The sequence below is a fragment of the Dendropsophus ebraccatus genome, chromosome 1 (assembly GCF_027789765.1).
Source record: "Dendropsophus ebraccatus isolate aDenEbr1 chromosome 1, aDenEbr1.pat, whole genome shotgun sequence".
Lineage (NCBI taxonomy): Eukaryota > Metazoa > Chordata > Amphibia > Anura > Hylidae > Dendropsophus > Dendropsophus ebraccatus.
Window position 1 is genome coordinate 197,846,717 of NC_091454.1, and position 72,089 is coordinate 197,918,805.

General features: G+C 44.1%; 1 protein-coding gene across 1 annotated transcript; it reads left to right on the forward strand.

The window, feature by feature from the left end:
* The first annotated feature begins 1,089 nt into the window (after positions 1-1,089).
* NPC1L1 (NPC1 like intracellular cholesterol transporter 1) lies at positions 1,090-35,695 on the forward strand. Its single transcript, XM_069944162.1, has 20 exons — positions 1,090-1,221; positions 1,641-2,975; positions 8,166-8,380; positions 9,013-9,113; positions 9,379-9,551; positions 11,628-11,756; positions 11,963-12,145; positions 12,508-12,622; positions 15,374-15,501; positions 15,596-15,733; positions 18,118-18,207; positions 22,416-22,606; positions 26,571-26,689; positions 28,247-28,376; positions 29,914-29,969; positions 30,070-30,220; positions 30,307-30,538; positions 32,429-32,542; positions 32,788-32,950; positions 33,797-35,695. Exons 1-20 carry the CDS (start codon positions 1,168-1,170, stop codon positions 33,982-33,984), a joined length of 4,005 nt encoding a protein of 1,334 aa, XP_069800263.1. The 5' UTR covers positions 1,090-1,167; the 3' UTR covers positions 33,985-35,695.
* The last annotated feature ends 36,394 nt before the right edge of the window (positions 35,696-72,089 follow it).

The window sequence follows — 72,089 nt, forward strand, 5'->3', positions numbered from 1 at the left end:
CTTCTTATAGATTATAGCAGCATGTGGCTCATGTAAAACATGTTGAAGAACCCTTCTTTTGACTAGTATGTAATAATGTCAATTGTTTTAATACGGTAAACATTTTAATCTTACTGCACATACAAAAATAGTGATAATGCAACTCTACAGAGCAAGCACATACTAACTCTAATTGCCCGGAAAAGAGCTGTTATCAGCATAAAAAAACATCATATCATATCAAAGTCAATAGAGTCCATATTTAACAATGAAATAAGGAAATGATAGAGAAAATAACAAACAGTACAGCAACCAAGAAACGCCTGTCTGGGAAGAGAGGGGTTATAGCTATGGAGAGATTACCTCCACAGTCCTGTCCCCTGATGTAATCCCCAGCCTGAAGTGGATCTGCTATGATTTGGAAGGTGAGGGAGAGTTCCTGGGTCAGAGTACAGTACTGTAGACCCCGCTATGCAGACCATGCCCCTCCTCCACTACCGCTCCCATCCAGTACAGGGAGCTCTTAAACCAAAGCAATGCTCTTAAACCAAGTCACAATTTTGAAAAACTGTGAGCTCTTGCAAAACTCTCTCAATCCAAGTTACTCTTAAACCACATATATATATATACTGTATATATATATATATATATATATATATATATACATACTGTTTGGCTCCTTTGATTCTAAAATTACACTATATTGTCCCTAAAATTCAAATTAGATTTAAAATCAAATTCAAACTCAAAATCATAACGTTGCTCAAGTTGCTCAACTTTTTGCGCAGAGCGTATCATTGAAATGTGCATATAACTGGCACTCTACATTCTACATATATTCAGAGAAATAGAGGGTCTGTAAAAATATACATTCAGCATTACTATAAAACTGCGTGATGTGCCCGGCAAAGATAACTGGCCTGCATGTATTTAGTGTTCTTCTCTCACTGTGTCAGTGATTGTTGTAGACCGAGCCGCCCCCCCCCCCCCCCCTTCTAGTTAATAAGCAGCAGGGTTTATTACATCTGTCGCTCCCAATTGGCTCCTGTGCAGAATCCGAAGCTAGAAAAGTCAGATCGATATTACATTGTAAGCTTTGCTTGTACAGCTGAACATCCCGGCTCCTGGCACAGACATCATCTGGCCGACTTGTCTCCCACCTCCTGGGCTAGTTTGAAGGGGAGAAAGATGGTGTCCAGGATTCTCCCGTTAATGATACTGGTGGCTGTGGTCCTTCTTCAGGTTGGTATCTCTTTAAGGTGGAATCGGCAATGCTTGGGATTGTCAATGGAATTTCGGCTTCTTAAAGGGGCTGCTCAGAATCAGTCCTCCGTCCGTATTACCTTATCCTGTAGAACCACAAACCTTGGCTTTGTGTTGGTATTAACTTGTCTACAAAGACACCTTAGGAAGAGATGACCAAGTGAGTCTCATTGGCTCGATCATTTGTCTCCTATTATTATTTTATATTAACCTTCACTTTAAGCAAACAGTACATTTTTTTCTGTTTTGCTCTTTTTTTTTATCTGTCCATAGACAAAGTTCACTTTTTTTTTTTAAGCTTGTGCCCTCTGTGCTAACATTTAACAAACCGTCCTTCTTGACTATGTTACTGTTATAGTATTGCCAAACTTCAGACCCTTCTTTTTTCTTATTTCCAGGTTCAAGGAGAGACCACCATAAAACAGAATGGCTTCTGCTCTATTTACGATGAGTGTGGCCCGAATCCTGAGGTGACCAACAGTTTGCTTAAAACAAAAATTCCTTGTGAATCCAACACAGAAGCCAGAAAACTAAGCGGGGCACATCTCAATATCCTAAAAGAAATTTGCCCAATGTTGTATAATGGAGACAACAATACATATGCCTGCTGCTCCTATCCACAGCTACAAAGCCTCAGGGATAGCTTTTCGCTATCTAAGTCCATCTTAAATCGGTGTCCATCTTGTGCCCAAAACTTTGCTAACGTTCATTGTCAGAACACTTGCAGCCCGAACCAGAGCACTTTCATTAATGTCGTCCGCACAGTCCCGTACAATGCCGGTGGGGAAAACAAAACTGGAGTACTGGAGTATCAGTGTTTTTTTCAGAGAGACTTTGCAGACAGTTCCTTCAACTCCTGTAGGAATGTCCGCTTGCCCGCCACCGGTGGGTATGCTATTTCTACCATGTGCGGCCAATTTGGAGCAGAGTATTGCACCAGTCAGCGCTGGCTTGATTTCCAAGGTGACATCAGCAATGGACTGGCACCACTTATTATCGATTTCAGATTGATAAACAATGACACTGAGGTTGGTGGAGGTATCGTGCCACATAGTAGCACAGTGTGGAGTTGTAGTGTTGGACCAGGCGGAGATCTAGATACTGCCTGCACTTGTCAGGACTGTAAAGAAGCATGCCCAAAAATTCCTGCACCAGAACCGCTGCCAGACTCTTTCAAGATAGGTCCCTTAGATGGATACTTAATAATAAGCATTGTAGTCTTAGGTCTTTTGTTGTTCTTCTTTTTTGTGTTTTTGATTACAACTTGTACAGCCGATAGGTGCAAGAGAGGCAAGAAACAAAGCAAAGAGCCCCCACGTGTCCAACGTTCTGACCTGAACTGCACAGAGAACATCAGCTACGTGACCAATCGCTCATTGGAGAAAGCTTTTCAATGGTGGGGCACTCGTATAGCTTCTTATCCTAAGAGCGTCTTTGCCATCTCTCTAGCTGTCGTTGTCGTTCTCTCATGCGGCATGGCCTTAATCCAGTTGACCACAGATCCTGTAGAACTGTGGTCAGCGCCAAATAGTAGAGCCAGACAGGAAAAGGACTTCCATGATGCCAACTTTGGGCCGTTCTTCAGAACTAACCAGCTGATCATCACCGTCCAAAATCGTCCTCTATACCCTTACGATTCCCTCTTTTTTGGAAAACTGAATTTTAGTGGAATTCTCTCCCCGGATATCCTACTGGAACTTCTGGACCTGCAGGACACGCTGCAAAGTATTGTAGTAAGTACACTAATACCTTCATGTATTCTTTTCTTCTTCTGATTTCAAATGTAGACCAAAATGTTGATTCTTTCATCCAATCCTTACGGAACTAACTAGATGTATCATAGAAAAGACACAGAGCAGCACAGCTAGTGCTACCTCTAGGAGTCTATTCCCGCTATTGCAGAGGGACTGCTCGGTGCAGTGGTGCGGAGGGGTGAATCTGCTAGATGGGGTGCTCAGTCAGAAAACTACAAAGTAATGCCAGTATAAAGAAGGGGCGGCACTCGCCATCATATCGTGCAGAACATCATGCTTATTTTATTTCAGTATGTCCATAGTTACATACAGCTCAGCAGGAAACACACCAATCGGCCATGATGATGTCAGGTGCAGCTGTTTCGCGCTATCCAGCGCTGGATAGCGCGAAACAGCTGTCACCAGACATCAACATGGCCGATTGGCGTCTTACCTGCTGAGCTGTATGTAACTATGGACTAATTAGATGTATGATTTTAAGACAGCTTTCCTTCATTTGCTATGTGTAAGCAGATGTGTGCAGGTTTCCACTACCCAACCTATCTAACTACCTACCAACCCAAGCTAAAGAAGGATGGGACGGGCCTATGTTTGGTCACTGTTCTTCATGCCCCACATGTCCTTAGGCCCGCTATGACATGTATGCCCTCGGAAACCACCAGAGTTTCAGGAATAAATAAACAATTGTTTCCCCATTAGATTAGTAAGTAGTGATTCATACAATGTCGAAATCAGTCAATGTTAGCAAATAAGATGTACAATACACTGTTGTGTCAACTCTTGTCACAGAGGCAAACAGACGTTGTGTTACTAATGGATTTGGCATAGGCTAGACCAGAGTGTGAGGAATTATCCATTCTTCTTCCTTAACCAACTATAAAGTAAAATTTCCTGGAGGAAATTCCTAATTTGCTCTTCTAGAATAGTCATCGAAATGAAGATAGGCTGGAGGTTCTTACCTTAGTACCTGGACAAGAAGTTTACCAGGACTGGCTCCTTAAGTGTCAGTCTTTAGCCAAACTGTGCTAGAGTAAAAGCCCTATTATACGAAACAATTATCGGCTTTACTTAGTTGATAACCCACAGATCATGCACAATGTCAGCTGATTGTGGTCTTTCAACTTGCTGAAAGATAACGACTTTTACAGTAACAATCTGCTGCACGTTGCTCTGTGTAAAAGGATCGGCAGCAGCAGACCGCCACTGACTTCAATAGGCAACCCAAACAATCTAAGAGTTGTTTGGGCAGCCCCTTCTGCTCCTCCTTGCTCGCTGTCTGTGTGTAAAGAGGGGGAAGCGAGTGCTGACGACCTTAAGTGGCCCAAAAACTTAAATCTAGTGAAAGGGTACTTCCTTCCTGCTATATATCTATATACTTTTAATAACTTTTAAAAAGTTTGAATGGACAACTATTTATTTGTTCTACAACATGACAAATAATGTAGTGAAAACATGTGATCAGCCAACAAGCAAGGATTCCTGATCGCTGGTGATCGGGAAAGAACAATCATAGGAACGTTCATTTACCTGATCATAGGCTGTGAAATCTTGTCCCAAGTTGCAATCTTTACTTGGCCCAACCAATACCATGTAAAAGTAGAAGTGCACTTGGTAAGTTTTATTGAGTTCAATGGTTGAAATCTGTCATGTATAAAAAAGTCATATTCATATAATTTGCTATTCTCGTTGTCTTTAGTTGGCCATACACATGATAGGAAAGTCATTCTAACTTACTGATGCTGAAAAATCAGCCAAATTATCTGTATCCACCTCCTTAATTTAAAAATTTTAATGGGTATTAGGTAGGGATCTGAATGATTGGTCCAGCTGCTGGGACCCCCTCCAATCATCTTGTGATTGGTCCAGTAGTAGGACCCCCACTGATCAGCTTCTCAGGGGATAGGGCATAACTTTTGGAGTTGGGAATACCAATTTAAGGTGTTTTCCCTACGTAGGCATTTAAGGAATACCGATCAATGTCTAAACATTGTAGACTCAAGTATACAGTATATGCTGAGATTTCTACTGCTGGTATCAGTCAAGATTAAGGGTGTAATACCTGAAACGCGTTGACAGCTATATCTGGGTAACCCACCGCATGTCTGAGTTTTCATGGGTCTATTAATAAAAAGTTATTATTGTTCACGTGACCACGCTGATCCAGTGTAGCTTTGTAAACATTGGGGTCTGTCTGCTGGGATTTATTCACTGTACCATCAATTATTATGGTATTATTATGGTACTCTTCATTAGTCAGAGTTTTAGAAAATGCACAGATGCAAGTAAAGGGCTGAAAAAGTGGGCGATCTGCCATACAGACTGTCAGCGCTCTCATCCTGAATGTCAGGGGGGCAGATCTGATGCCACATTCAGCAGCCCAGAACTATGTTTTATGGGATTCCCTTGCCTTAAGGGCCATTGATTTACATGTAACACCAGATTATTTAATGATATAGATATGTTCATCAGTTTTCAAAAAACATCAGCTAAATTATATATTAAAGAGAAGATTTAGTGACAACAGCGCTGAGGATGAAGGTAAGAAAATGGACATTCTCAGCGTGCGCTGTGGAAACCTAACAGCAGGTAGAGGTCATAACATGGTAGCGTGGCAGATGGTAACAGCAGTTCAGCATCTCCGCTAGTCCTGTTCATTCCTTCTTCCAGTTCAGCATCTCCGCTAGTCCTGTTCATCCCTTCTTCTAGTTCAGCATCTCCGCTAGTCCTATTCATTCCTTCTTCCAGTTCAGCATCTCCACTAGTCCTGTTCATTCCTTCTTCCAGTTCAGCATCTCCGCTAGTCCTATTCATTCCTTCTTCCAGTTCAGCATCTCCGCTAGTCCTGTTCATTCCTTCTTCCAGTTCAGCATCTCCACTAGTCCTATTCATTCCTTCTTCCAGTTCAGCATCTCCACTAGTCCTGTTCATTCCTTCTTCCAGTTCAGCATCTCCGCTAGTCCTATTCATTCCTTCTTCCAGTTCAGCATCTCCACTAGTCCTGTTCATTCCTTCTTCCAGTTCAGCATCTCCGCTAGTCCTATTCATTCCTTCTTCCAGTTCAGCATCTCCGCTAGTCTTATTCATTCCTTCTTCCAGTTCAGCATCTCCGCTAGTCCTATTCATTCCTTCTTCTAGATCAGCATCTCCGCTAGTCCTATTCATTCCTTCTTCCAGTTCAGCATCTCCACTAGTCCTGTTCATTCCTTCTTCCAGTTCAGCATCTCCGCTAGTCCTATTCATTCCTTCTTCCAGTTCAGCATCTCCACTAGTCCTGTTCATTCCTTCTTCCAGTTCAGCATCTCCGCTAGTCCTGTTCATTCCTTCTTCCAGTTCAGCATCTCCGCTAGTCCTGTTCATTCCTTCTTCTAGTTCAGCATCTCTGCTAGTCCTATTCATTCCTTCTTCCAGTTCAGCATCTCCGCTAGTCCTATTCATTCCTTCTTCCAGTTCAGCATCTCCGCTAGTCCTATTCATTCCTTCTTCTAGATCAGCATCTCCGCTAGTCCTATTCATTCCTTCTTCCAGTTCAGCATCTCCACTAGTCCTGTTCATTCCTTCTTCCAGTTCAGCATCTCCGCTAGTCCTATTCATTCCTTCTTCCAGTTCAGCATCTCCACTAGTCCTGTTCATTCCTTCTTCCAGTTCAGCATCTCCGCTAGTCCTGTTCATTCCTTCTTCCAGTTCAGCATCTCCGCTAGTCCTGTTCATTCCTTCTTCTAGTTCAGCATCTCCGCTAGTCCTGTTCATTCCTTCTTCCAGTTCAGCATCTCCGCTAGTCCTGTTCATTCCTTCTTCCAGTTCCGCATCTCCGCTAGTCCTGTTCATTCCTTCTTCTAGTTCAGCATCTCCGTTAGTCCTGTTCATTCCTTCTTCTAGTTCAGCATCTCCGCTAGTCCTATTCATTCCTTCTTCCAGTTCAGCATCTCCGCTAGTCCTATTCATTCCTTCTTCCAGTTCAGCATCTCCACTAGTCCTGTTCATTCCTTCTTCCAGTTCAGCATCTCCGCTAGTCCTGTTCATTCCTTCTTCCAGTTCAGCATCTCCGCTAGTCCTATTCATTCCTTCTTCCAGTTCAGCATCTCCGCTAGTCCTGTTCATTCCTTCTTCCAGTTCCGCATCTCCGCTAGTCCTGTTCATTCCTTCTTCTAGTTCAGCATCTCCGCTAGTCCTGTTCATTCCTTCTTCTAGTTCAGCATCTCCGCTAGTCCTATTCATTCCTTCTTCCAGTTCAGCATCTCCACTTGTCCTGTTCATTCCTTCTTCCAGTTCAGCATCTCCGCTAGTCCTATTCATTCCTTCTTCCAGTTCAGCATCTCCGCTAGTCCTGTTCATTCCTTCTTCCAGTTCAGCATCTCCGCTAGTCCTATTCATTCCTTCTTCCAGTTCAGCATCTCCGCTAGTCCTGTTCATTCCTTCTTCCAGTTCAGCATCTCCGCTAGTCCTGTTCATTCCTTCTTCCAGTTCAGCATCTCCGCTAGTCCTTTTCATTCCTTCTTCTAGTTCAGCATCTCCGCTAGTCCTATTCATTCCTTCTTCCAGTTCAGCATCTCCGCTAGTCCTGTTCATTCCTTCTTCCAGTTCAGCATCTCCGCTAGTCCTATTCATTCCTTCTTCCAGTTCAGCATCTCCGCTAGTCCTGTTCATTCCTTCTTCCAGTTCAGCATCTCCGCTAGTCCTGTTCATTCCTTCTTCCAGTTCAGCATCTCCGCTAGTCCTATTCATTCCTTCTTCCAGTTCAGCATCTCCGCTAGTCCTGTTCATTCCTTCTTCCAGTTCAGCATCTCCGCTAGTCCTGTTCATTCCTTCTTCCAGTTCAGCATCTCCGCTAGTCCTATTCATTCCTTCTTCCAGTTCCGCATCTCCGCTAGTCCTGTTCATTCCTTCTTCCAGTTCAGCATCTCCGCTAGTCCTGCTAATTCCTTCTTCTAGTTCAGCATCTCCGCTAGTCCTATTCATTCCTTCTTCCAGTTCAGCATCTCCACTAGTCCTGTTCATTCCTTCTTCCAGTTCAGCATCTCCGCTAGTCCTGTTCATTCCTTCTTCCAGTTCAGCATCTCCGCTAGTCCTGTTCATTCCTTCTTCTAGTTCAGCATCTTCGCTAGTCCTATTTATTCCTTCTTCCAGTCCAGCATCTCCGCTAGTCCTATTCATTCCTACTTCCTTCTCTAGGTGTGGTCAGAGAAGCATAAGAAGAACGTCAGCATAGAAGATGTCTGCTACGCACCCCTGAATCCCAAAAATCCCACAAAAACAGACTGTGCTGTCAATAGCCTGATGCAATACTTCCAGAACAACAGGACCAGTTTCAACATGGAGGTGACACAGACGGTGTCTGGACAGACGGGCCGTGTGGGATGGAGGGATCATTTCCTGTACTGCGTCAAGTAGGTCTAGGATGGCAATGCCAGGCCAACACATCGCCACATCATAATAAGTAGTAGTACATTCAGCATGTATGGGCCTGGTCAATTTCTAGATCAATATGGAAATGGTATACTTCTGTATCAACTGCTAATATAATTGTGAATATGGGACTTATGGGACAAACTCTCCAGGAATGTGCCCAGTCATTCTTGTATGGCAGCCATTGGATAGACAGTCATTCATTTTGTTGCCCTTGCCCCCTCTTCTCCACCAGTTTTAATTATTCTTATTGATAATATATATCCTGGACCCCTTAAAGGGGTGCTCCAGAGAAAATAATTTGTTTTTAAATCAACTGGTGTCAGAAAGTTATACAGATTTTTTAAATTACTTCCCTTTAAAAATCTCAATTCTTCCAGTACTTATCAGCTGCTGTATGTATTGCAGGAAGTGGTGTATTCTTTCCAGTCTGACACGGTGCTCTCTGCTGCCACCTCTGTCCGTGACAGGAACTGTCCAAAATAGCAAATCCCCATATAAAATCTCTCCTGTCCTGGACAGTTCCTTTCATGGACAGAGGTGGCAGCAGAGAGCACTGTGTCAGACTGGAAAGAATAATATATATATTTAATCCTTTTTTTTTCCGTTGCAGCTCACCATTGTCATTTAAGGACATTACAGACCTGGAACTAAGCTGCATGTCAAATTATGGTGCCCCTGTCTTCCCCTTCCTCGCTGTGGGAGGTTATGATGGTAAGAGCCAATTGCAACCAGTAAGTGATTCTATAGAGTGAATGCAATTTAAAAAAAAAAAATTTGGACACCACCATATTGGATTTACACTAGCCTGCCCCCATTTTTTATATTACATAGTCAGCCAGTGATATTTGCTATTAAGAAGTCTGGAATGCCAATCTATGTGTGCCTGGGGTCACTCGATGGGGTCAATCGATTTAGCCTCAGTTTTCAATACCGCCATTCCCGATATTTCTAACCCACCTTTATCCTGTGTTCTCAGACAATGGCTTCTCGCAGTCAGAAGCTTTGATTCTGACCATCTCTCTGAACAATTTTGCACGTTCTGACCCCAAGTTTGACTACGTTTTGGAATGGGAGAAGAGATACCTTGAAATTATAGAAGAATATCAGAAAGATCCTAAAAGTAACTTATCGTTAGCCTATATGGCAGAAGTAAGTGTTATGGTTCCCATTCCTTTTCCTCCTTCAGATTCTAAACCTAAAATTCTATCGATCAGATTATTTCTTTTCTACTAGATCTTTCTATATTTGCACATAATATTACGACAGCATAAAACATAACCATAACAATAAAAAGCACCTTAAAGCGAATCTGTACAGACCCCGAAACCACTGGTACCGTTCCGTAAGTTGAGTAAATACATGCCTGGTGCCGTCATAAGTTTTACATCACAATGGCACATGTGCTTGATTTGTTTGGTGCAGATTAGGAAAAGCCAGCCCAGGGGTGTAACCTAAAAGAAGAAGGGGGGGTAGCAATAAGTGAGAGGCGTTGCAGATGCTTTAGGCCCCGCCTCTTTAACACCACACCTCAAGAATAAAAGTTGTTTTTTTTCTCTGTAATATCGGCACTAGTAGGAATCTGCCCCCAGCAGCTATGTATTCACTCAACCTATGGGACGGTACCAGTGGTTTGGGGAGGGGGGGGGTACAGATTTGTATACATTTTGTTGGTCCCAGACAATACAAACATAGGAAACAATTTGGTTTTAGACCAATCATATAAAAAGCTAAACAAATACTCATGATAGAAATACGTGATGCAGAACTGCCCATGAATGATAACCTGGCTCTAGATGGATCCACTTACTCTGCGGCAAAATAGTGGGAAGTGGCAACTAAGCAATTCACCTGATGAACCCACTATCACCCAGGGAAAACCCGTTGAGATGGTTTAGTATATTGTGGCACTGGGTATTTTACTTGGGCTTTCTCCATGACTACCCCCCATACACGTTCTCACCTGGCCCTGCACAGTCTCTCAGCCTTCTTTCTTTCTCTCAGCTCTAAAGCGCACAAGTGACGTCACTGCTGGGACAGAGAGAGGTCTCTGACCACAAAAGAGACTGGCAGGACAGGAAGCTAATGGCAAAGTCAGAGCACCACAACATTTAACTGTGAGTGTTCATCACGAAAACTCACAGGTAAAAGGCCAGATCCATGTCTGCGGGCCCCCTTTTTACATGGGCCCTGTAGCATTGGCGTGGTCTGCCTTTATTATAGCTACCCTGTGGTGCTCGACCAGTCATCTGCTAAGTTGTTCCTGGTGACGCCACTTCTGTGGTGGTTGGTGGTGGTATGGTACAGCTTAGCCAGTGATGGAAGTGTCGTAACGGCAAAAATACTTGAAGGAGAATACTTGAGAATATACTTGTGCCCATGTTTCGACCTTACTGTCGCTAGAACCACCTTCTACCCTGCGGTGTCGGGTTACCCGTCCTACAAGGAAGAAACAATCCCCAGTCTTGTTTACCTGAGAGTAGCTAAGTGTCCAAAATTATCCTGTGTGACCTGCCCTGCGAGATAGAGTACATAGACCTTGATTATGGTTGCTTTGCTCTTTCCGGGTCAGTTCCTCTGTCTAGGATACCGCCCTGCTCTGTTACGAGAGGCTCTCTGCGTGGGATGGGGTGATCTCTGACTTGTCCTCTTTTAGCTGCTTAACACTGCATAGTGTCTGTAGGTATATCTTGTTGAAAGAAAGTCTCTGTGTTCTCCATACACGTGTGTCTGTCCACTACTTCCTACAGGGTGTGTAAGAACCCCTGTGAGTGGTGGAGAAGAGAGTGTGCAAAGGAAGAAAGACAGGAATAGGTAGAAAAGAAAGAGCATCTCCCATTGGTTCACAGAATCAGATAACAGAACAGTAACCCTTTAGTAACTACAGCTGTGCAACACATACAATTATACATAGTGACATCTGGTGGTGAAACTCATATACTACCTCATCACCACTCTACTTTAGAGTACAAGGCTTCTGCGACAGGTGCCAGACTAGAAACAATTGTGGTGGGATACCACAACGCCACTGAAAGTCGAATGTCTTTGCTTCCCCAGTATTACCTATCCTCATGGAGAAAAATATGGACCTGACCTAGTATGTGAACTTTCAGTAGAGTCTTTGCAATTCAAAAACTCTTGTAATAATGTCACAAGCTCCTTTTATAAGAGAAATTCTTTGTCTTTTCTACTTTTCTTTTCTGATTTCTAAATTGATCTTGTCAACAGAGATCTCTGGAGGATGAGATCAGTCGGACCACCACAGAAGACATTCCTATCTTTACAATAAGTTACCTGGTGATCTTCGTGTACATTGCCCTTGCCCTGGGAGAGTACAGCAGCTGCCGGAGAGTCCTGGTGAGACACAATCTTCTACAACCAAAATACCCATATACATTAGTAATTGGTTGGAGTGCCAACCAAAGCCAGACTTGCCACCAGTGCAGTCTGTTCATGGGGGGCCAATTGTCAAAGGCACCAAGCAACACCTCAAAAAAACTCTTTAAGATATACAATTTTTGACTCCATTGTATATTATTGTAATGATTGCTATTTCTCTTCAGGTGGACTCCAAAGTGACCCTTGGTTTTGGAGGCATTCTGGTTGTCCTGGGGGCAGTTTTATCATCGATGGGCTTCTTCTGCTACATTGGGCTACCATCCTCGCTCATCATTGTAGAAGTTGTGCCTTTCTTGGTTCTAGCCATCGGAGCAGACAACATCTTTATCTTCGTTCTGGAGCTTCAGGTACAAAAATGTCATTGTAAACTTCACCATTAGTGTTGAGCAGATTTGCCAAACTGTCCAGGTTTGACAACGTTCTCCCAACCCAAATGCTTGGGATTTGAGGCTGGAGAAGTTGGATGCCGTCCTAGGGCTGCCAGGAAAACAAGGATGTATCCTTGTTTTCCAGGACTTAGTAGGGCTGCATCCATCTTCTCCAGCTGCTGGGAGCCAAACGCTGAGCGATCGGGGTCGGAGAACATTGCCGAACCCAAACAGTTGGCCAAGTACGCTCAACACTAGTCACCATACTGAAAACTATAGTATTCTTAGGCTTACAACAAAGACATTCATGTAAACAAACAGTAATTCTGCTCTTGTTACAGAGAGATGAACGGCGAGAGGGTGAAAGTAGAGAGGAACAAATTGGAAGAGTACTTGGTGGTGTAGCCCCCAGTATGCTACTCTGCAGCCTGTCGGAGTCTCTGTGCTTTTTTCTAGGTAATTCATTTAGAAATCTTTTCCATGTGTTAAAGGGATGAAAATATTTTTCTTTCAAATCAACATATGTAATTTACTGTGGAGTAGGACTGATTAATGGATGTTATAAGCTTTGTTGTACAGCTCAGTCTAGGATGGTATAGTCGTGATGCCAGTGCTAGTCCAGCACACAGGTGTGATGTTGGTACCTGCTTTGTATAGAGGCTGGCTGTATTCCCCAGAAATGGTTGTTGACCTGCCGGGCTGTAATGGGTCCCTTGGGCTCTTGTCACAGTAGTCCTGAGTGCCAATTGACCCACCCAGGCTATTGGTACCGCCACCCACAGAAAGGGGAAAAATAAATAAGGTGTTCGGCTAGTATGGATAGGTGCCGATGCGGAGAAAAGGATGACTGAGTACCAGTGGTATAAAAATATAACAGCTTTACTGTACAGTCTCTTGGTGGTACAATACACTTTTGCAGAAAATAGATAGATCTTTTCACAGATTTTAGTGCTTCACTTGGTTGTGCTTGAGGAGATGCTTGAAGAAGTAGAGTAGAGGTAGTTGTAGTGGTGCTTGAAGAGTTATAGAGTAGAGGAGAGGAGTTTGTCAAGGGAGTCCCAACCCAATGTAGCAATGTACTCTGCCGGAACTTGAGAGAAGTTTACTTGTACCCGTGTATAGACTATAGTCTGACCACCTTCTGTCCTACAGTGTTGAGTGACTCGTTCTCCTAGGGTGATACAAGCCCCAGCCGTGGTTACCTGGGTCAAGCTAAGTTCCCGGAGCATCCCAGTTACCTGCACTGCGAGATAGGATACGTAGACCTTCTGGTAGCTTTGTCCTATCCAGGCTAGTTCCTCTTTTGTATACCAAGATACTGCCCTGCACTTTCTAGACTGGTTCACAGTGTGGGATATGATGTTCTCCCTTTGTATTGTTTAGCACTGCATAGTAGATACAGTTGTGCCTTGGATTACGAGCATAATTTGTTCCAGGACCATGCTTGTAATCCATTTCGCTCCTAAACCAAAGCAAATTTTGCCATAAGAAATCAATGAAATGCCGACAATTCTTTCCACGCCCCCAAAATAATGATTTCTTATTCTGAATAACATGTAAAACAAATGAAACAAACATTTAGAAACAGCTGAATATGTCATATAATACATTACCGTACAGTATAGCAATCAGCATGTGGTGTATAATGTATAGTAAGTGCATAAACCTGAAAAAAACAGCAGAAGTTTGCAGACACAGGATTGAGCTGCAGATCCCCATTATACAGGGGCGTAGTACAACAGGCTAGAATAGAGAAGCAGGGCTGCTGGGTCTTTGTGGTCACATGACAGCAATGGGGAAGAGGTTGTGATCAGCATGGACCAATCAGTAAATGAGAATCACTGAGCTGTGCAGGAGGACAGTGACAGAAACTTTTTTTATACAGCAGTGTTAATGGTTGAGTATAAGTGCAGGCACAATATAGCAGCAGTGTGTATAGCTGAGTGTGAGTGCAGGGACATTATAGCAGGAATGGAGAGGATTGAAAATACAAGGGCTGACAGAGACTGCAGGGAGCATGAAGGAATGAACATGACAGATGTGGGCACATAGAGGGGTTACAGCTATGAAAATATTACCGTCACAGACCTGTCCATTGATACAAGCACCAGCCTGAAGTGCATGTGATATGGAAGGTGAAGGAGACTTCCTGGGTCAGAGTACAGTGTTGTAGACCCCGCTATGCAGACCATGCCCCTCCCGTGAGCTCTTAAACCAAAGCAATGCTCTTAAACCAAGTTACAATTTTTAAAAACTGTGAGCTCTTCTTGCTAAGCGCTCTTAATCCAAGTTACTCTTAGACCGAGGTACCACTGTAGTACTGAAAGAACTGAGTGTCTCTAGCTGCATCTGACCAAACATGTCTTAGACTAGACTAGACTGAAATACTTGTCCCGGACGAGGGTCCTGGCAGAGCCAGGTCCTGGCTTGGCTACAGAAGTGACGTCTGCTTTGTTTGTCCTTTTCCCACAAGAATCTGGGTAAGAGCAGATGCTACACCTCCTCCCACCAAGTAACTTCCCACAGGGCTAAGCAATCTACCCTGTGAGTGGTGGAAAGGAATGTGTGCAAAAGAAAGAAGAGGAGAGATAGGCTAGAAGTAGAGAGCATCTCCTATAGGTCAGCAAAAGCACATGGTAGCATAAAACAGTAAGCCAATCCTAACCTTAGCTGCGCAAACGAGCATACATATAGAAAATACTGACATCTAGTGCTGAAACTTTAAAATGCACTCCATCACCACTAAATCTGGAGTAAGAAGCTTTTGCGACAGGTGCAAACAAGAGGTAAGGAACACCCGTGGTGGGACACCACTCTTTTATTTAAAAATCTCCAGTCTTCCAGTACTTATCAGTTGCTGTATGTCCTGCATGAAGTGGAGGATTATTTCCAGTATGACACAATGCTTCCTGCTACCACCTTGGTCCATGTCAGGAACTGTCCAGAGTAGGAAAGGTTTCCTGTGGGGATCTGCCAGTTCCTGACATTAGCAGAAGTGCATGCAGAGAGAAATGTGTCAGTCTGGAAAGAAAACACTTCCTGCAGGACATACAGCAGCTGATAAGTACTGGAAGACTTGAGATTTTTAAATAGAAGTAAAACTTTCTTACACCAGTAGATTTAAAAGAAAATATCCTTTTACCGGAGTACCCCTTTAATGTTTCTACTGTTCCAAATCATCAGCTTGAATCATCTTGTTTGGTACAGGTGCCCTTACCCAGATGCCTGCTGTTCGGACCTTCGCCCTGAATGCAGCACTTGCCATCCTGTTTAACTTTATCCTGCAGATCTCCATGTTTGTGGCCCTTGTGTCTTTGGATTCTAAGCGTCAAGAGGTAACATAATGCTGGAGCATATATCATAGGAAAGGGGGGGTTATGATTTTTCTGTATATCACTGATCCCTAAGTTCACTGTAATCTTCCACTAGGAAAACAGATTTGATTTCTGTTGCTGTGTCAAGACCAAGACTGATAAACCCAAGAAGAAGTCTAAGGGGCTGCTGGTGTCCTTTATGAAGAAAGTCTACTGCCCCATTATTCTGAATTCATTCAGCCGAGTGCTAGTGGTGAGCTCTCTTATAATCCATTCATTAAAGGGGTACCCCAGCAAAAAAAAAATTCTTTCAGATTAACTGGTGTCAAAAAGTTATAGGGGGGCATTTATTAAGTCTGGTGTTTTTTACGCCAGACTTATAAATGCCCCCGCAGCTCCGGCGCTACGGGGATTTATGTAGAGGCGGACTGCCTCTACATAAATCCCGTGCGCGCCGGTGCGCACTGCCGAAAACCTACGCCAGCTGAGGACTGGAGTAGGTTTCGGCGTACATTTGGGCGGAACGGATGGTAAATCGCGCGGACTCTGAGTCCGCGCCCTCCGTTCCGCCCACTACACGCTCCCTTTCCGCCCCCCTGGCGTACTCGGTGGAAAGTGGCGATTTGCGAATATTTTATTCGCAGATCGGCCATTTGCGTATAAAAAATATGCAAATCGTCACTTTCCGCCGAAAATCATCCGTTCGCCGTGGCCCATAGAGATTTGTAATTTACTTTTCCATTACTTATCAGCTGCTGTATGTCTTACAGTAGGGGTGTCAAACTCAAATACACAGTGGGCCAAAATTAAAAAATTGGACAAAGTCGCGGGCCAGTCTTGATATTTAATGAAAAGTGCATGTGGCGTTTCTGGCACTGCCTATCCTAAAGTAATTGTCCCCACATGGTAGTTACCCATTATATCCCTCAAGCAGTAGGTAATCCCATGATTATGCCCCATGTAGTAGCCCCCCCCTCTCAATAGTGCCCCCCATACTAGCCAGGGCTACTATTAGAGCCCCACATAGTAGCCAGCCCTCCCAATAGTGACCCATATAGTGGCCAGCACACCTAATAGTGCCCAATATAGTAGCCAGCCCTCCCGATAGTGTCTCATATAGTAGCCAGCCCCCAATAGTGTCTTATATAGTAGCCCCCCTCCCAATAGTGTCTTATATAGTAGCCAGCCCTCCAATTAGTGTCTTTTATAGTAGCCAGCCACCAATAGTGTCTTATATAGTAGCCAGCCCTCCAATTAGTGTCTTATATAGTAGCCAGCCCTCCAATTAGTGTCTTATATAGTAGCCAGCCACTAATAGTGTCTTATATAGTAGCCAGCCCTCCAATTAGTGTCTTATATAGTAGCCCCCCTCCCAATAGTGTCTTACATAGTAGCCCCCCTCCCAATATTGTCTTACATAGTAGCCAGCCCCCAATAGTGTCTTATATAGTAGCCAGCCCTCCCAATAGTGTCTTATATAGTAGCCAGCCCTCCCAATAGTGTCTTATATAGTAGCCAGCCCTCCCAATAGTGTCTTATATAGTAACCAGCCTTCCCAATTATGCCCAATATAGTATCCAACACTCCCAATAATGTCTTATATAGTAGCCAGCCCTCCAAATAGTTTCTTATATAGTAGCCAGCCCTCCTAATAGTCTCTTATATAGTAGTTAGCCCTCTCCCATAGTCTCCTATATAGTAGCCAGCCCTCCCAATAGTCTCTTATGTAGAAGTCAGTCCCTACAATAGTCTCTTATATAGTAGCCAGCCCTCCTAATAGTCTCTAATATAGTAGCCAGCCCTCTCCAATAGTCTTATAAAGTAGCCAGCCCTCCCCAATAGAGACTTATATAGAGGCCAGTCCCTAAAATAGTCTCTTATATAGTAGCCAGCCCTCCCCAATAGTCTCCTATGTAATAAACAGTCCCTACAATCGTCTCTTATATAGTAGCCAGCCCTTGCCAATAGTTTTATATAGTGGCCAGCCCTCTCCAGTAGTCTTATAAAGTAGCCAGCCCTCCCAATAGTGACTTATATAGAAGCCAGTCTCTAAAATAGTCTCATATATAGTAGCCTCTGGCCTACGAGATTATAATATGGGTGGTCTGAGCGGACATCCGGACCACCCATATTATAATCTGCTGCAACGTCAGGAGGTCCAGATTTACCACAGCAATGGAAAAGCGTGGTGGGGCAAAAATAATGGCATCATGGGCCCGATTTGGCCCGTGGGCCAGAGTTTGACATGACTGCCCTACAGGAAGTGGTGTATTCTCTCTAATCTGACACAGTGCTCTCTGCTGCCACCTCTGTCTATGTCAGGTACTGTCCAGAGCAGCAGCAAATCCCCATAGAAAACCTCTCCTGGTCTTCGGTCTGGAAAGAATACACCACTTCCTGTAGGACATACAGCAGCTGATAAGTACTGGAAGACTGGAGATTTTTAAATAGAAGTAAATTTCAAATCTCTAGCACTTTCTGGCACTAGTTGATTTTAAAGAAAACTTATTTGTTGGAGTACTCCTTTAATATACACAACACAGATTGCAAATACTATTTAACCCATTGCACATATCCTATAGTATTTTTTCTGATTGCCATATGCCGAATATCCCTAAAATCCATCTCTCCTTACAGATGATGATATTCATGTTCCTCTTCTGTTGCGGGCTTTATTTCATGATGTATTCTCGTGTGGGCCTGAATCAGGAGCTGTCCGTACCTCAGGTAATACTAAATAACAGGCATGGCGGTATTTAAAGGGGTTATCAAGTACTACAAAAACATGGCCACTTTTCCCCCCTCTCTTGTGTCAAGTTTGGGAGGGGTTTGCAACTCAGTTCCATTGAAGTAGATAGAGCATAACTGCAAACCACACCTGAACTGGAGACAAGAGAGGGGGAAAAGTGGCCATGTTTTTGTAGAGCAGGATAACCCCTTTAACACTAAGAACTAGGAGAAAGTGTGTTGCAATAGGATCACAAAAATTCTTATTATTTGGTAGTAAAAAAGGGTGTCTTACTCTGTGGAGGACTTTACCTACCCTGCATAAGACAGACAGCCTACTGATATGAACAGTGTCGGACTGGGCCACTAGTGGGAGTGGGCCCCTCCCCCACTCCCACTGCCTGTCCAGCAGCTGGGGCCCCCAGACAGCCATAGGATGATGCTGCCTGTCCTCAGTGGGCCCCTCAGCTGCAGCAGGATAAATACATGGTTTTGCCGGGTCTGCCCGACTCTGAGGAGACAGCCCCGGAAAAGCCATGTCCTGGCAAGCCCCGCCCCCTCCAGCGTTCGTTCTCACTCAAGCAGAGTGGGGAGAGGAGTCGCTGGGGCACAAGCGGAACCTTACAGGTGAGGTAGGTATAGCTGTTTGTTGTTTTAAATACAGATGGAGTGGCTGGAGAATGATGAGGGAGGTACTGGTATGCTGATGAGGGGCAAAAGGATGAGAGGGTACTACTATGATGATGGAAGGGCAAAAGGATGAGGGGGTACTACTATGATGATGGAAGGGCAAAAGGATGAGGGGTACTACTATGATGATGGAAGGGCAGGAGGGTGATGGGGTACTACTATGATGATGGAGAGGCAGGAGGATGAAGGGGGTAGTAGTATGATGGGGTAGGAGGATGATGGATGGGTAGTAATATGATGAAGGAGCAGGAGGATGAGAGGGGTACTACTATGATGATGGAAGGGAAAAAGGATGAGGGGTATTACTACGATGATGGAAGGGCAGGAGGGTAAGGGGGTACTACTATGATGATGGAGGGGCAGGAGGATGAAGGGGGTAGGAGGATGATGGATGGGTAGTAATATGATGGAGGAGCAGGAGGATGAGGGGGGTACTACTATGATGATGGAAGGGCAGGAGGATGAGGGGGGTACTAATATGATGATGGAAGGGCAGGAGGATGAAGGGGGTAGTAGTATGATGGGGTAGAAGGATGATGGAGGGGTAGTAATATGATGGTGGGGCAGGAGGATGAAGCGGGTAGTAGTATGATGATAAAGGGCGTAGTATAATGATGGAGGGGCAGAAAGATGAATGGGTAGTAGTATGATCTTGGAGGTGCAGGAGGATGATGAAGGAGGTAGTAGTATGATGATGGATGAGCAGGAGGATGAGAGGGGTAGTACTATGATGATGGAGGTGCAGGAGGATGATGAAGGAGGTAATAGTATGACGATGGAGGTGCAGGAGGATGAAGGGGGTAGTAGTACAATGATGGAGGGGCAGGAGGATGAAGGGGGTAGTAGTATGATGATGGATGATATGGTCAGTAACAGTGTGATGGTATGTTTAGAGGTACAGTATGGTGATAATATATATCTTATTGCTGTTCTGGGGTCACTTCCACACACTGAGCCCCCACATAACTATGTATTCTCATCTCCCACAAAGCCTCCAGTGTACAATACACCAAGAATCCTCCAGGTACAACAGCTGCAAGCACTACAACTCCCAGCATTTACTGATAGTCTGCATCCCTCAGGATATGCTGGGAGTTGTAGTACACATGAGCTGCCACTGTAGAGACATATAGTGCTGGACCTTCAGGGCTGATGGTTGTAACAAATTACGGACACCAGAAGCTTCTGCACAACAATCAATTATTAAAGGTTTGTTCTGTCTGAAACTACAACTCCCAACATACCCTTCATTAAATCTTCATAAGTGTAGGGTATTCTGAGAGTTATAGTTCGACTGAAAACATGTCATTCACAAGGGAGTTGTCGCAGATCCAGATGAATCCAGGATAGGGCCGGGTCAGTATGTCGCTTTTTACCGATTCTTCTTTGGTGTGCCCCAAGGATCATTTCCTCTGGTGGGCAACAGGTACCCCAGTCCGGCACTGGATATGAATGGGAACTGTGTAATACTTCATTTCCCCCTGTGGTGGCACTGTAGGAAAATTTATCCAGGTGCAGATACATGTTAGAGTGGTTTGCATTGAGAATCATATGTAAATGGGAGGGGGTTAAGGGAAATGAGAAATATGTATTTTAATATGGAATGCCAGGAATCGTTGAGGAAACAGCAAATAAATAATTTCAGGGATCAAGTTAGGTTACTTATCCTGTTGTTATCTGCATGTTAATCAACTCCAATGATAATCCCCAGCTATTGAAGGGGTGCGCCAGCAAAAAGAAAAAATCCTTCAGATCAACTGGTGCCAGAAAGTGCAGGAGATTTGTACTTTACTTCTATAAAAAAAAATATCTCTTGTCTTACAGTACTTATCAGATTCTGTATGTCCTGTAGGAAGTGAAGTATATTCTTTCCAGTCTGGAGAACAGTAGAGGTTTTCTATGGGGATTTGCTCCTGCTCTGGACAGTTCCTGACATGGACAGAGGTGGCAGTAGAGAGCACTGTGTCAGACTGGAAATAATACACTACTTCCTGTAGGACATACAGCAGCTGATAAGTACTGGAAGAAAAGAAATCTCTGGCATTTTCTGACACCAGTTGATCTGAAATATATTTTCTTCCCGCTGGAGTACCCCTTTAAGGTCTGTGCAGTGACTACAATAATTAAACTCTTCCAAGTGAAACAGACAGCACGGCCCCTTCATTTAAGCAATATATGGGGTCTCGGTGCTCAGATCCTTTATATGTTAGTAGAAAATATCACAGGACAGGAATTTAACCCTGTCCTGTGATAGGTTTTTTTGAGTGTTTTTTATGTCTCTTTATTATATGGGGGGGGAGCCCATTTTTATATACCCCCTCTAAAATACCCCTCGCTGGTCTCTATTTATTACTTGAGTGTCCTTTCCGCGAAAGGTTTTTTATTACATTGGACAAAGTCCGTCTACAAATCGGCTTCCTCGCTGGAGGGCAAAGTGCAGCCCATTATACACTAGGTATAGACATGAGGCCTGACCTATGGGGCATCAGTAATGTGGGAGTAAAACAGCTCGATGGGCAAAAATTAGATAACAGTATAAATATAGAATTTGAACCTGTATCTGTCAGTAATTCCTGTATATAATGTTGCTAGTAATATAAGCTGCTATATGTAATACAACCCCTCCATTAATGAATAGTCACACATAGAGTCCCATAATCCACCACAAACAATCAATACATTTACATTCAGTCTAATACTCAGTAAAAAGTTGCTTTTAGGGTAGAAGTGTGCCCCTACTTCTAGGTGTTTGCACAACTTAAAGTGAAACGCTGAAGAAAAAAAAGGTTTTTAAATCAGCTGATGTCAGAAAGTTATACAGACTTGTAAATTAGAAGAAGAAATAAGAATAACAAATAACTTATTTTGTGTTCATTTATAGCAAAGGTTCAGTTTAGAGCGCTAACTCTGTACCTACATACCCTGGCCAGGGCAAAATCTCAAGTCTTCCAGTACTTTTCAGCTTCTGTATGTCCTACTACAGGAAGTGATGTATTCTTTCCAGTCTGGCACAGTGCTCTCTGCTGCCTCCTCTGTCCATGTTAGGAACTGTCCAGAGCAGGAGACTGGAAATAATATACCACCTCCTACAGGACATACAACGGCTGATAAGTACTGGAAGACTGGACACTTTGCCCTGGCCAGGGTATATAGGTGCAGGGTTAGGGCTCTAAACTAAAACTTTGCTCCAAGTGAACAAAAGGGAAGCCATGGCTCTGGTATTATTATTGAGCTAGTAATCGTACATTAATGCCAAGTTATAAACTACAATTCCCATCATGCCTGGACAACCAAAGCTTTAGCTTTGGCTGTCCAGGCATGATGGGAATTGTAGTTTTGCCACAGTTTGAGGGCCACATGTTCCAGTATATAGAGAAGCTTGGCCTTTACAGAATACAGACTACCATAAGAGGCTCCTATATTTTGCTTGCCATTGTTTTTAGCCCTGTAGTTATTATAGGACTGCGTATATAAAGGGGGAATATTTCCTTATATCTCCTTGGCCTGTTTCTCCCCAGGACTCCTATATAATCAGGTACTTTAATGATCTGAATAAGTATTTCGAGGTTGGCGTTCCTACGTACTTTGTGACCACGGCTGGATATAACTTTTCCTCATTAGAGGGACTGAATGGTATCTGCTCCAGCGTCGGCTGCGATTACAACTCAATGACTCAGAAGATACAGTACGCTACTGATTATCCCGAAAGGTAAAAGCTGCTGTCATAGCTGACATTGACCCTAGTAAGGAATAGCTTAGCTTGCAGGACTTCTATCACATACTCTCTATATATAGTATTATCTGGAGGGGTGTAACTCAGGGTGATGCAGCCCTGAAGCAGCAAGAAGAGTCCCCTCTGCCTCATGGACTGGTTGCCGGCCCTGTTAGGGATTGTGGCCCTGTTGTCCAAACTGTCCAGTTGGTCCGGTGATGGTAGACATCAGGAGAAAGAAGAAATGGAAATTTAAAGAGGTACTCCAGCCAAAACATTTTCACATCAACTGGTGTCAGAAAGTTATATAGGTTTGTAGTTTACTTCAATTTTTTTAAAAATCCAGTCTCCAGTATTTATCAGCTGCTGTATGTGCTACAGGAAGTGGTGTATTCTTTCTAGCCTGACACAGTTCCAGACAATGTCAGGAACTGTCCAGAGCAGCAGCAAATCCCTATTGAAAAACTCTCCTGCTCTGGACAGTTCCTGTCTCGGACAGAGGTGGCAGCAGCAGGACATACAGCAGCTGATAAGTATGGGTACACTTGAGATTGTTAAATAAAAATAAATTACAAATCTATATAATTTTCTGAAACCAGTTGATTTGAAAGAAAAAGATTTTAAGGTCCCCATACACATTATAAAAAAAGTTAGCCAACCCCACCAATTTTGGCAGGGCTGGCCATGGAGATGATGTTAGAGGAGAGAAGGATTGGGCATGTCTGCTTTCAGATGTCCAGTCCTTCTGTTCTTTGAGAGATAAGTCACCACCAGGGGTTGGAAGATGAAGCTAGCCACATATCCCCTGAACAATCATTACCCTCAGAACTGTACGACTTTATAATTTATATATATAACTGTACCTTCCCTATCTGTGTTCTTCCTTCCCTACTGTACTATCTACCGTTCACACCCTGAGTCATCACTTATCTCCTATGATATAGCAGATACCTTTGTACACACTCTCTCATCTAATCTAATCATGCTACCTGATTGTGTAGAATACACAGAATTGTCCTTGGAACTCATTGCACTTCTCAAAATGATTGTTCCTGGAAGATGAGGAAATGCTTACCTTAGTTTTAGCTTTTTTCTATGAATTTATCATCTAGACACTTTTTTTCATAGCCACAATAGTCCTATTTATTTGTATGGCAGAGTGTGGTGGGCATCTCCTATCTATCTGTATATTATCTATCTATCTATCTATCTATCTATCTATCTATCTATCTATCTATCTTTATCTATCTATCTATCTATCTATCTATCTATCTATCTATCTATCTATCTATCTGTGGTATCCCACCACGGGTGTTGCTAGTTTGAACACCCCTCGTGAAAGCCTTGTACAATAAGAAACAATGTGGTAATGAAGGTGTATTTTTGAGTTTTACCACAAGAGGTCACTGTCTGTATATTTGTAACTGTTGCAGAGTTGTAGTCATGTAAGGGTTATTGTTTTGTCTATGATCTGTACACCAATGAAAGATGCTCTTTTCTTCTGCCTATCTCTATCCTCCTTTCTTCTCGCACTCTCTTCTCCACCACTCAGAGGAGCTGTTGCATACACCCTGTAGGAAGTTGTCACATGGGGAGAGGAAGTGTATAGCCACACTTAGTCAGTTCCTTTCTGATTCTCAGTGGAGCAAGACACACGGATCAGGCATCCCTGTCCGGGACTGACCAGCTGTAGTGTATTCCACAGGAAAAAGGTAGGTGGATCCAGCACTTCCAAAAGGAAAAAAAAGATAAACTGCTAAAACTTGAAACTTTATTCCATCTCGACTAAAAGCTGTGATTCACTCCTAGGAGTGCAGTGGTTGGACGCCGCATTTCGCGCATGCGCGCTTAGTCATGAGACGCTGAGACATGACTAAGCGTGCATGCGCAAAACGCGTTGTTCAGCCACTGCACTCCTAGGAGTGAATCACAGCTTTTAATCGAGATGGAATAAAGTTTCAAGTTTTAGCAGTATATCTTTTTTTTCCTTTTGGAAGTGCTGGATCCACCTACCTTTTTCCTGTGGAATATTCTCTCTAACAAGCGGGCTGGCTACCCAGGATCCACGCACCCCCCTTCAATCCAACTAATAGATCCGGGACAAAGACAGGTGAGCTGACAATATCCACCATATTTTTGTATGCAGCTGTAGTGTATCCCTTTGGAGAACACATAGGCTTTCTTTAAACCAACACTTATCCTCAAGATGCAGTGCTAAACACCTAAAGAGAGGACAAGTCAGGGACCACCCCAACCCACGCTGTGAACATCTCAACACAGTGCAGAACAGTATCCTAGACAGAGGGACTGATCCGGATAGAGCAAAGCAGCTAAGAGCCTACGTACTCTATCTCGCAACGCAGGTGACACCGGGACATCCGTGGACACTTCGCTCAACTCAAGTAACTAGGACGGGGGCTTGTGTCGCCCTGATAGGACGGGTAACTCGACACTGCAGGGCAAAAGGCGGTATAGCCACAAAGGTTGATACACGGGCACAAGTATTATTCTTCTTTCAAGTATTCTCAGGTATTCTTCTTCTTCTTCTAAAAGTTCCGGCAGAGCACAGTACTACATTGGGTTGGGACTCTAATGACCTACTCCTCTCCACTCCTCTGAACTCTCTCTACTCTTCTCAGCACGCAACCAAGTCAGCACTGCTACGCTACTCTACCTCATCCACTCTCAGTACCGATGCAGTGAAAGCAAGTCTGTTTCAGTCACGGACTATATTATTCACCTGTATCACAGAAGACTTGTTAGTAAAAAGAAAAGTTTATTTATTCTACTGATCATTGCACCAGCACCTACACACCAGCTACACCATCCTTGGGTCATCTCCCCTATCTGTGGGTGGCGGTACCGACAGTCTGGGTGGGTCATAACTCCACTCTGGACCACCGTGATAAGTGCCCAAGGGACCCTCTCACAGCCCGGCAGGTCACCGACCACTGAGGAAGGGTAAAGCCAGCCACAAAAAACTAAAAGCAGGTATGCCATCACACCTGTGTGCTGAGTTAGCACTGGCGTCACGACTACCTACCACCTGGCTTAGCTATACTCCACCAACCAACCACCATAGTAGTGGTGTCACACAGTACCATCTAGCAAGTGACTGGTCAAGTACACACCACATATCTATCACCTCTCATCATAAACACCATGATCAAACAGCAAGTTATCAGCCCTTTTGGGTGAACTAGTTGTATCTGGATGGCTCTGGCAGCACTGGCAGCCTTTAGGGCCCTATTCCACCGGACGATTATCGTTCGCATAATCGTTAACGATTAACGATCTCAAACGACTGCTATTGCGAAAGACCTGAAAACGTTCACTCATTTCCATGGAACGATAATCGTTACTTATGATCGTATTTGCGATCGTTTTTTCTTCGCTATTCCGTTCGTCTCTCCTTAAGGACCGAACAACGTCTTATTCAATGCGAACGATTTGCGAACGTTTTGTGAACGAGCAATGATAAAAATAGGTCCAGGTCTTATAAAGTGATCAACGATTTCTCGTTCGGTCGTTAATCGTTAACTGCATTTCAACCAAACGATTATCGTTTAGATTCGAACCATTTAACGATAATGTTAACGATAATCGTCCGGTGGAATAGGGCCCTTATTCTTCGCCACTAGGAGAAAACATCACCACCAGGTGGCAGACTCGGGTATTGCTGTCTTTGGAAAAAAAATAGAGCAACAGCTTTACAAATGTACACACCCATGCACAGATAAAAAGATGAGATGCGGTCATTTGTTCTAGAGAGTGCAACCAATTTAAGGGGTCTTCCGATCATAAACGTTTATGGATTAGTAAAGGTACCTATACCAATGGGTAGCTGTGATTATTTTCTATGCACAGCACTACAGACTATGTTGGAGCTATTTCATTACTAATTTTATTCTTCTTGTGCTCTGAAACCTAATTCTTCTTCTGTCCCGCTATGTCTTTCCAGGTCTTACTTGGCGGTGCCGGCGTCTTCCTGGGTTGATGATTTTTTGGACTGGCTGAACCCGTCATCAGATTGTTGCAGGCTACTTCTATTCAATGACACCTTCTGCCCCTCCACCAGCTGTAAGTACTGACTACAACCACAGCTAGCTCACGTTGTTTCCTGTGTCTGTGTTTTAATTTTCATTTAAAAGAAAAACAACTTAATTTAGGCTATTTATTATGTCAGAGAGGCGGAGCTTATTATTCCCTGGGTGATAGCACTGCTAAACCTCACCATGCTGTATGTCCACCCGCCGCATAATCAGCCATATACACTCCGCATACAACACAGTGAGGCGAAATGGTGCCAGGGCCCAGGGAACATTAGGCTCCGCCTCTTTGACACTATTCACAGCCCAAATTTTTTATGAAAAATAAAACATAGGCTTAGGCAACAAAGGTATGTTTGGACTGCTTTCATTATTAACTATCCAGTGGTGCCACCAGCTTCGTAAGCAGTCAGGGGGTTACAGTTACAGTCAGGGGTTTCAGGTTAACTTTAAAGGGGTTATCCAGCAAAAATCTTTTTCTTTCAAATCAGCTGGTTTCAGAAATTTATATAGATTTGTAATTTACATCTATTTAAACATCTTCAGTCTTCCCATACTTATCAGCTGCCGTATGTCTTTTCAGTCTGACACATTTTTCTTTTCAGTCTGACACATTGCTCTCTGCTGCCGCCTCTGTCCTTGTCAGGAACTGTCCAGAGCAGGAGAGGTTTTCTATGGGGATTTGCTATTGCTCTGGATACTTCCTGACATGGACAGAGGTGGCAGCAGAGAGCACTGTGTCAGACTGGAAAGAATACACTACTTCCTGTAGGGCATACAGCAGCTAATAAGTACTGGAAGGCTGGAGATTTTTAAATAGAAGTAAATACAAATCTGTATAACTTTCTGAAACCAGTTGATTTGAAAGAAAAAGATTTTCGCTGAACAACCCCTTTAAAGAGGATGTACCACCTTGTACATCCTCTTTAACTTAAACCCACTGATCGAATGGCACCGGCACGGGGAAGCCGGCGCCGCGGTACATCCTCTTTAAGTACACATGGATGTCAGGACATGCTGGGAGTTGTGGTGTCAAAAAGAGAGAGAACTGAAATACAGATGAGATTCCTAAAATCCTGTTGACTCTTTCCAACATGAATCAACAGGGTTTATATTCTTTTGGTTTGTGGGGTATCAGAGAACAAACCACTGATTCCAGTTTTAAAGGGATTTTCCAGTGAAATAATTGTCCCAGTCACAGCCTTCTGTATAAATCAGAGAATACTCCCAGCCTATAACCCCAATGAAAGGAAAAAATGATATATGACCAGAGCCTAAGGCAGGGATGGGGAACCGTGGCTCTTCAGCTGTTGCAAAACTACAACTCCCATCATGCCTGGACAGCCAAAGCTTTAGCTTTGGCTGTCCTGGCATGATAGGAGTTGTAGTTTTGCAGCAGCTGGAAGCCAAGGTTCCCTACCCCAGGCCTAAGGCAGCCAGAGGTGCAGCTATCAGTATAGATGGCGGCATTGTGGCCCCCTATAGACCCCAGTATTATAAAGGGCACTGGGTAGATGGGGGGACGGTCTCTGATATTGCTCTGAATGTAACGCCTCTTACTAACTGTACTGGATTTGCTTTTTATTAGCGGCCCTATCTGGATGCTTAAGGAAATGTATGAAAACTACAAACGGGACCCTAAGACCGACTTTGGCAGAATTTAACCGTTATTTGCCCATTTTCCTGGGAGACTATCCAAACCTCAAGTGTCCAAAGGGGTGAGTTACACTTGCTATACATTCCAGCCAGCAGTCCAGTATTTTATCATTGGGGCACTGGTCATATCACCAACCTATTCGGCAGTGCCGTACAGGGATCATTCACATTAGTTCTAGTATCCCACATAAGGAACACAACTTGGGATCAGCCGGTGGGTGTGTTTTAATACACTCTACTTTCGAAACCAGATGTCGGTGGTCTTCAGCTGCCCATAATGTGTTTCGGGAGTGTTTAGGGTCACTTGGGCACTCCTCACGGTAGCCTGGAGAGGAAGCAGAGCCATCCGAGTTGTTGGTACACCCCCTCACAGAAAAGGGGAAATAACCCAAGTATACAGTGGTGTGTAGGTGCAGGTGCTGACAGAGTAGACCAGAGTGTCGGGCATTTAGTAAAAATATAGTACTTTACTAGTATGACTCAAGTTGAACATCACATGTGATAACAATTGTGCAAATCTTGACACAGAACATTGGTGCTAACAGTGAGGTAGAACCAGTGCTGGTAGAAGTAGGTGCTTTGCAGAGAGAGAAAAGGAGAGGAGTTGCCAGAGGAGCCCTGCCCAAAGTAGTGAATGTGCTCTGTCGGAACAGGTATAGATACAGAAGGGATAAGAAGATACTCGTACTCAAGGATGCCATTAGTGGCTCTGAACCGCCTTATGCCCCCTAGTGGCAAGGTACCTGTCCTAGGTAGGTAATACAAGCCCCAGTCATCGGTTATCTGGGAGTAGCAGACTTCCGAAGCTTTCCAGTCGTCTTGTCCTGTGAAGTAGGATACGTAGATCTTTGCACAGTAGCTTTGTCCTACTGGGGTCAGTTCCTCTTGCTTCAGGTAACTGCCCTGCACTTTTTAGAGAGGTTCCTGGCATGGGCAAGGGTTTTCCTAGGTCTCCTCTTAAGTAGAGTTTAGCACTGCATACTTGCTTTAGATACTTGCATAGAGAAATCTGTAAGTGCTATCTTTGGTCCCTGTCAGGGGTCCTGGCCAAAGCCAGGCCCTGGCTTAACTTCTGCAGAGACTGAGGTTCTTTAGCCTCCTCTCACCCTGAATACTATCTGGAGAATGACTCATTTGATTCCACCAAAGCTAGCTCCTCTTACACGGGCCAAACCTAAACCCTCCAGTGAGTGGTGGGGCTGAGTGTGTGTGTGAAAGAGAGAAGAAAAGAGATAGGTTAGGAGAGAACAAGCACCCTTATATTGGTCAGCATAAAACGTGATACAAACAGTTTAACCCTTGGCAACTTCAGCTGTGCAACAAATCCACTAGAGACAGTAGTGACACCTAGTGGGGAAAACGCAATACTACATCTCCCACTCTTGTGAACCTGAGGGACAGCACCAGTGGTGGGACACCCCAAACTGACCATTCAGAACGTTGAGGGTCTATTGCAGGGGTAGGGAACCTTGGCTCTCCAGCTATTGCAAAACTACAATTCCCATCATGCCTGGACAGCCAAAGCTAAAGCTTTGGCTGTATGTTGTTCATATATGGCACGTTTGGTTCTATACATAATACAAGTTCTGTTCATTGCAGGGGCCTGGGCGCTTATGATAGCGCTGTTAAGTTCAATGATGCAGGAGAAATTATAGGTAAGAAACATTGTCCATGTTGTATATATGGACAAACCCTTTAAATCTCCAGGACCACATTCCTGTTCGTAAACGTAACCTGTTTTTCCATTTTGTGCAGCGACGCGTTTCATGGCATATCATACACCTTTAAAGGACTCCCAGGAGTATACGGCTGCGCTGAGATATGCCCGAGAACTGGCAGCGAACATAACCAGAACATTGAGGAAAGTGCCAGGCACCGATCCTAATTTTGAAGTCTTCCCTTACACGTGAGTCTTCTTCCTTCAAACAATGTCGGGAGGGAAGGGGGTGTCCAAGACCTGCATCTTACCATATGTAACTCTCCTTTACACAGGATCACATACGTCTACTATGAACAGTATCTCACCATCGTACAGGAGGGGCTTTTCACTTTAGCCATCTGCCTGTTACCCACCTTTGCCGTGTGCTGCATCCTGCTGGGCATGGACCTGCGCTCCGGCCTTATTAACCTTCTCACCATCATCATGATCATCATAGACACAGTTGGCGTCATGACTCTGTGGGGCATAGATTATAATGCCGTCTCGCTCATAAACCTGGTGACGGTGAGTGACTACTCTTTATCACCTATCTGTACTTGCTTCATGGATTTAAAGATGTCCAGCGAAAATTTTTATTAAAGTATTGTATTGCCCCCCAAAAGTTATACAAATCCCCAATATACACTTATTACGGGAAATGCTTATAAGGTGCTTTTTTACCTGCACTTACTACTGCATCAAGGCTTCCCTTCCTGGATAACATGGTGATGTCACTTCCTGGATAACATGGTGATGTCACTTCCTGGATAACATGGTGATGTCACTTCCTGGATAACATGGTGATGTCACCTTCTGGATAACATGGTGATGTCACGACCTGACTCCCAGAGGTGTGCGGGCTGTGGCTGCTGGAGAGGATGATGGCAGGGGGACACTGAGGGACACAGGGCACTGGAGGGACACTGAGCATCCCTCTGCCATCATCCTCTCCAGCAGCCACAGCCCACACAGCTCTGGGAGTCGGGGAGTGACATCCCCATGTTATCCAGGAAGTGACATCACCATGTTATCCAGGAAGTGACATCACTATGTTATTCAGGAAGTGAAGCCTTGATGCAGTAGTAAGTGCAGGGAAAAAAGCACTTTATATGCATTTCCCGTAATAAGTGTATATTGGGGATTTGTATAACTTTTGGGCGGCAATACAAAACTTTAATAAAAAATTTCGCTGAGCTTCTCCTTTAAGTGGTACTGACATATTCTATAGCGCAGTACAGAGATTATCATATTGGTTCCTGTTCCCAATGGGGCTCACAGTCTTTATTTCCAGGGGTACTCTGGAGGTGTCAGAAAGTTATACAGATATCTAAATTACCTCTGTTTAAAAATCTCTAATCTTCCAGTATTTATCAGCTGCTGTATGTCCTGCAGGAAGTGGTGTATTTTTTCCAGTTTGACACAGTGCACTATGCTGCCACCTGTTTCCATGCCAGGAACTGTCCAGAGCAGTAGCAAATCAGAGGTGGCATCAGAGAGCATTGTGACAGACTGGAAAGAATACACCACTTCCTGCAGGACATACAGCAGCTGATAAGTACATGAAGACTTGAAGTTTTTAAAATATCTGTACAAGTATAAGTTTTTGAAATATGTTTTTGAGTGTAAGATGAAAACATGCTAACCACTAACAGAAACTATGGCTCATTATACTCATATGCCAAATTCATGCACATGCCACATGTCCCTTTTTATTTTTATTTTTTACATAGTTGATAGTATTGTGATCGATAGTAGTGGTGAGAGTATTCCTGGCAGTAGTTCTAGTGTCCCAAAGTGATTTCAGGGTTAAAAATTATTATATTAGGGAGTCTATGGTGGAGGTTTCTCACATTCAACCTCTGTGCCATATTCGAGAACTTTGTAGTTTATTAGATATGTAAATGAGGAGTTTTGGTTCACTGGGGGCAAGACTACCAACCTCAGTGCACCAATATGCCCCTTCTAAGAAGTATCTAACCTGCAGTTATGTCCTCATAGTGCACGGGGTATGCGCTATAGGGACAGAACAGAAAGTTAGATCATTCTAACCTGCTGTTAGTTTCCCTTTAAGGTTAGTGGTCTAGGAAGGATTAAAGGTTATTCCTGTTGTTTTAGAATGTTTAGGGGGTTATAAGTATTATCTGCGATGGTCTAGGGCAGATAAGGGAAAGCATACAAATAATTATATTTTATAATATTATTTTATATGTGCTGATTTAATATAAGGGGTGGAGCTCTGGTTTTCCTATGTAAGGAGCTCCCCCTAGTGGTGGATAGAGGAAGTCAGCATTTTATTCTTTCCTCTTTGGTTCTATCATGGGAGGGGGTATCTGAATATTATTTTTTCTCTCTGTCAGTGTAATATTTATATAATCTTATTTGCCTATTATTCAATTCCTTAAATTTTCCCTACAGGCCATTGGGATATCAGTGGAATTTGTCTCTCATCTTACACGTTCATTTGCCATGAGCAGCAAACTCACCAAAGTGGCTCGGGCAAGAGACGCTACTATCTACATGGGCAGCGCTGTGAGTATAAGAGATGGGACTGAAACAAGAGGGAAATACCATAGTTGTATGGGCAATTTGGTATAGATAATGGTATGGTATAATTTTCTTATTTAGAAGTGTGGGTACAAAGAGAGTCTCTTGCTCTGGAGGACCCAGGGCAGACGTGCATTATATGGATAGACTACTGATTTCCCCTGTGTCATGCATCTTTTCACCCATTCTATCCCTATGACTCTGACTCCATTTTCTTGGTTTGACTACAGGTATTTGCAGGAGTAGCTATGACAAACCTTCCAGGAATCATCGTTTTAGCATTTGCCAAAGCGCAGCTCATTCAGATCTTCTTCTTCCGCCTTAACCTGACCATAACTCTGCTGGGACTGTTACATGGTCTTGTCTTCCTCCCTGTTGCACTCAGCTACTTTGGTAAGTTGCATGCAGATCTGTAAGTGCAAGATAATAATGCAATTATAATACACGTGGCAATGCGTAGACTTCTCCTTCTTTACTCTTTAGCTTAAAGGACAAGTCCGGCCATTTAAAGGGAATTTGTCACTAGGTTTATCCTGTCTTAAATGAGGGCGGTATAAACTAGTGACAGATATACTAAACACATTGGTTTATTACTTATATAATTCTGGTTTAGCTGTTCTCCTAATATGCAGGAGAATAGGATTCTTGCCACACCCCTCCCCCCACCCTCCAGCTGCTGATTGACAAATGACTGCCTATACACAGCATGGATAGATAACTGCCAATCAGCAGCTGGTGGGCGGAGTTTTGACAGGTCCTCTTTAAGTCCCCACATAGTTTGTCCTATTGGTTATGTATCTGAGCTGATAGCGTAAGTCCTCTTCCACCACCTCATGTACCATTGCAAAAATAATTAATGTTTTAAAAGCAAGCAAAGATTTTAAAAATGGTACAGACAAAAAATATATTATGAAGTGATTGGCTGAGTGGTTTCTTTTCTCAACGAGACCAGGAAGTCCTGTGTAGTGGGATCAGGCACTATTGTATAGTGGTGGTGGGGTATCAGGGGCAGGTAAGTATACCTTTTTTATTGCTTTCTTTTCTTTTCTTTTTTTTACCCCAGCTTGAGCCCATTTAATTGTAAACAAAGGATTCTATGGACAATTCCTTTAAGCTATTTCATATAAAACAGCCCTTAAATATTCAGGATCTCCATTGTAGCCATAGGGTTCTTTTTATTCATGTGACTTACACCTGTTTTTGTTACATGCCCTGATAGATACCATTCTTTACGCACAGGTCCTAATGTGAACAAAGCAGTGTTACTGCAGTATCAGGAGAAAGAAGAGGAAGCCAAGGAGAACAGAGGACAGGTTGATGTTCATGTATATTCTGACATCATCCTCCAGAGAGATGAGAAAAGCAGAACAGAGGAGAACGGTACCTATAGTAACAAGGCCTTCCAGGAAGACGAGAAAAAGGCATAGGATATTCTACAGACGAGACAAAGTCTTAAGGACGCACTTTATCTGCATCACCAGTGCTCTGCATTACCTCATGAACTATTTCAGGATCCAGCCACTTGTGCAAGAACTGCAGTGATGTCATAGCGGACCTCACACTAAATCTGACTCACATAGAAGTGCTCGGATCTGATGGACATTTTTTAAACTAATAGGAAAAGGTGTCATCTTCTGGGCCCTAATGCAAAATATTTAAAAGGGCCCCCAACGATCATACCTACTTTATAGTATATAGTCTTCTCATATGAGGCAAATGAGCCTTTTGGGCCTCCATAGGGCCAGGGTGTGACGGCATCTTCTGCACCTTGTGTAGTCACACCTCCGCTAGTAGGGCTGTTCATCAAGGGGGTTATATAGGATTAGAAATAACAAAGCTACGTTCTTACAAAAACAGCACCACCCCTGTCCTCAGGTTGTTTGTGGTATTACAATTAGGCTCCATTTACTTTAATGGATTTGACCTGCATTATCCACATTCAAACTGGTGATGTGTAATGCTGTTTCTGGAAGAAAGAAGCCATGTGTTTCTAAGCTTGGGCAGCCCCTGTAAGCACACTAGGGCTGTCTATTAGGGGGAATGTATTATTTGCCTCTTTCGTACGGCCGTTCCTATGCCTGTAAGTAAAGTACCAGTCGCACAATGTTTAAATTAGTGGGATGTAAGTATATGCTTCAAGTGATTGTCCAGACTTAGAAAACATGGCCCTTTTCTCTCCTGTTCCTAGTTTGGGTGCGGGTTTTTCAGCTCAGTTCCATTGAAGTTAATGGAACTGAATTGTAATACCACAAACAACCTGAGGAAAGGGGTGGCGTTGTTTATTCAAGAAAGTAGCTGTGTTTTTTTCCAATCCTGGATAATCCCTTTAAGTAGGCATTCAGTGCAAGTGGGCATTCGGAGTAACAATACCATGAATTTTCCTATTGCTGTAAATGTGCTAAAATAAGTTATCATCACATTGCACAAAAATTAGCAACTTAAAAAAAAAATCACAGTATATAAATGCTCTGTATGGATAGGGCTCTCACTGCAGTATTTGTTAGGATTTGTAAAGGAAAAAAAAGTTGCAAATTCTTTAGCTATGTAGCAATTGTGCTAAAATTGCAACAGTTTTATGAACACAGCCATTGGTATATGTTTTGTACATTCCCTCCATTATCCAGAAGCGATTGATTTTTCTTTTTTTTCGGTTCCGTTAATATTACTTTAACAAATATTGTACAATAAAATAATATTTTTGCACTTTGTTTATCAAGTAGTGTTATTAAAGTCATTGGTCAGGATCAAGTATTCTGAGAATATTTGTTGGGTAAAATTAAACAGTGGGGAAAATAAGTATTTGATACGCCGCCGATTTTGCAATTTTTTCCACCTACAAAGAATAGAGAGAGGTTTTATTTTTCCGTAGCTACAATGCACCTGTGAGAGACAGAATTTATTTTAAAAAATTCCAGAAAATCCCATTGTATGATTTATAAATAAATATTTAGCATTTTATTACATGAAATAAGTATCTGATACAATAGAAAAACAGAGCTTAGAATTTGGTCCAGAAACCTTTGTTTGTGCCACTCCTCCATACAGATTTTATTTTAATATATAGACAGTGAAATTAAAAATTACACAAAACCACCATAGATTCTTAAAATTAATGTTAAACTTAACATTTATACGAACTTAAAGGGAAACTCTGAATAAGAAGAACTTGTTTTCTATTAAAAGTACATTAAAAGTTATATATATGTGTCTATACAATGTATTACCGTATCTGTACAGTTCTGCCACACTGGTAGCTGATAGAAATCCAGGAAGTGAAAAAAAATGGCCCCTCTGCAAATCCACATTGTCTCCGGCTCCTTCTGCTATCCCCCCTTAGGAGACAAATCTTCCATGCCTCTGTCTCACATTGTGTGTGTTTGCTGAGATCAGGCTGATGATGCAGACAGGGGGCGAGGCATGATGTCACAGGAGGTGCGGCTGGATCCCCCAATCCCCTGAGTGATTCACCATTTCTAGCCGGCCAGAAGCAGCTGTTGCACTGATTTCTCTGATTGTGCAGAAGTGTGCAGTGAAATTAGGGCTGTGTTCACACATGTTGGAGTATTATTGCAGTACTGCAGCGTATTCACAAAAATGATGCAGTAACACAAGTAAATGATGCTAAACGGCAGAGAGGATCAGAGCCTTATTGTGGGGCTCAACTTCAAAGATAACAGATGCTGGAAATGAAAAGAAAAAAAATTCAAAAAGTTCTTTACTTTATTCCAATATCAGCGTTACAGGTAGAGAATACAGCGTGCTGTGTGGTGTTACAGGTAGAGAATACAGTGTGCTGTGTGGTGTTACAGGTAGAGAATACAGCGTGCTGTGTGGTGTTACAGGTAGAGAATACAGCATGCTGTATGGTGTTACAGGTAGAGAATACAGTGTGCTGTGTGGTGTTACAGGTAGAGAGTACAGTGTGCTGTGTGGTGTTACAGGTAGAGAATACAGCGTGCTGTGTGGTGTTACAGGTAGAGAGTACAGCGTGCTGTGTGGTGTTACAGGTAGAGAATACGGTGTGCTGTGTGTTGTTACAGGTAGAGAATATGGTGTGCTGTGTGGTGTTACAGGTAGAGAATACAGCGTGCTGTGTGGTGTTAGAGGTAGAGAATACAGCGTGCTGTGTGGTGTTACAGGTAGAGAATACAGTGTGCTGTGTGGTGTTACAGGTAGAGAATACAGCGTGCTGTGTGGTGTTACAGGTAGAGAATACAGCGCGCTGTGTGGTGTTACAGGTAGAGAATACAGCGTGCTGTGTGGTGTTACAGGTAGAGAATACAGTGTGCTGTGCGGTGTTACAGGTAGAGAATACAGTGTGCTGTGTGGTGTTACAGGTAAAGAATACAGCATGCTGTGTGGTGTTACAGGTAGAGAGTACAGCGTGCTGTGTGGTGTTACAGGTAGAGAATACAGCGCGCTGTGTGGTGTTACAGGTAGAGAATACAGCGCGCTGTGCGGTGTTACAGGTAGAGAATACAGCGCGCTGTGTGGTGTTACAGGTAGAGAATACAGCGCGCTGTGTGGTGTTACAGGTAGAGAATACAGTGTGCTGTGTGGTGTTACAGGTAAAGAATACAGGGTGCTGTGTGGTGTTACAGGTAGAGAATACAGCGTGCTGTGTGGTGTTACAGGTAGAGAATACAGTGTACTGTGTGGTGTTACAGGTAAAGAATACAGGGTGCTGTGTGGTGTTACAGGTAGAGAATACAGTGTGCTGTGTGGTGTTACAGGTAGAGAATACAGTGTGCTGTGTGCTGTTACAGGTAGAGAATACAGTGTGCTGTGTGGTGTTACAGGTAGAGAATACAGTGTGCTGTGTGGTGTTACAGGTCAAGAATACAGGGTGCTGTGTGGTGTTACAGGTAGAGAATACAGTGTGCTGTGTGGTGTTACAGGTAGAGAATACAGTGTGCTGTGTGGTGTTACAGGTAGAGAATACAGTGTGCTGTGTGGTGTTACAGGTAGAGAATACAGTGTGCTGTGTGGTGTTACAGGTAGAGAATACAGGGTGCTGTGTGGTGTTACAGGTAGAGAATACAGTGTGCTGTGTGGTGTTACAGGTAGAGAATACAGGGTGCAGTGTGGTGTTACAGGTAGAGAATACAGCGTGCTGTGTGGTGTTACAGGTAGAGAATACAGCGTGCTGTGTGGTGTTACAGGAAGAGAATACAATGTGCTGTGTGGTGTTACAGGTAGAGAATACAGCGTGCTGTGTGGTGTTACAGGTAGAGAATACAGTGTGCTGTGTGGTGTTACAGGTAGAGAATACAGTGTGCTGTGTGGTGTTACAGGTAGAGAATACAGTGTGCTGTGGGGTGTTACAGGTAGAGAATACAGCGTGCTGTGTGGTGTTACAGGTAAAGAATACAGGGTGCTGTGTGGTGTTACAGGTAGAGAATACAGTGTGCTATGTGGTGTTACAGGTAGAGAATACAGTGTGCTGTGTGGTGTTACAGGTAGAGAATACAGTATTACTGAAAATAATTCAGTAACACAATGAAACTGCAATGTGTGAACAAAGCCTAGATGTTCTGCAACAGCTTTGGGCAGGGAATGTGCTGAACAGCTGAGGGAAAGCATTGCATTCTGGAACCTGTAGTCCTGTGTACAACTGATAAACCAGGAAGTGCAGAAACACAAAACAGAACAACCTTCCCCCCCCCCCCAAACAAATGAATTTTTGGTAGTTTCAATAGATAGGTAAGTAATGCTTTATGCTTCTGCAGAAGTTTCATTTTATTTTAACCTCTACCTGGAGTTCCCCTTTAAGGGGGGTTATCCAGCAAAAATCTTTTTCTTTTAAATCAACTGGTTTCAGAAAGTTATATAGATTTGCAATTTGCTTCTATTTAAAAATCTCAAGTATTTCCATACTTATCAGCTGCTGTATGTCCTGCAGGAAGTGGTGTATTCTTTCCAGTCTGACACAGTGCTCTCTGTTGCCACCTCTGTCCATGTCAGGAACTGTCCAGAGCAGGAGAGGTTTTCTATGAGTATTTGCTGCTGCTCTGAACAGTTCCTGTTTTTGACAGAGATGTCAGTGGAGAGCACTGTGCCAGGATGAACAGAAAATAACATGTCCTGCAGGACATACAGAAGCTGATAAGTACTGGAAGACTGGAGATTTTTAAATAGAAGTATATTACAAACCTATATAACTTTCTGAAACCAATTTATTTGAAAGAAAAAAGATTTCCGCTGGATAACCCCATTAATATATATTTGCCATGTGAACAAACCCTAGGATGTAGTACTATCTGCAACCACTAGGAGCTCCCATGAACAATTCCTATGCACTGAAACAGTTTTACCTTCTTCACTTTCGATCACCATTTATATTAGGTATTATGTGTGAAACCACTGTAGATCACCAGGATTGTGACAAGAATATTATTAATAAAACCTGAAACTGCCTTATGTGAAGGTGTATGATATAATTTATGTAGAGAATAATGGCAATGCTTGTATAATGGCAGCTGAACAACCCCCCCCCCCCCTCCCCCCATAACATGCATCTACCCTTGATGATAACAATTGTGCTAAGTTTGAAAATCTAGTCCATCAGACCAGCTGAATGCCATGATAGCAGCGGTGACCCCATTGACACAACCTTTTAGAAGGGGTTATCCAGCGCTACAAAAACATGGCCACTTTCTTCCAGAGACAGCACAACTTTTGTCTCCAGCTTGGACGGGGTTTTGCTGCTCAGTTCCATTAAAGTGAATGGAGCTTAATTGCAAACTGCACCTGAACTGGAGACAAGAGTCGTGTTGTCTCTGAAAGAAAGTGGCCATGTTTTTGTAGCACTGGATAAACCCTTTAAGCCCTCCCTTCTCCAACCCCTGAATACAAAACACATTTGCACCTATCTCTAAATGTCCCATCATGAAATTCCACAACTGGAAAACATTGGTATTAAGGATCTGTGTATGTTTACAACCTATTTTATTGTTGACAGCTATCTAGCAAAATGATTCTATTAAAGGGGTTATCCAGCGCTACAAAAACATGGCCACTTTCTCCCAGACACAGCACCACTCTTGTCTCTAGCTTGGGCGGGGTTTTGCTCCTCAGTTCCATTGAAGTGAATGGAGCCTAATTGCAAACCGCACCTGAACTGGAGACAAGAGTCGTGTTGTCTCTGAAAGAAAGTGGCCATGTTTTTGTAGCACTGGATAACCCCTTTAAAGGGGTTATCCAGTGCTACAAAAACATGGCCACTTTTCCCCCTAATGTTGTCTCCAGGTCAGGTGTGGTTTGCAATTATGCTCCATTTACTTCAATGGAACTGAGTTTCAAAACCCCACCCAATCTGGAGACAACAGTAGGTGGAAAGTGGCCATGTTTTTGTAGCGCTGGATAACCCCTTTAAAGATTTCAGTATTCAAGGGTCACGTATCCAATGACAAGCAGCTGCAGCTGTAAAGACAATTGAGACTATTCCGATGTAGATCTATTTTCCTGCACAAGCAGCTTCCAAGGTTACTCGCCTCTATCCGACTTATAACAACAGATGAGGAAGAACAATGGTTTACACTGGGCTACAGAATAAATGTTAATGCGGTACATCTACTGTCTCCAACAGAAGCATTTTGGGTGATGTTTGTTGAATATAATAAAGTAACAAAACGTTAATCATTTTGAGTCTGTGATAATTCACTGTAGGGGGCACCTAAGAAGAAGAAGGGTAACATTTATATTTGATAAACCCCAAAATAGTGTAAATGTAATAGCTGCATAACAGAGCAATAAAGCATGTAAAATAAGCTTCCAATCCAGCTACACCCAACCAACAGAGGGTACACGGTGGGACACTGCGCTTTGGTGGCTTTCTTGAAAAGGGCAGTAGGCCACTTGAAGAGTCAGGTCTTACTACTGAGGGTTTGTACAATTGCTAGGCCAAGGTCTGATGGCCAAAGTGAGTGTCTATCTGTCCCACTGTGGTGAGGCAGATGATAGAAAGGATGCTGGGGAGATGGGTGACCAGAGGTCGGAAGATCTTGACATGCAGGACTATGCAGGTTTTCAGAGATGGGTAAATCCTGCCAGATGCTTAAAGGGGTTATTCAGCGCTACGAAAACATGGCCACTTTTCCCCCTACTGTTGTCTCCAGTTCAGGTGCGGTTTGCAATTAAGCACCATTTACTTAAATGGAACTGAGTTTCAAAACCCCACCCAAACTGGAGACAACAGTAGGGGGAAAGTGGCCATGTTTTTGTAGTGCTGGATAACCCCTTTAACCAAGAAAAGCCTTGGATTGATGGTAATGGAGCATTGACCATTAGTAGCTTGGGGCTGACAGGTGCTGTATGGGGGTTTGGCTTGTGATTGTGAATAGTGATGATTAAAGTGATCGCCAGCCTCTGTGCGAACAGCTATGAAAGCTTATCGGAGGAGTAGGAATAGTCAGGAAAACAGATTAAAGTGGTAGTGACTGTCACCGTGCAGTGGTGGTGAGGCCTGCTGACAACAACAGCTCTATGAAAGTATGTATGATTGTTAAGAGACAGCGCCACCTAGTGTGTTGTCAATGCAATTACCGGATTTCAGTCAATAACTAAAGCACTTAAAGGGGTTGTCCGGCGATAAAAAATTATTCACAGAATAACACACATTACAAAGTTATACAACTTTGTAATGTATGTTATGTCTGTGAATGGCCCCCTTCCCCGTGTTTCCCCCCACCCACGCTAGACCCGGAAGTGTGGTGCATTATACTCATCGCATCTCGTGTCGTCCACGGTCTCCGATCCTCAGCAGTGACGTCTTCTTCGGGAGGCCGGCGGATCTTCCCGAGTGCCGGCCGCCCTCTGCAGCGTCATCCGAAGCTCAGCTGCGATTGGCTGAGCATAACTGTGCTCAGCCAATCGCGGCTGAGCAGCTGATGACATGGCCACGTCATCAGCCGCTCAGCCGCGATTGGCTGAGCACAGTTATGCTCAGCCAATCGCGGCTGAGCGTCGGATGACGCTGCAGAGGGTGGCCGGCACTCGGGAAGATCCGCCGGCCTCCCGAAGAAGACGTCACTGCTGAGGATCGGAGACCGTGGTCGGCACGTGACAGGTAATGTATAGCGCACCACACTTCCGGGTACACGGGTGGGGGTGGTGGGACACGGGGAAGGGGGCCATTCACAGACATAACATACATTACAAAGTTGTATAACTTTGTAATGTGTGTTATTCTGTGAATAATTTTTTATCGCCGGACAACCCCTTTAAGAGCCATTGTATATTGTATATGTGTGTCTATAAAATGTATCTGTTGCAATTTTGTTTGGTCTTCACTAGAGATGTGTGAACCCAAACATTCTGAATTTGATTACCGGTGACTAAAGAAGTTGTATGCAGCCCTAGGGAGTCCTGAAGAACATGGATACAGTCTATGGCCTATGACTTTAACCAGGTTTTCCAGGCAACCTTAGGGCTGCATCCAACTTCTTCAGCCATCAGTAATCACATACAGAGTGTAGGGGGTTCCATTAAACCCGAGCATGCTTAAGGTTTGTTTATATCTAGTTTCCAGACACTAGATGGTGCTATTGACCTGCTCTGATGTTCTATAGGATTAAAGGGGTATTCCGCTGAAACATAGCTTATCACATGTCGCTGCCCATGGTGAGACTAACAATTCATGCCATACTTGTTATTATCTATTCAGTTTCCTTTCCCCAGTTCTGAGCTGCTGCTTTCTGCTGAAGACACAAAAATCTGTGTGTGAGCTTTTCTCTTTCTCTACCTCCCCCCCCCCACCTTCTTCTGAGACAGCTCATGTAGACAAGTCCCTTACTGGCTGTATCTGCAACCTTGTAGCTTCTTTGTAATGCTGAGAGGGTTAATCTGAGGTCAAGTTGCTGATGATCTTACTGTGATTATCCCTCCCAGCACTACAAAGTTGTAGATAGGGACTTGTTTATATCAGACATCTTGGAGGGGGAAGATGGAGAGAAAGGCTCACACACAGATTTTTATGTCTTCAGCAGAAAGCAGCAGCTCAGGACTAGGGAAAGGAGACTGAATAGATAATAAGTATGGAAGGAACTGTTAGTCTCACCATGGGCAGCAACATATGAAAAGTTATGTTTGAGCGGAATCCCCCTTCAATATCTGGGAGTCTCAGAAGTAGCAGCCAGAGCTGTTGCCGTAACAAATTAGTTCAGTATTTCTTCTGCTATGCTTTCTATTATACCTTTTTCTTGAATCAAGTACCAGATTATTAGACAAATTACTACATTATTATATGAAAGTGTGGTGTCTCATTAGGGGTGTTACTGTTGTTCACACCCTTTGCAAAAGTCTGTACTTTGTGTGGTCTTATTCCAGTGAAAGTAGTATTAAAAGATGACCACTAGATGTCGCTATATTATGTGTTTAAGTGTGGAAACTGCACAGCTGAAGTGTCTCAAAGGGTTATTGGGTTTGTGTACCAGAACCTGCGAACCAGTAGGATCCTTACTTTCTTCTGTCCTATCACCTCTTCTCTCTCTGCTCTTCTGTTGCACTCTTTCCACCCAACCACGGCGCACTTTACATGCTGGATAGGAAGTTAGTCCCTTGGGTAAAGGAGGAGTCGTAGTTAAGATTCTATGGAGAAAGGACGTAGACCAGATAGCTCTCCACAGTGATTCTACTTGGGCCCTGGCCTTCTGCCAGGTTCCCCCCCCCCCCCCGTAAGGAAGAGGAGTAGAGTAGTCTTAGTCAGTGCCCCGCATGGGAAGGACGCAGGACAGTGCCCTGCTTCAACCTTCTCTCTCAGCAACTAGACACAGCACTATGCAGTGCTAAAGCCTCTTAGGAGAGGACCAGCCAACAGATCATCTCAACCCACGCCGTAGACTAGGAGTTACAACAGTGCAGGACAGTATCCAATAAAGAGCCAAAGAGCTAGGAACTGATCCGGGTGGAGCAAAGTTACTATAAAGTCTAAGAACTCCATCTCTCAGCCCAAATTTCATCCAGGAAACCCTCAGCACTCTGTTCAACCCAGGTAACTAGGTCTGGGGTCTGTGTCACCTATTACTACGGTTCAGTCAACACTAGTGGGAATAAGGTGGTGTGAAGACTCTAGGAAGGTCAATACACAGGCACATGTTTTCTCATTCTTCTTCTCCTTCTTCTGAAAGGATTCTTCTCTACACTCCAACATCCCAGCAGAGCACATTACTACTTGGGTTGAGACTCTTGCGGCACCCTCCTCTCTTCTACACTACCTCAGTACAACTCTACCAACTCTACTACATCCTACTCAGCACTTATCACACAGATCTGGTTGTTCTTTGTTCAAGTATTTATTGGAACTTTATCAAGTTTACCTCTCATCTGTATTACCTGTTGCACATTTGCCAATAGTGAAACAAGTCAACGTCATATAAGGAGTCTGTGATTATTCACTACCACCTGCACAGCACTTACACCACAACCTTGGGACATTTCCTCTTTCTGTGGGTGGTGGGTCCTACTATTCGGCAGGGTCATTACACCGCTCTGGCCATCTGTGACAACCACATCCGTGACTACACTATCCCAAGGGACCCCGTAGCAACCCCACAGGACACCGACCACAGGGGAAAAGGGTGCAGCTGGCCATACACCTTAAAAGCAGGCGTGCCATCACACCTGTGTGCCCACCTGGCACTGGCGTCACGTGACAAAACCTTAAGGTCTGGCTGTATCTCAGCCACCCACCACAAGTAGTGGCGTCACACTTCCATCTAGCAAGTGACTGGCCGTCCCACCGCTACAACACCATGCGGGAACTCACCACAGAAGTTTAAAAAAAATAAATTCACTGAGATACAGAGCAAACCTCCAATATATCATCATGTACAGAGCTATAAATAATGAATAGAATTCATTGGATTTGAAAGAACGCAGACAGCCCATGCTGCAAATCCTGCCATAAATATAGGTACTGGATGTGTCAGACGTTAGTCACGTAGGTGTGACCCTCTGGGGCTTGTCATTGTTAGCCGCAGTGTCTATGGCAGGAGCTGAGTAAGCTGTAAGGCAGGGTTTGGAGGGATTTGAGGAGTGATACTTATCCCCCATTCAGGAAGAGAGGAGATAGCTGAGGTCATCTGGAAGCCCTCCCTAACTAGATACATGCAGTAATCTCAGAAAACCCTGAATTCATCATATACTGGAAGTTTCCAGGGAGACAACACTTTGGCCTCTGTTAAGATGTATTTCCATGAACTCAGCGCATCTTGGAAGGATGTGACTAATTTTGTTCATCTTGGCTTGCAAACCCACAATAAAGCTCCTTGTGAACTTTACCCTATAAAGGTCTGTGGCCTTCACTCCTCTTTTATACACTATGTTCATCTCCTTCTATCATTTACCTCTAGTGACTTCCCAAAATGAAGGGGCAGACTCTCATAGCCTTCAATTGTATTTCCACATCCCGTAATTACTACCAAAGTTCACAGTCGCAGTGCGTCCAGCTGGTGCACAGTACACTATCACTATTGTATGACTAAGATTTTCCACTGACCGCCTAATACCCACATACTTTGCTGATAATCTGTCCGCACTATTGCAACATTCGGCTGATTCTACACATAGTCCAGACCTATGTTGAGAAAATGCTGCTAGTGCTTTAGTGGCTGTGAATAGATCCATGTATACTCGTGCCACAAGGGTGCAGGTAGCAGAGATAGAAGCTGCTGTCTGCAAGCAATAACACTGAGAACTGTAGTTTTTCAACAGCTGGAGGGCTCCCATGTTTGACCCCCCTGACCTAAGATTCAGCAACAACATGTAGGACTTTAGAGCAGTAATGAGTAGTGTAAGCTGTGAATCAAGCCCTGCGGTGAGATCTAATATTCACTACAAACTCCTCTCTCTGCAGTCTCAGTGACATGCCTCCATTAGAATCTGAGGGGAGGGGCAGGGCCGGCTCCAGGTTTTTGCAGACCCTTGGCCGCAGCGGGACCCCCCATCTATCCCCTATGCACCCATAATCCACACACAATCACTTGAGACACCACGAACATACACAAACACACATTGACACTGACTGACAGACATACAGCACTTACAGCTTAGTCTTCTCCCTCTTCCTCTCTGTCAGACTGCTTTCCACACTGTTAAGGACCTTCAGGTCATGTGATCAGGTCCTTCACCCTTTTTTCCCCTCTCTGTGCAGGTCCTGTAGAAGCTCTGCACTACAGTGAGCAGGCTAAACATTTAAGCACCAGGCCCATCTACCTCTCAGGGCCCCAAAACTTGCCCGGGTAAGCACTGTGCTGACGCTGACCCTGGGGAGGGGATATCATTAAACTGGGGCACCGGGATCACCTCCAGTGCATAGAGCGGCCTGATGCACAAGAAGAAACAGGCAACGATTGTGGGAACCCGGGGTAGTTTTGAAAAAAATAAAATAAACTAAACGGGATCTCTGCACTGTTGCAGACTAGGTAGTGCAAAAGAAAATAAAAATAATTCACTAAGCAAGTTTGTACATTTACTTTAAGGCTGGGTTCACACTGCAGTCTGTTTAACGTACCTGTTTTCAAATAGTTACTTTTATCATATACAAAAAAAATGGTAAACCACTTTGTGTACGCTAAAAAGAAATAAAAGCATCCGTTTTGATCATTGTTTGTTTTTTTGTTTTTTTTTTATAATAGACGTCAATGGAAAAATGGATCCAAACAGACTGCACACAATTGCATCCGTTTTTTCATAAAGTGTATACGTTAAATGGAGTGAATGGAAGGAGCAGAAAAGGAGTCTCATAAGAAAGATGCAGGAAGTCACAATAAATTCAATGCTAGGCATGCTGGGAGTTGTAGTTTAGCAACAGCTAGAGAGTCACAGGTTGGGCAACACTGACCTAAGGACTCCCTAAGTAAAGTATTTCTCATTAGTAGAAGTCTTGTTAATACCTCTTTATTAACACTATGTACACAGACATCTTACATACAATAAGAGCCACAATCAGACTTTGTTCCATATACAAAAATAAATTAGTTTTCTAATTTGGCAAATTAATTGTGCCCTTGAGCGAGTCTCTATTATCCATTAGTCCCCATTGTATTCTGCATGTAAGGAGCGGGCGCATTCTTCCTCCTCTGCTGGGGATAAGATGCCGCTCACAACACATCTCCTCAAAAGGAATCTTCAGCTCCCAGCAGATCTTTATTTACACCACTGTAAAGAAGGGATCCTGCTGAGATACTTGGCATACAGCTACATAGAGAATAAATACGAGGGCAAAAAATATACAAATATGGGGGCCTGCTCTGCAGGTCATAACAGGAAAAACAGTCTGCAGAACGCCGCACACAGGAGTGATGTTCTGCAGCCTTCTGTCAAGAGAGGAGGGTTCGGGTAATAACAGTCTTCAGAATTTTGCAAGGTATAGAGATCCAGCAGAAGAAGAAGAGAGCAGAAAGTTTAGCACAAATCACTTATTTGCTGTAGTCCAGTATTGGCACATTCAGGCTATACCACAAGTGGCTTCTGAGAGTGGGAGCTGGCCGGGCCACGTTTTTTCCGATTTCTGTGGTAAGAAAGACAAGACTGGTTAAAGGGAGTTAAAAAAAAAATCATAAATGTTATGTTAAAAATGGGCAAAATAATAGATTTCAGGATTTAACAACCATCTAATGGGCATGGGGATCTCCTGACTATTACCTGATGGCAGTAGGGTAAGAAAACAGTCAGGCATGTTGGATTTCAGGATGCCCCAAACTTTTGTTCCAGGCTTCACTGCCCTGCTCTGTGGCGAGTCTGTCCATGATAAGATGATCTACATGGAGGAGGATGTGACCATGCTGTGTCGCCTGTGTCCACCACTGTATATTCCTATGGAGGACACTGGGGGGCGGGGCATGGTCACATGCTCCTCCATGTCAGCCATCTTATGGACAGAAACACCACAGAGCAGGACAGCACAGCCTGGAGGAGGGGAGTCTGATATTAGCTCTATGAGGTACACAGGAAGCTGCTGTCAGTATATAAAGTGATTACACTTACTAATACTGTACACTGAGCAATTTTACTATAAAGGGGGTCCAGAGGCTTCAGTATAATAGGTAGAGCTTTAAGTTCCACCTATGTATTACCCTATCAATCACATATGCCATTATACTATTATAAGACCACAACCCTTTCAACATACTTTTCAGTAAGTATACTATGGAATTGAAAAGCTTGGAGACAATAGGTCATTGATACGTTTTTCTTGAAAAAATCCCTTTAAAAAAGGTTGCCAATATCAGATCCACCAGTTAAAATTCATAAAGTCTCATCTTTCTCTCCCCCGATATTATCGGTCGGGAGACTTCCATACACTTTAGATCTCTAATGTGCATAGCCCTCAGAGGGGGTCCTAAATGGGGTACAATACCCTATGACCTCTGACTGACCAGATTATGGCAATTTTAGCTTTTCCCAAAATCCATCAAACTCTTCACCATTGGTCTTTAACCAGTGCATCTCCAGTAGTTGCAATACTACAACTTCCAGCATCCCCAGACCTGGGAGTTGTAGTAGCTGGTGAGACTTGCTCATTCAGGACATCAGGAGAACTACAGGGTCGGTGGACCCATAACAGGAAATCCCCAACCAGCTGTAGTTCCTCACCATATTACATGGTATGTTAAGTGGTATTTATAGCTTTCTGCTGTTACCATGTTCGATGATATAACGGAATAAGAAATATGTATATCACATAAAGTAGTGTCAAGAACTTCAAAGGATCCTTGTAAGTATGCCAAAGGTTCCCCAACAATGAAGACTACACAGCGTCCTTGTGGCATCTGAATCCTTGTGATAATCACAGCTCTTCCTGCACAGTCTCTTGTCTTGTAGAATAGGAAGTATTATACTTGGCTGCCTCGCCTATTAGTCTACAGCTCTTTCCACAATGCTGCACCATGATTTTCAGAAAATAAGACAGGGTCTTATATTATTAATTTCTCAAGGCTTATTTTCGGAGAAACATGCCCCTGCACTGTATCCCAACTCTATATGGTAGTTAGTCACCATACTGTAGGTCCCACTGTTAGGCTCCTATACTGTACGTTTCCCTGTAATTATACCTCCATACTGTATACCTCTCTACCCCCTCTGTAGTTCTTCCCCTATACTATATACACCCCCCCCCCCCTTTGCTGGTATTCCCCCATACTGTGTACCTCCCCGATACTATATACACATCTTCCCTCTGGAGGTATTCCCCCATACTGTGTACCTCCCCGATACTATATACACATCTTCCCTCTGGAGGTTTTCCCCCATACTTTATACGTTCCCTCTCTGTAGTTGTTGCCCCATCCCTATATCTTCCCGCTCTGTATTGGCCCACATACCCTCCATCCCCTATATTCAATGCCTCTTACTGTGCTTCCTCTTACCCCTCCTGCCTCCCCTGCAACTTGTGCTGAGCAGGTGGTGGGTGGAGCATAACAAGTCTGGCCCTGATTGGTTGAAGCTCAGCCACCCAGTGTCAGGGATCTGGTCAGCTGACTTGAACTAGGCTTATATTTAGAGTAGGGCTTAAATTTCAAGTCTACTCCAAAAAGCCTGCAAAATAATGCAAACACGGTACCAACCTACTAGTGCCCTTCACTTTCCCAATGGCTTATAATGTGTCAATGAGATTTAAAAAATAAATATATATATACAAATATATATTTAATGGAAATTTTCACTTTTCAAAGAATACTTTAGATGTGTGTGTCTTAAAACCTCATTTGTTTAAGCAAACCTTTGCCACAAAACCATAGTCCACTTGGTACAACCATAGCCCTTATACAACCTGACTTGGTCACAGATATCTAGAAACCACGCTGTCCTCAAGTTCCCTTACTGCATCCCTCAGCAATGTATATGAGTGTTGGCTCAGATACTGGCTGGTGCAGCTTTATTTATATTCCCTATGCCAACACAAGAGGCTGGTGCCCTGGATAATACTGGCATCGTGTGCCTATTGTGTCACTCCCATCCCATTTATAGTGTTATGGGCAGGGACATCCCAACTGTTGCATCACTGAGTCTTCATTTATTCTGCTTACCTGTCATTTTACTTGTCTATTACCTTCACGCTGTGGAATATGTTAGCACTGCTTACATAAAGATTATTACGAACCAAAGGCATGAGCGTCTGGGTACGTTTTGGCTCTACTTTTTGCATAGTATGAACAAGAACTAAATATTAAAACCCCCCTCACTTACTTTTGTGGGGGCGATACCATACATTTCCAGAGGATGGCATACAGGCAGAGCAGGAACATTATAAAGATTCCAGCGGCAATGAGACCTGAGAACATAATTGAGACAATATTCAGTGAATGGAGATGACAAGTAACATGGAGAAGGGTCTTCAATTTCAGTGGATTTACTTAAAGTAGAAGTCCCACCAAAAGTCAGACAATAAAAAAAACATGTATACTTACCTATCCTTGCGCCCTGTAGCACCGCTCCCTGGTCCCGTTGACAGCAGTTGGTGTCTTGCAGCTCTTGTAGCTACAACGTCAAGTTCCTGCCTGAGAGATTGCGCGCTCAACCAATCAGTGACTGGGGCAGGACACCGCCCTAGTCACTGACTGGCTGAGTGGGCCATCACTCAGCCAGGCTACAATGTTGCCACTGGGAGAGCTGGGTATGCGACATACCAGGCTTCCAGCTGAAGAGAATATCCGTCGGCAGTCAACTGGACCCGGAGCAGCGCAGTGAGGGCACAGGGACGGGTGAGTTTACTTGTTCAGGCACCCCCCTGCCTGCCGGACATTTTTTAGTTTCATGGGACTTACTCTTTAATGCTCCAATGGATAGACAATAGAAGGCATAGGTTTAGTCTGTGTCTAAGGTTTTCTTACCGGGAACAAGTCCACTTGTGTGTCCTGGAAGAATTGTGCTAGTGTTGGTGAGAAGAGGAGGTTTCCAAGTCCAATTTGTTGAGGTTTCCAGCATCTGAGGAGGTCCTTGATCAGTGCCATTTGGGACATCTCCCTGTGAAACAAAAGATAGTTGAGAACATAAGTCTTCTTGTTAGTTAACCATTCTTATAGAAGACTTCTTACAGTACCCTTCCTATATGAGTTGTGCACAATCGCTTGAGAAAGAAGACCATCGTCACCAGAAGAACCTTCAGCCATTAGTCTATGGCCAGCCCAGCTGTCCACATATTCTCAGTTTTTTACTATATTATTGATCTACTCTACAAAGAAGATTGGTAGAGTCCTATATTCCAACTTATGGCCCTATTCCACGGAACGATTATCGTTCGTTTTCGGACGATATCGACCGCTACGGACGATAATCGTTCCATGGAATAGAGTGCAACGATCAGCCGACATCGTTCATGTCGGCTGATCGTTGCAGTCGCTTGTTTTTCAACATGTTGAAAAACAAGCGACTGATATAGCAGCGATCTGCTGCCGTCGCTCCGTTGAATAGGAGCGTCGGCAGCAGACGCTGCTATATCCTATGGGCTGCCCGGACGATCAGCGATCCCCCGGGCAGCCCCCCCGCAGCTCCCCGCCGCCCCTCCCGCACTCACCCGCTCGCTGCGGCCGCGTTGAATAGCGGCGGCAGCGAGCGGGGAACGAGGAGCAAACGAGCGCTAATAGCGCTCGTTTGCTCCTCTAAAACGACCCGTGGAATAGGGCCATAAGTTAAGTAAAGGGTAGAGATGAGCAAACCTTGAGTGCATTCGGGTTTGTCCGAAACAGAGTGTGCAGCATTACTGGTGGCTCAAGAAGTTAGATGCAGTCTTAGGAAGTCCCGAAGGTTGGCTCATCTCTAGTAAATGGGAAGATCTTCAGGTCACCAGTACTTTATTTAGAGACCACTAGCAGAGAATCTTATTCAAACATCAAGAAAATGTTTTTTGCAATCCTAGAAGACTCTTCCAAGAGTGACATGATATAAGTAGTAGAGTAAAGTGCTAGGCCAAGGATTTCTTAGCATTAGCCATCAGTACATCATAGTATAGGTTGAACCTAGGCCTTAATGCACATGACCACATTAGAGTTCCATGCAAGTTGTACAGAGGTATAACAAAGCACCCGTAGAAGTATAGGGCACCACGCTGAATCTCTTATCCAGTCTTATTAAATTGATAGTCTATTGTGTTGAGAGGACCGGTTCATTTGGTTTCGTCAATGTTCTCTGAAACCAAACACTCAGCATTTGATTTGGCGCGGTTGCAGAATCATACGCCGAGTGTTCAGGTTAAGAGAACATTGCCGAACATGAACGGTCCGCTCAACACCAATGTCAGTATAGGTTATTAATATTAGGTCGGGGAGATCTGACTCCCAAGACCGGCCCTTCTCCCACTAACCCTTCTGGAATCCAAGATTAAAACAATTTGTGTTCGTGGCATCATCATCCATATTCCCAGACCAAAACCAAAGATTTTACATGCAGTATCACAGTACTATTCATGTCATATTTCATAGAAAGAAAGAAAAAACCAACTTTTACTAAAACATTCACTAACCGTAAGATATTAACCTTATTCCCCCCTCCCTCCAAGCTGTTTTCCCTGTAGTGTCGGGTTATGCTAAAAATGAGCAATGTCCGAAGTTACAGCCATTTAGTTGCCTACAGCCCACCATGGCTACTATATGAGACTATTTGGGAGGGCTGGCTACTATATAAGAGACTATGAGGCAGGGCTGGCTACTATATGAGACTATGAAGGGGTGTTGGCTACTATATAAGAGACTATGAGGCAGGGCTGGCTACTATATGAGACTACTAGGGAGGGATGGCTACTATATGAGACTATTAGGAAGGGCTGCCTACTATATAAGAGACTATGGGGAGGGGGAAGGCTTCTATATGAGACTACAGGGGAGGGCTGGCTACTATAAAATAGACTATTGGAGAGGGCTGGCTACTATATGAGACTACAGGGGAGGGCTGGCTACTATAAAAGAGACTATTGGGGAGGGCTGGCTACTATATGGAACACTTGGGGGGCTGGCAACTATTTGGGCACTACTGGGAGGGCTGGCTAATATGTGAGAATACAGGGGATGGCTACACTTGGGGGGATATGGGACACTTGGGAGGCTGGCTACTATTTGGGCACTATTGGAAAGGTTGGCTACTATATGAGACTACAGGGTGGGCTGACTACTATAAAAGATACTATTGGGGAGGGCTGGCTACTTTACAGGAGAATATGGCCCACCGTGTATTGGAGTTTGACACCCCTGATCTAGAACTTCACATATTGCACTAGTAGCACCAGCAGATCACACCTGATGGTCTGGAACCACTTTATACTTGGATAACCTGTTAAAATTCAGTCCAGCCATATAAGAGTGGGACTACTGTTGGCCACAGTTTCAATGCATGCTCACCCTAGTGAGGTCATCACATGCAAGGGCTGGGCTGAACAGAACTGTAACATGGAACCCACGAACCATACAATAGCTATCCAGTGGGAGGAAACCCCCGTCCCTCTATGATACGGCTCCATTGGAGGGGCGGGGATTTCCTCCCACTGGGGATGGGCAGGCCTGCCTCCAGTGCTTCACCCCTGGCTGATGCCCAGGAATAGAAAGGCGCCGTATGCGCGGGTGATTCAGAAAAGGACTACGACACCAGCTTCCCCCACTGGCGCCAATCTATCCGTGAGAAAATCTTAAAGTGAACTTATTCATGGTACATTCGCTTTAAGGTCCCAATGCACTTTAGTGAAGAGTTGTCACATCCAACCAATTATGGCCGCTTGCCTCTATTATATAAGACAGCCTCCTGGCTGTTGGATTTTAATTTCCTGACCCTTTTGTTCCCCATGAGATAATTCACTGCCAGAGCTGTCTGGAATTGGCTTATCTCCTCTCTCCATACACAACATGTAAACGGTCGAGACAGATGTTTATGTGTATAGGGTGAATCGGATAGATAGGTGAATGAACAGAGGTGGCAGCAGAGAGCACTGTGTCACACTGGAAAGAACCCACCACTTCCTGCAGCTGATAAGTACTAGAAAATTTTAAAATAGAAGTAATTTACAAATTTGTATAACTTTCTGAAACCAGTTGATTTGGTGGGGGGGGGGGGGGGGGGGGGAATCAAATCGCTGGAGTACCCAGGACTGACACGTCCTATGACGTTACCAACGACAGTGCCCATTTAAACACTAAGTTGCTTCTACTTGTGCAGATCAGGAGGATCTGAGGAGTATGCGCTGCCTGTAGATCTGTTAGCTTTATATGGTATAATGTACAAATCACATCTATTAACAAACACAGACAGACCCTGAACTTTCCTCCCCTGCCCGCATCCCTCCACCACCTTATCACTATGCACTAAGTGCTTCTTTCCCCAGAGCAATGAATATCAGCAAGAGATATTGGAGAAAACATGTCGGCAAGCGTGATCAACCAGTTGTTGCCTTAAGGACAAAAAAAGCCGAGTAGGTGCAATCTGAAGGTATCTATTGATAGAGCCATCACATTTTACCTCATCGCCATCCGCCTGTGGGTTTCTACACAACTATGCTGCCATTCTGGTTTTCCGGCTTTGAACATTTGTTTGAGGAGCGCAGGAATTTGAAGGCAGGTGGGATTGCAGATTCTCCTACTTGTCTTAACCGGCTCCTTCTATCCTTAGGACATAACAAAATTCATAGCAAATCTTACATCTATAAATCAACCTCGAAGAGTCACGTTAACTATTGTATAAAGGGACTTGTATCTCAAGTTCACGGTATAAAAGATATTATTGGAAATGTTCCCTTCACCAATGGGGGGGGGATTCCAATAATAGGCCTGAAGGGCCGCGGGGCATTGTCAGCATGGAATGTGACCCGCAGTAAGGTTAGGAACTGGAGATGCCCATGGGTGCCAAGGTGTAAGGGGAGGGAGAAGGGTGGAAATGCAGCTCGGTGCCATAAATGGGATTGAAAGAACTTGTTTCCTTCTTTTATACAAAGGATGAAAATCTGTAGAAGAAGTTGGCATCCTGAAATCGGGGGAAATTTATTCTTTGTCTTACATGTAAATGAACAGGCCGTCCCCATGATTATTTCTTTGTCGTTCGGACAACGTACCCAAAAGTCATAGAGATAACGAGAAAATTAGAAAAAGCCATACATGTCTATAGGCCAAGACACAGACACATGTTCACTGTAACATGTAAAACAAAGAAAATTTCAGTGATCATTTTTTTTAGAACGTTGGAAAAAATTATCTCATATCTCCAGACTGTCTAGGAATTTAAAAAGGAATGGCAACCCTGTGAGTCATCCATGAGGAGATATTACTGGGGTGGAAATGTTCCTAAAGTGTATTGTCCTTGTATTTTACATTTATATACTTATCGCCAGCTAACATTTGGACACCGCTTTTCGTGCATCACCCATGGCAAGGGGGTTATACTTGAAGCCCTCCATTTATTGCAAAACTACAGTTCCCATCATGCCTGGACAGCCAAAGTTATAGCTTTGGTTAGTTAGGCATGATGGGAATTGTAGTTTTGCTACAGCTGGAGGGCCGTAACTTTGACCTGTGATCCATGGTGTTTTTTTTTTTTGTTTCCTTTCCACCCCTGTTGTTTGGGTCATTACATGACCCATAGGTGTGGAACCTGAAAAGTGTGTTTTTCCGGTAGTCAGTCACACGTGTCCCTTGTGGCTATTAGAAATGCTGGAAGGCACATAGAAAAGCCTAAAGCCATCAACATGTTGCTATTTCTGTGTTCTGTATGCAGAGAAAGTCGCTCCCAGACACCTCCCTGTTTTTTTTTTCTCAGAACACATTGTTCAGGCGGTTAAGGCCACCATACCTAATAGTGGATCCCACTAAAATCTATAGGTTTACATGTGTATTACAGCCTGGTGTTCTGGCCTAAGAACAGGTTTGGTGACCCAAACTCAAAGAAACCTATTTCAGTCAAGTAGACAATCGGCTGTAATACAGATGCATTGCTGCTCTCATGTGATATTGGCCTTAGGGTATGTTCACACATGGCGGATACAATCCAGATTTGCTGCAGATTTTCCCAATTGTCTTTAACAAGGAAGTCAAGTCTGCAATAAATTCACAACAAATCTGCAATAAATTCACAAATCACAGAAAAGTTGCGATCACATGCGACTTGCATTGGTAATGGTAGTCATGGGCGACTTGCAACCCATCACAAAAGGCCATTAAGGCTGCATTCACACGTACAGGATCAGCAGAAGTTCCCATGCAGATTTGATGCTGTGTTCAGTTATTTTGATGAAATCCGCTGCTGATCCGGTACGTGTGAACGTAGCCTTAGGGTGCGTTCACACGTACAGGATCCGCAGAAGATCCGCAGCAGATTTGATGCTGTGTTGTTATTTTGTGAACATAGCCTAAGGCTGCATTCACACGTTCCGGGAAGTTGTCCATGCTCACGGATCCTTGCACACGGACAATTTTACAGCCCATTGCTTTCTATTGGGCTATTCAGATGTTCCGTGATTTCACGGATCCGTGATCTGTTCCGTTAAAAAATAGGACAGGTCATTACTCGGAACGGATGCACGGAAAGGATTCCCCATAGAAATCAATGAGATACTTGTTTTTCACGGATGTACACGGATGTGACATCCGTGTTCATCCGTGAAAAACACAGATGTGATGTAATCAATGTAATTTAAAATGCTTTAACACAGATCCATGAAAAAAACGGACACGGATACAAAAACGGATGAAAAACCGACAGTTTTGCACGGATCACGGAGCTTGCTGCCTGACCACAATCACGGACCGGGAAAAACACTAAATGTGTGAATGCAGCCTAAAGATAGATTTTTTTTAGCCTTGCTATGTAGCACTATGTAACACCATTCAAATTATGAGCGATGTTCTGCATTATTTGCCGCACAAGTCGCCTTAGGCTGCATTCACACTGCTGCATTCAGTGTTTTTCCTGGTCCGTGATTGTGGTCAGGCAGCAACCTCCGTGATCCGTGCAAAACAGTCCGTTTTTCATCCGTTTTGCATCCGTTTTGTATCCGTGTCCGTTTTCTTCATGGATCTGTGTTAAAGCATTTTAAATTACATTGATTACATCACATCCGTGTTTTTCACAGATGAACACGGATGTCACATCCGTGTACATCCGTGAAAAACACGGATCTCATTGATTGCTATGGGGAATCCTTTCCGTGCATCCGTTCCGAGTAATGACATGTCCTATTTTTTAACGGAACGGATCTGTGAAATCACAGAACATCTGAAAAAGTCTATGAGCGACACATACTGGATCCATGTGAAACCGCATGGTTTTGCAACGTTTAATTTATAGGTGAAGCAAGTATTGGAAAACTGTGCAGACTGGTTGCTATGGTCAACAAAAAACAACCAATCATAGCACAGCTTTCATTTTCTATTCTGCTTTTGAAAAATGAAAGCTGTGTCGTGATTGGGTGCAATGGGCAACCAAGTGAGTTGTTGTTTACTAGGCCAAGCTATATGTAGATAACAGCGATTACTTGGATACAATGATAAGAATATGATACGGCCATCTAATAAAAACCTTTGGCCTCATTCACATCTTTTTGAAATGCTCACAAGATATCCTGGCCGCTTGGTTGGGTTCCATTTCCACTGCTGTTATTACATTGGGCTGGACCCACTGATCAACAACGCCCAACAGACCCTAATAGTTATAATGGGGTCCATCAGGTTCTGTTGTGGCATCTGTCATTTTGATGCAAATCACTTTTTCCTGAAGCCTCTGACAGTAGTGTGAATGACTGCCCCTAAAGATAGCCAGAAAGAAAATGCTGTGCGCATAGGTATCATCCGCACCCGTATGCAGCGCTGAACCACAGCTCTCTAGGAGCCACGGACAGTGGAACATGACTAAGCCCTAAAGCTCCCATTTACTTTAACAGGAGCTTTCTATGTGTAACCATGCAGAAAAGATGCGACATTTCATTTATTTTCTGCAAAGTTCCCATTAAGGGGGTAGGTCACACACACAAAAAAAACCCTTTTAAGTCTACTGGTGCCAGTAAGTGCCAGAAATTTGTAATTTGCATCTAATAAACAATCTCAAATCTTCCAGTACTTATAAGCTGCTGTATGTCCTACAGGAAGTGGTGTATTCTTTCTAATCTGGAGAGCAGGAGAGGTTTTCTATGGGGATTTGCTACTGCTCTGGACAGTTCCTGACATGGACAGAGGTGGCAGCAGAGAGCACTGGGTCAGATTGGAGAGAATACAACACTTCCTGTAGGGCATACAGCAGCAGTACATTACAATTCTCTGGCACTATCTGGAGTCAGTTGACTTGAAAGAAAAAGAATTTGGTGAATAACCTCTTTAAAGTTAGGGGGTACAGGTTTCTGACATTAAAGGGAACCTCCCACCCCCCACCCCCCCATATGCCAGGGTGAAGGCCACCTGACGCTAGAGCCCCGGATCGGATACTTACCCCATCTCCTAAGTCCCGCTCCTGGAGCTAGTCCCGGGACTGAGACACCCTAGTCGATAGCCCGGCGCATGCGCTGCATAGATAGCCGGCTCTATTTATTCTCTATATCAGTGATATCTCCGTCCCGGGACCAGCTCCAGGAGCGAGACTTAGCGAGATGGGGTAAGTATCCGGGGCTCTAGCGGGGGGTCGGGCAACCTTCACCCCGGCACGGGGTGTGTGTGTGTGTGTGTGTGTGTGGGGGGGGGGGGGGGGGTGACAGGTTCCCTTTAAGACAAAGGGCCACATGTATCATCCTGCGAACGGATGATTTTCGGCGGAAAGTGCCGATTTGCGTATTTTTTTATACGCAAATGGCCGATATGCGAATAAAATATTCGCAAATCGTCACTTTCCGCCGAGTACGCCAGGGGGGGCGGAAAGGGGGCGCGTAGTGGGCGGAACGGAGGGCCCGGACTCAGAGTCCGCGCGATTTACCAACCGTTCCGCCCAAATATACGCCGAAAACCTACTCCAGTCCTCAGCTGGCGTAGGTTTTCGGCGGTGCACACGGGATTTATGTAGAGGCAGTCCGCCTCTACATAAATCTACGTACCGCCGGAGCTGCGGGGGCATTTTTAAGTCCGACATAAAAAATGCCGGACTTAATAAATGCCCCCCATAGTGTTTTTTGACAGCACAATTTAGCACAGTTTTCACAGCAAAAACCGTGGAGCCATGTGTACATGTCCTAAGGCCACATTCTCACATACCTAGGAACACATGCGGTGCAGCCACGTCCCTATGCATTCACCAACAGCTGCGCAATGTTGCAGGGACTACTCTGAAGCATCATGTGGCTATTGGTAAACACATGGGGACATGGTGCCTAGGTATGTGAGAACATGGCCTTAAAGAATCAGTTATTGTTATTGCCCACCTGATTTGACTTTGGGTATATGGAGACTCAGGCATCACATAGGATGATACACCTGCAAAAGCAAGGTTGGCTAGAGACTAGATGGCACAGCTCTTCTAGTATCAAGTTTGCCTCCTGTACTGTCCAGTTTGCTGACTGTATCTCCCAATGTAAATTTTTGGACAATTACAAAAATGACACTTTAATTTCAGGACAGCTACAGAGTACCTCAATAAAAAGGACACTACTATGTGCATCAGCTTCTTCATGCTTGCTGTCAGTGAATGGGAACATTCTTGTTTCCATGAAACCCTGTTCGAGCTACATGTGTCTTATATCAGGGTACTTCCAGAAACTGTGTCCACTCTATGTAATACTGTGTAGCCAAATCAGGGGCTTATTAACTTAAGCATAGCCCCCCCCCCCCCAACACACACACACACACACACCACTGTAACTATAGGAGCACTAGCGTGGTGTTCATAGTACAGGATAGATAATGCCATGATCGAGGAAAAATCGAGGTAAAAAAGCAACAATTGTTTGTAAACGGCAGAACTGTATCCAGGAGACAATACACCACTGAAAGTATAGGCCTGCTGGGTGGCCATGGCCCCCCCAGGAGCTCAGGGCCCCAGGCTATCACCCAAATCGTCTCTGTTAAAGTGGCTACTGAGGCAAATACATCTATATAAAATCTATGACCTACAATGTAACAGTGTGGGGAGGATGTTTAGCTTCTGGGAGACTATATATTTAGTTGTAGGGAAATCTCAGCTGTGACAAGCATCTGGCTTTATTCACACATGACATTTATGTCACAGTTTTGGAAAAATCACAGCAAAAAAAAAAGCAACATTTCCATGACGTGTAAATAAACCCTCAGGATATGGTCACACATAGCTGTGGAAGCTGCGCCATTTCTGCGCCAAAATACACTACAGCACCGTAAATGCAGCGGATTTCCCAAGGTATAGGCCACATGTGGCTATCCTATTAAGGCTGTGTCTTCTAAACTGTGGCTGCAAAACTACAACATCTATCACGCCTTTAGCTGTTAGGGCATGATGGGAGTTGTAGTTTGGCAAAAGTTGCAGTGCCACAGCTTGAGGAATGACGCCTTAGGGCAGGGATAGGGAACCTCGACCCATTAGCTGTTGCAAAACTACAATCCCCATCATGCCTGGACAGCCAAAGCTTCGCTATGGCTGTCCAGGCATGATGGGGATTGTAGTTTTACAACAGCTAGAGGGCCCAAGGTTCCCCGTCCCTGCCTTGGGGTATATTCACATGGTGCAGTCAAATCACAGTTTAATGGTGCAATTACTGCAAAGTACCGCTGGGATTTTGCAGCAATGAACTGCACTGTGTGAACATGCCCAAGATCTGTATGTTAATATAGCAGGAATGCTCCTGTAAATGGTGAGCAATAGAATTAAAGCAAGTAGGAAAGTGGCAGAACTTATCACTATACTGTGCATCGAATACTCTTTATATCTATAGAATAGGATCATGTGTTATGTACAGAATATTTTATTCTAATAGAGCATTTAGACAGAGATTTATCTGACAGATTTTTAAAGCCAAAGCCAGGAATGGATTTGGAAAGAGGTGAAATCTTAGTCTTTCCTATATGACCTGTTCTCTGTTTATAGTCTGTTCCTGGCTTTGGCTTCAAAAATCTGTCAGATAAATCTCTCTGTGTAAACGCACCATTAGGCTTCCTTCCACTAGTTTTCCATAATGTGAACCATTATATAGCACTTAGACAGTATGGAACCATTTAAAGTGCTGCCGGTTACTTGTGGGGATTTCTTCCAGGTTGTCTATGGTTCAGCCCCATTCTGTTAGTATTAGGGTAGAGGCTAATGTTCCTTGGTCTCCGCCACTGCCGAGGTTTCAGATTAGTAAACTTACATAAGGTCTACACAAAAACAGATGTCTAGAACAAGCTGACACACATTCTGAATTATTAACCATGCCCCAATGCCGCTTAGACCTTTAACCCACAATTTGTAAGCACTCTGCAGATTATCTCGCCAGCTCTGCATTGCACAGCTGAGTCTGCACTATGTGATGCTCAGTCAGCAGCTGATGGATCAGTCTGGACTCTGGGAGAATAAAGGGGGATGGGGGCTCTCCATTTCTCCCCAACCTCCCCCCAATCTCCTCACCTGGAATCCTGAAGGGTAGCTCCACCTGTGACCCCCAGACATGGCAGAAGCCCCTTTTACCAGTCTGCCCGTAGTCCCTGGGACATTCTCGCCTCTTAGTCTTATTTGTCCCTGTTTGGCCCCTGGTGCTCTGAACTCTCAGCTAAATTCTCTCTGTATTTGGGAACTGCTCCATGAAAAGTTTCTTTCTGTGTCACTTCTCTCGCCCTCCCTTTATAATGTATCTCTCTGTCCTGTTCTCCCTCCCCTGGGATCTCCCACACACCCTCAGGCTGTGCTGGAAACACCCACAAACCCGTCTCATTACCTCCTACAGGGGAGTAACTGATTTACATACACAGAGGTGATGTAGCAGAGCTGAGTGTTGTCAGCAGTGACAGCTAGTAGTGACATCGCAGTAGTATGACATAGGACTGGTACACCTACTGCATTCGCCTAACTCCCTGATATATCACTGGGCAGATAGGATGCAACTCCAAAGAGTTAATGGCAAATTCAGCTCTGCTACATCTGGATAAATATGCATCTACATTGAACATGTTGTGACTGTTCGATAAAAAGTTTTGGGGACTCTCTTGGTTATCTTAAATGAGAATTCTAGTGAAAATGTTTTATTAAAGTATTGTATTACCCCCAAAAGTTATACAAATCACCAATATACACTTATTATAGGAAATGCATATAAAGTGCTTTTTTTCCCTGCACTTACTACTGCATCAAGGCTTCACATCCTGGATAACATGGTAATGTCACTTCCTGGATAACATGGTGATGTCACTTCCTGGATAACATGGTGATGTCACTTCCTGGATAACATGGTGATGTCACGACCCAACTCCCAGAGCTGTGCGGCTGTGGCTGCTTGAGAGGATGATGGTAGGGGGACACTGAGTGACACAGGGCACTGGAGGGACACTGAGCATCCCCCTGCCATCATCCTCCCCAGCAGCCACAGCCCGCACAGCTCTGGGAGTCGGGTCGTGATATCACCATGTTATCCTGGAAGTGACATCACCTTGTTATCCAGGAAGTGACATCACCATGTTATCCAGGAAGTAATATCACCATGTTATCCAGGAAGTGACATCACCATGTTATCCAGGAAGTGAAGCCTTGATGCAGTAGTAAGTGCAGGGAAAAAAGCACTTTGGGGAGATTTATCAAACATGGTGTAAAGTGAAACTAGCTCAGTTGCCCTTAGCAACCAATCAGATTCCACCTTTCATTTTCCAAAGAGTCTGTGAGGAATGAAAGGTGGAATCTGATTGGTTGCTAGGGGCAACTGAGCCAGTTTCACTTTATGCCATGTTTGATAAATCTACCCCATTGTCTCCTGCTCCCACTGCTCTACCCCCTACGAAGAAAGAGATTTCATGCTTCTGTCTCACATTGTGTGTTTGCTGAGCACAGGCTGATGATGCAGACAGGGGGCAGGGCATGATCAATGGGGGTCCACAGAATAGGGGGGTTAATTGGACGGTCAGTGGGAGTCCACAGGATAGGGGATAACAAAGTGATTAGTAGGGGTCCACAGGATAGAGGATAACAAAGTGATTAGTAGGGGTCCACAGGATAAGGGATACGTAGCCTGTCAGTGGGGGACCACACAATGGAGATCTCTAGCTGATCATTGGGGGGTTTACAGAATAGAGGGTAATTAGTTCACATGGGGATCCACAGGATAGGTGATAACTAACTTAATTATGGGAAGATGGGTGGGGGCAAGATAGGGCATACCTTATTCATAGTATAGGGGGTAACTAGCAGATCAGTGGGGGTCCACAGGATAGGGGATAACTAGTTGTTCAGTGGGGATCCTACCATTGATCACAAGAATGGAGGTCCTCCAGGTGAATGGACCAACAGTGGCATGCTTAGCAACCGCTCCATTCACTGTCTATGGCACCTCTGAACATAGGGCAATTTGAAAGTCCCATAGAGAATGAATAGAGCAGAGGCCAAACGTGTGCTACTGCTCCATTTACTCAGGGGACAATTGACCTCCATTCCCATTATTAAGATAGTTATCACATATCCTGTGGGTAAGGGAAACCATTTAATAATATTAATAATATAAATATTGTATTGTTTACTTAAGTGTTCTCTACTATTGGTGTTTTTAGTGACTGATGTCAAATCTCCTGATGTCAGTCATGACCAGTGAGACGTCTCGCTTCCCTCAGTGCTGCACCATCTTGCCCAGTGTCAGCCGAGGATGAAGCAGATATGAGACAGCAGGATATCCGCTGTACACAGAGGAATATCTGTCACAAGGAGCTTTGGGGTGTTCACCTGCTACATACAGATTAACCAGGGCTGAATGGAATAAGCATTAGTCATGTGCTATTCTGGGTTACAATAATTCCCCCTTCCGGGAGAGATTCTGACTTGGAATATAATCCCCAATTATGTTTAAAGGGGAACTCCAGATAGGGATTTTTTCTCTGTTAAAAGTACATTAAATACTGTAGATGTGTATATAATGTATTACCATATCTGTATGTTCTGCCGCACTGGTAGCTGATTGACATCCAAGCGAAGAAAAATGGCCTCTGTGCCAATCCACATTGGGGAAGATTTATCAAGCATCGTGTTAAGTGAAACTGGCTCAGTTGCCCCTAGCAACCAATCAGATTCCGTCTTTCATTTTCATAAGAGTCTGTTAGGAATGAAAGGTGGAATCTGATTGGTTGCTAGGGGCAACTGAGCCAGTTTCACTTTATGCCATGTTTGATAAATCTACCCCATTGTCTCCTGCTCCCACTGCTCTACCCCCTACGAAGAAAGAGATTTCATGCTTCTGTCTCACATTGTGTGTTTGCTGAGCACAGGCTGATGATGCAGACAGGGGGCAGGGCATGATCTCACAGGAGGCTTGGCTGGATCCCCCAATCCCCTGAGTGAGTCACCATCTCTGACCGGCCAGAAGCAGCTGCTGCAACTTCACTGATTCTGCAATAGTGTGCAGTGAAATTAGGGCTATGTTCACACATGTTGGAGCTTCATTGCAGTACTGCAGCATCTTCACAAAAATGATGCAGTAACACATTTAAACTATGGTAAACGGCAGAGAGGATCAGAGCTGGCGCTGCCAGTCCCACCTGGACAAAGAACGAGGCATAAATAGTATATCCTATGTAAGATAATATCGGATAAAGTGCTTATTGTGGGGCTCAACTTTAAAGATAAAAGATGCTTGAACATAATATGTGCATGGGGATGAAAAGAAAAACAAAACAATAAATTAAATTTGAAAAGTTCTTTACTTTATTCCAATATCGCTGTTACAGTTAGCAACAGCATGCTGTGTTAGACCGTGGTTAGACAGGTAAGCAATGCTATTTGCTTCTGCAGCAGGTTTTTTTTTTTTACCTCTACCTGGAGTTCCCCTTTAAAGGGAACCTGTCACACTAAATATACAGTCCAATCTGCTGTCATCATGTTATACAGCAGGAGGAGCTGAGCAGACTGATACATTGGTTTGTGAGAAAAGTTCCAGGACAGCTTGTTCTCTATTCAAGTAACTCTCTGGTCATTCTAGGCTAAGTAGTCAAGTGGGCAGTCCTACCCAGATCTTGACAGCTCGGTATATGGGCATTTATATAAAGATAATTAAGTAGGACCACAAAACTACATATCCATTTGCTCAGCTCCTCCCGCTGCTTAGCATTTGACTGTGTTTTTAAAGTGAGATGTTCTCTTTAAGGGTCAAATATTAATTTAAAGGAGTACTCCAGCAAAAAGCTTCTTTTCCAGTAATTGAAACACATTACAAAGTTATATAACTTTTTAATATGCTTTAATCACCTATCTGCCCCTTTCCTTATCTTTCCCCCCTCAATCCCCCAACAGGAAGTGAAGTAAACTCATTCTTACCTAATAACTGTTGATCCCAGGCTGCTCTGTGGAAGCCATTTTGTGACAATGACATCATCAAGAGGGAGGCGGGTCTAAGCCCTGTTAGGCCCACCTCCCTTTGTTAGATGACTCAGGCTGCACAGCTCTGATTGGCTGAACAAGATGTAAGCCATCTAACAGTTCTAAAGAGTCAGTTAGACATCACAGGAGACAAAGTGCATCATGGGAAAGCCCAAACCAGGAAGTAAAGAAAGAATGAAGCCACAGGAAATTCAAATGGAGACAGACTCAGGAACGATGGTAAATGTAAAAACTATGTTTATGATTCATTGATTTTTATTTTTTTTTTATCAGCGCTGGAGTAGCCCTTTAAAGAGAAAGGACCGCCAGTAGGTGGCACTATAGAGCAAATTATTTTCTTTCTGGAGGAGAGCTTATTTGCATCCTTTTTTCCCATGGAGCATTGCATGGCTTGTAAAACTCCACAGGCCTGTTTTGCAGTCTCCTTAAGATGACATACTACCACCTTACTCCTGGGTTACAATGCATAACATAGCTGAGGTCCTGGTATAGAATCTGACTGACCTGACCACCTATATGCAGTATGCTCTCCCCACATATAGCATTGGGTTTCCACCAGGCACTCCATTTCTCCCATATTCCAAAATATATACTGATAGGCAGTGGCGGAACTACCACCGTAGCAGTAGTAGCTGCTGCTAGGGGGCTCGGCTCATCAAGGGGCCCGGCAGTGGGGACTGCGGGCAGGGCCGCTCTAACCAGAGGGCACATGGTGCACGTGCATCGGGCCCACTGGTTAAAGGGGCCCCCCCGAGCAGGCCGGCCATTGCTATGTGCGACCAGTGCGGTCGCACAGGGCTCCGGCCACCGGCCTGTCAGGGGGGAGCGCCATGGATGAGTAATCTACTTACCCTTCCATGGCACCCCCTGCAGGGCACCCCCGTCCGCCGCTGCCCCCGCCCGCTGCTGCTGCGGCGCTTCAGCAGCAGCGATACTGACAGAGAGAGAGCCATTGGCTCCCTCCCTGTCAGTCACTCTTGTGGCCGCACTTTCTGCGGTCACAAGAGGCCGCACTCTCCCTCTAGCGCCCGACGTGACTGGAGCGTCGGCGCGAGGGTAAGGGGAGTGCAGCCTCTTGTGACCGCAGGAAGTGCGGCCACAAGAGGGAAGAGAAGAGGAACGCGTGGACCTAGGTGAGTAAAAGTGTTTGTTTTTTTCAATGTTATATGGGAGGGGGAGCGCATATACTATTGGGGAGCACAGGGGGCTATATACTATGGGGGAGCACAGGGGGCTATATACTATGGGGGAGCACAGGAGGGCTATATACTATGGGGGAGCACAGGGGGCTATATACTATGGGGGAGCACAGGGGGCTATATACTATGGGGGAGCACAGGGGGCTATATACTATGGGGGAGCACAGGGGGCTATATACTATGGGGGAGCACAGGGGGGTATATACTATGGGGGAGCACAGGGGAGCTATATACTATGGGGGAGCACAGGGGGGCTATATACTATGGGGAGCACAGGGGGCTATATACTATGGGGGAGCACAGGGGGCTATATACTATGGGGGAGCACAGGGGGCTATATACTATGGGGGAGCACAGGGGAGCTATATACTACTGGGGAGCACAGGGGGCTATATACTATGGGGGAGCACAGGGGGCTATATAATATGGGGGAGCACAGGGGAGCTATATACTATTGGGGAGCACAGGGGGCTATATACTATGGGGGAGCACAGGGGGCTATATACTATGGGGGAGCACAGGGGAGCTATATACTATGGGGGAGCACAGGGGAGCTATATACTATTGGGGAGCACAGGGGGCAATATACTATGGGGGAGCACAGGAGGCTATATACTATGGGGGAGCACAGGGGAGCTATATACTATGAGTGAGCACAGGGGAGCTATATACTATTGGGGAGCACATGGGGCTATATACTATTGGGGAGCACAGGGGGCTATATACTATTGGGGAGCACAGGGGAGCTATATACTATTGGGGAGCACAGGGGAGCTATATACTATTGGGGAGCACAGGGGAGCTATATACTATTGGGGAGCACAGGGGAGCTATATACTATGGGGGAGCACAGGGGAGCTATATACTATTGGGGAGCTATATACTATTGGGGAGCACGGGGAGCTATATACTATTGGGGAGCACAGGGGTCTATATACTATTGGGGAGCACAGGGGGGGCTATATACTATTGGGGAGCACAGGGGTCTATATACTATGAGGGAGAGCACAGGGGGGCTATATACTATTGGGGAGAGCACAGGGGGGCTATATACTATTGGGGGGAGAGCACAGGGGGGCTATATACTATTGGGGGGAGAGCACAGGGGGGCTATATACTATTGGGGGGAGAGCACAGGGGGGCTATATACTATTGTGGGAGAGCACAGGGGGGCTATATACTATTGTGGGAAAGCATAGGGGGGCTATATACTATTGGAGAGCACAGGGGGGCTATATACTATTGTGGGAGAGCACAGGGGGGCTATATACTATTGTGGGAGAGCACAGGGGGGCTATATACTACTGGGGAGAGTGCACAGGGGGCTATATACTAATGGGGGAGCGCACAGGAGGGCTGTATATAACTGGAGGAGCACATGAGGGTCTATATACTACCGGGACACCTTAAAACTATGGAGGCACAGAGGGGTGTAACTATGTAGGGGTACAGAGGGGTGTAACTACTGTATAGGGGTACAAGGGACCTAACTACTGTATGTGTTGGAGCCTAAAATATTTGTCTGGCAGATTCTGGAGAGAAGATTTACAGCCAGGAGAAGACTTCAAGGTGGCCCAGGCTGGATGGAGAGAAAAAGAAAAGGTGACAGACTCTGATCGGAGAAGACGCCCCCGGTGAGTCACTGGATGTAACTGCACTCTGTTATAGGGTTGTAGTGTTAGGGGTCATAATGGCTTATGGTATGGTATGGTATGGTATTATGGCTGTGTTATCCAGTCACAGTGTGGCGGTATTGTTCAGATCTGGTATAGGAGTATTATCCAGTCACAATATGGCGGTATAGGTCAGGTCCGGTGTGGCAGTGTTATCCAGTCACAGTATGGCGGTATTGGTCTGGTGTGGTGGTGTTATCCAGTCACAGTGTGGGGGGGAGGGGGTGCCTTATTGGAAAGTTTGCTATGGGGCCCAGCCATTTCTAGTTACGCCCCTGAACTAATATTGTCAACCCAATTGGGAACAGGGAGCAACATGAGTGATGACGGCCGCCGTACAGCACTAGGGAATCTGTTGGCACTATATGAATAAAACTAGTGGGCCGAGCCAGTTTGTGGCTTTCCAGAAGATTTGCAACTACAAGAATATTACCAGCCTGACTTGTTATTTTACCCCAGTGAGTCACAGTCAGCGACTAGATCACAGTACAATATCGCACATTATTAGCTAATATTAACCTATGGGAGGACGTAACATCACTTCTGCACGACTGCTTCATTTGCAGCAGTCTAGTGTATTCTGCCACATGAGCGTATGCTGGTCACATGACCAGGAACTACCATGACACACTGCCTGGTCACGCGACCCCATCACTCATACAAGTAAACAGGGCTGTCCTGGCAGCAAGCACATAGATTTCTGCAAGGTCCACTCAGATGAATGGGACTCTTGCAGACATTTGGACAACAAATATCCTGTATGTAAATTAAAGGGGTACTCCAGCGAAAATCTTTTTCTTTCAAATCAATTGGTTTCAGAAATTTGTATAGATGTGTAATTTACTTCTATTTAAAAAAAACTCCAGTTTTCCAGTACTTATGAGCTGCTGTATGTCCTGCAGGAAGTTTTGTATTCTTTCCAGTCTGACACAATGCTCTCTGCTGCCACCTCTGTCCATGTCAGGAACTGTCCAGAGCAGGAGAGGTTTTCTGTTTCAATCTTTTTATAAAAATTTTTATATAATGTCCGAATTACAACATCATATTAAAGTTGCATCAAAGATATTTGAGCTTTATCATATACAAAACAAGTCAGAAACAACGTATATAGAATAGCAGGAGATCTATGTATCTAAAACAGTGTTCATCAGCATAGAACATAACAATCATTAAAAGAAAAAGAAAAAAAGAATATGAAAAAGAGCATAACAGGCACTAATCTTGCATAACAATTGCAAAACTACAATTCCCATCATGCCTGGGCAGTCAAAACTAAAGCTTTGGCTACCCAAGCATGATGGGTATTGTAGCTTTGTAACAGCCGGAGGGCCGAAGGTTCCTCATCCCTGATCTTTTATGGTACAGACATTTTCCGACAGCAAGAGGCTGGAGTTACTTTCTGCTAGACCTATTACTGTGCCCGGACCTGGGCCCGTCCTTTGGTGGGCATCTCCGACCCTGTCTTTTAAGGCTTGTTGGATGCCCATTCATCGGCAGATGTTCTCCTGGTATCCATGACCAGCTGTACATTTTTTTTCCTGACTTCTGATTCCATTTAAAAAAAAAAGAGATTAATGGTTTAATCCAGTTTTGTTTAATGTTAACCAACATAAATGACTAATAGTTTCCCTTTCAACTATATGTGCAGTGGATAATGTACAAGAGGAACCGGGGGCCCGAGTATAAACCGCTGCCAGGAACAGCGGCTGGAGATGGAGCAGAAAGGAGGGAAGTTAAAAAAAGACACAAACAAAATGAAACACAATGTAAATATTGTCCTGGAGTTTACTGAATTCCGAAGGTTCCCTAACAGCCCTGACCCATAAACAGCATCAGGAACCATAGAAAATGAGCACTGTTATGAAAACAGGACATTTTATTGGATTTTTCTACCACAATCTCTAATAAAGATCTATTCTCAGTAACACTCTAACGCCAACTTATTTTCTGTGCAGTGAATTATGCACAATCTTACGTCTCCTACTGTAATGAAGAGTCAAAGAGGAGTTGTTTGTGCCACACTCTGGCTGCCTCACCCCTCCTTCCTCCTTCCTCTTCTTCATGAGTAATTAATGCTGCCCGGCATCCTGCTTGCTCAGCTGTCAGCCAGTGTCTCTGATTGCAGATCAGTCCTCTGTAGGCAGGTTATGTCTGAAAGAAACACTCTCAACCAGCAGTTCATTCTCTGGTTCAAATCCCCTAATGGAAATGAAATAGAGGTTTTTATCTGTTTATTTTTTTCTCATTGTTCTATTATTTTAACCCCTTAAGGACCGGGCCAATTGTCACTTTTGCTTTTTCGTTTTTTCCTCCTCGCCTTTTAATACCCATAACTCTTTCATTTTTCCAGCTACAGGGCCATGTGAGGGCTTGTTTTTTCTGGAGCAGATGTACTTTGTAATGCCATCTTTCAATCTGCCATAAAATAAATGACGGAACCCCCAAAAATATCATTTATGAGGTGAACTTGGGTCAAAAAATGCGATTCCACAAATTTTGGGGGGCTTCCATGTTTACGTAATGCACTTTACGGTAAAACTGCCTTTTTTTCCTTATTCTATAGGTCGGTCTGAACACAGCGATATGCATGGTTACTAACATTTTACCATTTTTATTAGCAGAAAACTTTTTTCTTTGCAAATAGGCATATTTAAAATGGTCCTATTGTGACTCTTATAGCACTTTTATTTTCACCTACGGGGTCATATGGGGCGTCATTTTTTGCGTCATGATGTCTAGTTTTTATTAGTAACATATTTTTCTATATTAAACGCATAGATCGCTTTTTATTAATTTTTTTATACATAAAATGTCTTTTAAAAAAGCAATCTCTGTGGTTTTTACAGTGTTTTGTTCACGCCGTTCACCATGCAGGAATAGTATTGTTTTATTTTAATAGATCGGACAATTACGCAAGCTACTGTATATAATGTGATAATTAACTTTATTATTTTATATGTTTTATGTATAAAATGGGAAGGGGGGTGATTTCACTTTTATTGGGGGAGGGGCTTTGGGACATTTTGTAAAACATTTATTTATTTACACTTTTATACTTCCCTTAGGTAACTATCACATACATACATACATAGCATAGCAAGGATCAGCATTATCTGCGATCTTCTGATCCTTCCTGTGGCAGAGTGAAACCCTGACTGCACGGAGGAAGGTAAGAGACCTCCGGCAGTCAGTCCATGCGATCGGGACCCCTGCAGACATGCTGCCGGAGTCCCGATCGCTAAGTGACCAGAGATGCTCTGGTCACTTATACTTAAATGGCGTTTAAGGGGCTAATGGCGGGTGGCCAGCCATTGAGGGTGAGGGCCTGGCTGCAGATAGCCCTGCGTTAAGGCACAGGCACTGGGGGCGTAAATGTACGCATGGTCGTTAAGAGGTTAAAGGCTATGTTCACACACAGTATTTTTGTTTAGTATGTTGTTGTTTAGTATGTCTGCTCATAGAGTGTACCGGGCTCAGATCTGCAGCGGATCTCGCTGCAAATTCACAGCGAAAAAATCCGCTGCGGATCCGTTACGTGTGAATGCACCCTTAGGTTGGGAAAAATCCCAGAAAAAATCCCAGACAGGAAAAGGATTTGATAGCACTTCATTCCCTAGCTCACAGCAATTACTGTCCAGGCAACTCCAATATAAGTCTATAGAGTAGCCTGGATAAAGATGATTGGCTCCCTGGTCCCCACTAAAATTTCTCTGATGTCTCTGTTTTATTATGACAGGTAGTCATGTGATTCTTTAATCATATGATTCAAGGAGTTCTTATCTTTTATGAAGGAAGTAAAAAGATTTGCAATGAGAAAACAAAGGTTTATTGTGGGGGGGGGGGGGGAAGCATTAAGACTTTCATACCTGTAGGTTGGCCTTAAATACAGCCCCGCCCTTATGCCGGGTTTACTAGGAGGCGCATGCTGCTCAGTTAATCTAGTGGATCTGAGGCTGCACGGTGGTCACGGAAATGTAAAAAAAAGTCATTAATACAGGTATTGCCATTTTTCTCCGTTAATTCTTGAATAGAAATCCTGGAACCTTGTGAATGAAAGGGAATAAAAAATGCCCATTAATGTACACTAAAATACACTAAAATAAAAAAAAAATTGCAAGAAAAACTGCAAAAAAGCAGTACAAATTACCGACAGTATTTTTGAGTGTTGTTTTAGGCTCCCCAAAATAACTTGCAGAAGTAGTACCTGACGGAAGCCACAAATCGCAGCCAGATGGCAGGTCTGATGACTAGTGCTGACAG

Coding starts and splice junctions, on each gene's coding strand:
- NPC1L1 (XM_069944162.1), top strand. CDS start 1,168: ATGGTGTCCAGGATTCTCCCGTTAATGATACTGGTGGCTGTGGTCCTT. Junction 1,222..1,640: donor TGGCTGTGGTCCTTCTTCAG/GTTGGTATCTCT, acceptor TCTTATTTCCAG/GTTCAAGGAGAGACCACCAT. Junction 8,381..9,012: donor CATTTCCTGTACTGCGTCAA/GTAGGTCTAGGA, acceptor TTTCCGTTGCAG/CTCACCATTGTCATTTAAGG.